At 45.8% G+C, this 72,089-nt stretch overlaps 1 protein-coding gene across 1 annotated transcript; it reads right to left on the bottom strand.

Moving 5' to 3' along the window:
• Positions 1–8,241: 8,241 nt before the first annotated feature.
• On the bottom strand, positions 8,242–39,140 carry LOC136614653 (keratin-associated protein 9-6-like). The gene is made up of 6 exons (XM_066594126.1): positions 38,983–39,140; positions 37,478–37,594; positions 36,339–36,458; positions 14,655–14,777; positions 12,787–12,918; positions 8,242–8,446 (listed from the first exon to the last, which is right to left on the bottom strand). Exons 1-6 carry the CDS (start codon positions 39,061–39,063, stop codon positions 8,327–8,329), a joined length of 693 nt encoding a protein of 230 aa, XP_066450223.1. The 5' UTR covers positions 39,064–39,140; the 3' UTR covers positions 8,242–8,326.
• Positions 39,141–72,089: the final 32,949 nt, after the last annotated feature.

Below are 72,089 nucleotides of genomic sequence, written 5' to 3' on the forward strand. Positions count from 1 at the left end.
ACAAAACAGCAACATTTCAATTAAAAAAGTATTTTTTAAGCACGTGACATGTACAAATAACACACATATATAGCAAAGTTACAAAGTAGTAACACCCATTAAGTCCCAACCCACATTTACATAGACAAATCAGTTTACATCATGGTGGAAACTAGAGATGAGCGAACCTACTCGTTTCGAGTAATTACTCAATCGAGCACCGCGATTTTCGAGTACTTCCGTACTCGGGTGAAAAGATTCGAGGGGCGCCGGGGGGCAGGGGGAGGCGTGGCGGAGCGGGGGGTAGCAGCGGGGAGCAGGGGGGAGCCCTCTCTCTCTCCCTCTCCCCCCCACTCCCCGCTGCAACCCCCCACTCACCCATGGCGCCCTCCGAATCTTTTCGCCCGAGTACGGAAGTCCTCGAAAATCTCTGCGCTAGGGCGTTAAAGGGGCGTGACCGAGTACGCTCGCTCATCTCTAGTGGAACCACATCTGCGGCATCATGCAATCCCATCAGAGCACCACTCAGAATCAACTAGCATTCTCAGTTTTTAAAGGCGCAGGTTCGGAAATTAATGACCACAACCTGTGGATTGCGAGCAAACAGCATCTCCAAATTGCAATGCGCAGACGTGGGAATGGATCGCCAAGCCTCGCAAGACTGTGCTCCAGAATATACTCCAGCAGAAAACTTCACAAAGTATCACAATAATCTGCAGAGACAGCAAATAAAATAAAAATGAACTTAGCAATATTCAACTGAGTGACGTATGGGAGAGTTGAACTTTGCCAGATTGATAAAGCTAAATTACTGGTGGGTGACACCACTCAATACCCTCGATCAGTTACATATTTACAGAAAAAAAATCCAGAAAAAGTCCTTTTTAAGAAAAGGAGGAGTTATCCCTCTCTCCTTCCCTCCATCACCAGAAGACCTGGAGCAAATATTTCCTCCTACCTACCCTATTTTATACACTACATCTATGACTTATATATTGTTGTATGCATTATTGTAACCACTGTTTGTGTGACATTACCATTGCACCATATATTGGGTATTGTGTACAATATTATTATGATGAGTTCCATGTGGCTTATCTTTCTAAATCTAAGGGTCAGGCAATCCCTTCTGTCAGGGAGCGGACGTGGATCCGCTTTGCCACTTACTGATGTGTCTTAGGGCTAGCTCTGGATGGACTATACCATTATTCACATTTTATTTGTAACACAGCAGATTAATTCACATAGTCCACCACTAATAAAATACTCCTCCACATTATACGGGATCTGGAAACAATTTACACAAACCTTACTAATAATGTGTGTGTGTATAAAGTACAGGAAACTATATACACAGAGTGGGCACTTCAGAGACCGTTATTTACTAACTCGTTGAAGATATATATCTATATATATAAAGCTGAAAGCCCTCACTGACTCACTGACTGACTGACTCACTGACTCACTGACTGACTGACTAACTGACTCACTGACTGACTGACTCACTGACTGACTGACTGACTCACTGACTGACTCGCCAAAAGTTCTCCAACTTCCCGATATCGTAGAAACATGAATTTTGGCACGAGCATAGATTATCTCCAAAATAGGAAAAGTAATTGGGTCCCAACTCGATTATTCAATTCTAGCGCAAAAGAATTGGCGTTGAAATTTTACGTACATAATCTAAATCTGTCACTTCCCAATGCCTTAGAAACTTAAAATTTGGCACGGGCATTGATTAGGTCATAAATAGGAAAAGCTAATGGGTCCCAACTCGATTATTCAATTCTATGCGCAAAAGAATTAGCGTCCAAATTTTACGTACGGAATCTAATTTTCTCACTTTCCGGTGTCGTAGAAACAGGAAATTTGGCACGAGCCTTGATTATGTCATAAATAGGAAAAGTTCATAGGTCCCAACTCGATTATTCAATTCTATGCGCAAAAGAATAGGCGTCAAAATTTTACGTGCGGAATGTAATTATTTCACTTTCCGGTGTCATAGAAACGGGAAATTTGGCATGAGCATTGATTATGTCATAAATAGGAAAAGCTAATGGGTCCCAACTCGATTATTCAATTCTATGCGCAAAATAATTAGCGTCCAAATTTTACGTACGGAATGTAATTTTTTCACTTTCCGGTGTCATAGAAACGTGAAATTTGGCATGAGCATTGTTTATGTCATAAATAGGAAAAGCTAATGGGTCCCAACTCGATTATTCAATTCTAGCGCAAAAGAATTGGCGTCGAAATTTTACGTACGGAATGTAATTTTTTTACTTTCCGGTGTCATAGAAACGGGAAATTTGGCACGAGCATTGATTATGTCATAAATAGGAAAAGCTAATGGGTCCCAACTCGATTATTCAATTCTATGCGCAAAAGAATTGGCGTCAAAATTTTACGTGCGGAATGTAATTTTTTCACTTTCCGGTGTCATAGAAACGGGAAATTTGGCACGAGCATTGATTATGTCATAAATAGGAAAAGCTAATGGGTCCCAACTCCATTATTTAATTCTATGCGCAAAAGAATTAGCGTCCAAATTTTACATGCGGAATGTAATTTTTTCACTTTCCGGTCTCATAGAAACGGGAAATTTGGCACGAGCATTGATTATGTCATAAATAGGAAAAGCTAATGGGTCCCAACTCCATTATTCAATTTTATGCGCAAAAGAATTAGCGTCCAAATTTTACGTGGGGAATGTAATTTTTTTCACTTTCCGGTGTCATAGAAACGGGAAATTTGGCACGAGCATTGATTATGTCATAAATAGGAAAAGCTAATGGGTCCCAACTCGATTATTCAATTCTAGCGCAAAAGAATTGGCGTCGAAATTTTACGTACGGAATGTAATTTTTTCACTTTCCGGTGTCATAGAAACGGGAAATTTGGCACGAGCATTGATTATATCAGACATAGGAAAAGCTAATGGGTCATGACTCGATTATTAAATTCTAGCGCAAAAGAATTGGCGTCGAAATTTTACGTGCGGGATGTAATTTTTTCAGTTTCCGGTGTCATGGAAACGTGAAATTTGGCACAAGCATTGATTATGTCATGAATAGGAAACGCTAATGGGTCCCAACTCGATTATTCAATTCTAGCGCAAAAGAATTGGCGTCAAAATTTTACGTGCGGAATGTAACTTTTTCACTTTCCGGTGTCATAGAAACGTGAAATTTGGCACGAGCATTGATTATGTCATAAATAGGAAAAGCGAATGGGTCCCAACTCGATTATTCAATTCTAAGCGCAAAAGAATTAGTGTGCAAATTTTACGTATGTAATCTAATTCTCTCATTTCCTGATGTCATTTTATATAAAGGAAACGTCGCATGGTTACCTACCCAAGGTATTTCCTGGGTAACGCAGAGAACTATGCAAAATGGTGAACATATTTTTTTTCCTCAGTATCTCTAAAGTAACCACGACTTCGTAAGCTTCTCCGTGTGAACACCAGATAAACACCAGTACCAAATTAACTTGGGCGAAGCCGGGTATATCAGCTAGTATATATATATATATATATATATATATATATATATATATATATATATATATAATAAATTAATGTCCAGACTTTATTCCGGTTAATGTCCCAAAATGTTGCCAACAGTTCAAGGCTCCATTACCTCAATACTGTTCAAGTAACTCACTAACCTGAAAGCAGGTCTGCTAACTAATAACAAGTCCTTAAGGGTGTGCACACCAATTGTCTTTTATGGAGGCTGGCCTGACTTATGACTTCTCAGCGGGAGGTACAACATTGATCAGATTTACTGCTCCTCATTACAGCCCTACTCTAGCTCCCTCTCCAGTTTAGGGCAATAGCACAGGTGCTTCCTCTCTGTCTCCATCCTATCACCATCTTTTTTCCCTGTTTCAATCTTCTGGTTAGTTCTACAGCATTTGAATGCAGTTGCTCACGCCTCTCTTAAGAGTGGTCTGCACCACTTTAAACCTCTGTCTGCTCTTGTCCTTCTCTCCAGGCTGCTGCTCTTTGCTGCACTGCTGTGTGGCATCACCAGAGCTGTGATGCAGCTCTCAGAACTTTAAGGACACCTACAGGGTGCTGGGAGAATTCCCAAACTTTTGGTTGGTGAGCTAGCTGCATCACTGATGACATCATGAAAGGAGGTGGAGCCTTCCAATGTTTTGAGCGCCTTCCTATTATTGCATGTTCCATTTCACTGCAATGCCCTGCCACAGCTCCCTGCACATCTGACTGCTCTCCAATCCACCCAGTTTAGGGCTGAAAAGGGCAGAGCTTAAGAGTTCTAAAGACCCTTTCTAGTATCACACTGTTAGCAGAGCACACAAGCATCCCTAAAGCATGTTGTGCAACTTCTGGCTACTCATTCAGCTTAGACACCCAAACATCAAAGGGGCCAGTGCAATGTCTGAGTAAATCCACAGTGTAGCTGGCATAATCTTGAACCATCATGGATAAATCCTACCCTGTACTGTCACTGCAGGCTGAGACGGGCTGAAAAACTATGCCAAACCTCTGTTAGATTTCCCCTACAGCAAATGGTGGTTCTGCTGGGGCAACATCCTAGTTATCCACTGTATTTGCATCCCCAGGGCCATGGGGAAATGCTCAAGTTGCTTAACAGTCTGTCCTGATACTGCTACATTTTGAAATCCCTCTTCATTGCTGGAATGAGATTTGTCATTTTAGCCCTGTAACTGGAATCAAAGAGGGTGAGCACTCAGTAATCATCTGATATTTTCATGTGGGCTATGTGGCAGTCTTTCTGCGAGCGAGAAGGTAGACTGGGGATGAAAGAGACAAAATGTATTATAGAAATGATGCCTCTATTGGTTAACCAGAAAAATTAGGATATATGCAAGCTTTACAGGCTACTTAATGCCCCTTCGTGGGCAAGAAGAGTTTATAGCTGAGCAAACATTTATACACAACAGATCAGAAACAATGTAATTAATGGACATTGATTGCAGGCAGGATGACAAATGGGAAGAAGACAAGATTTACATTATAGTAAACCAGAGGTATTGGACTATGGATTGTGTATGAAATGAAAAAGGGGAGAGGCAATCATTTAGGAAATCACAGAAAAAGTTTATGGGTGTGAAGTGTCCAAGCAGGATGACACATAACATGAGGACAAATTACACCCACGTTTTAATGCCTGGAGAGTTCTCATTAGATTAAAATCCTATATCTTTCTGTCCATGTCATTTTTAAAATGTCTTTTGAGTATAAAAACTTTGCGGTCCATTAAACTCTGATCTGGGCCAGAAAAATGGTTCTTCATGTGTGTATCCAGATTAATTATTGTATGTCTGTGTAGATTCACCTTGGACTGTAATTTCTTTTATTTTTTTAATGTAGGTTCCATCAGGGCACCTTGTCCACCATATCATGTACACCACATAGGAGGATGTACAGGAGCAAGTGTCAGTAATTCTATAAGTCTATAGCAAGAAAGTCTGGAGCCTCCAAAATAAAATCCACATGTTTGCTCTTTTTGGGTCTTTCTAACAATTTTCTAATGATCAGAAAACCTTCATCTTGTCTATTACAGGAATGCAAAGTAGCAACAGCTATTTACAGCAGATGACACATTTCATCAACCTGTAAACCATCAAGCTTCTGCCGGGGCATACTTGAATCCTTTGAGTGTGTGGATGTAAGCAGGAGATGAATATACCAATCCAGAAGCAGCACAGATCCATTGCTTGCCCCACTGAGTCGCTTGGAGGGTTGGCCATTGTTTTGTACATCATTGACAGAAAATGCCAGTCTGGCTTTCCTGGGTTTTCATTTTCCATGAATGATTTACAGTGTGAGAGACAGTGACTGGCAAAGTGCTAAAGGGCAGATACGTGTCACTGAGCAGCCTGGGCTCGGTGGAGGAAGCCAGCATTTGGGTGTCAGTAACACTAAGTTACTGACACATTGTAGTGTAATGTAGTGGCTCCAAGCCACATAGTCCGGGCCGGCTTTTCCTGGAGAGGTCAAAGCAAAGGGTGAGATGGCCACTCCCACGTACCAGGTCAGGCTGGTACCAGGCCTTATAAAGCCTGGGCCTGCAAATCTTGAGGAGATGTTGGCTGAGAGAGCCAGTGAGACGGCTGAGTGGAGCTAGAATAGCCCAGTGTGTGGCTGAGAAGGCCAGAGGTTTACAGAGAGATGCCCCTAACCTCCACACCTAGGAGAGGTGTGTGGTGAGACCTCTGCAGGTCTGAGGACCGGACTGGCTGTGCGCAGCAAGCAGTATTTTCAAGTGAGTAGTCAGGGCCGGTATATGTATAGTGAGTGCTCACTATACATTCATTTCTGTTAGCCTGGAGTTAGGGTCTGCTTTGTTTATTCTTGCTGCAATAAACCCAGGCAAAGCCTGGACTAAAGAACGTTATTTCCTGGTGTCACTGTCTCTGGTCGTGGTTGCCCTGGTTACTACCTTATCCTGACGCTAATCCCGCACAACAGTAAAAAGAATGTATTGGATCATTTGAATTTGAACGATAATTGTTCAATGTAAGCACAGCCAGCGATCAAATGATGAACAATAATTTGTTCCTTTATTGTTTTTTGTTCATTTTTTGCAAGCATAAAAATCATTGTTAGCTTGTTCGCTAATCATTCGGTTTAAATACTGATCATTCTGTTGCTCTCATTTACTGGTACAGCGAACTGAATGATCCTGTAGAAGAAAGAAATAAACAATTTATCTTTGTGCTCAAATTGAAAGCAAACTATCTCTCATTTTGTCTAAAAGTACCCATAGGAATTTATTTCAGACCTGGTAGATATAGCATTACATGAGAAAACAGTATTTGTACAGCACTAAGGGTGCGTTCACATGAGCGTGTTTTTGTGCGTACTTAGGTGTGTACATACGTCCGCACCTAGGTACGAGCAAAAACACGAGTGAACACAGCTGCGTGCTTGTTGTCAATGGAGCCGTGGCTGCTGCTGGCGGCTCCATTGAAAACAATGCTCTGCCGACTCTCTGCATTCTTTTTCAGGGAAGGGCTTTACATATAAGCCCTTCCCTAAAAAAGAAACATTTTAGTGCAAAACAAAACAAACAAAAAAACAACTTACCTCTCCACCACTGCTGTCACCCCCGCGGGCATGAAGGAGACATCTGCCGCATGCGGCAGATGTTTTCTTCACCCCCGCTAGTTAAAAGAATTCCCTGCTGCTACATCTGTCACATCTGTGGTAGGTGCAGCAAAGGGAATTCTTCAATTCTCTACTGCAGCTGTCACACATGACAGCTGCTGTAGAGAATCCTGCTGCCGGCATCCCGTCAATGGCTTTTCAGGGAAGGGCTTCCCTGAAAAGCCATTTTAAAAAGTATGTTAAAAAAAAAAAAAACAATACTCACCTCCCTTCAGCTTCCGGGGTTCAGCCGCGATTTCTGGCACTGTCCTCGCCTCTGTAGTTCTGAACTATCAGCAGCCGGGGATTTAAAATCCCCAACTGCTGGTAGCTCTGATTGTGGTTGGTTGAAGCGCTCACAAGCCCTTCCCTGAAAAGCCAATTAAAAGTAGAGTTAAAAAAAAAAAAAAATTACTTACCTGTCGGCCGCTGCTGTGTCCCCCGCGGGGATGAAGAATACATCTGCATGTGGCAGATGTTTCCTCCATCCCTGCTAGTTAAAAGAATTCCCTGCTGCTACATCTGCTACATCTGTGGCAGATGCAGCAGAGAAATTCTTTAATTCTCTACCGCAGCTGTCACACATGTCAGCTGCAGTAGAGGATTCTGCTGCCGGCAATTGATTTCAGGGAAGGGCTTTGAATATAAGCCCTTCCCTGAAAATCAAGTAACAGTGGTTTAAAAAAACAAAAAAATAGATACTCACCTCCCTTCAGCTGCTGGGGCACAGCTGCGTCTTCTCCTGCTGTCCTCTGCACTGTGGTGCTGAACTATCAGCAGCCGGGGATTTAAAATCCCAGCCTGCTGAAAGAGCTGAATGTGATTGGCTGAGGTGCTCTCACCCTTCATTCATTCGGCAGTTAGTTTCCAACACGCAGAGCACATAGATGTGAGAACCAGTCTGTCTGAATAAGCCCTTTATGTAATTCTCTATGAGCTCCACACATCAGTAGTCAACCTATTACTCCTGTTCTAGACTCCTGGCTGCTACATTGTAACAAACTGCTGCTGTGTGACCCAGACAAGGTGACGGCTTGTCAGCCTCTGAATGTCAATGTTTTCATTTACTGACAGCAAGCAGAGATCTTGAAAACAGTGAAGAAAGACAAAACATATTAGAAAGTTGTAGAAGCTTTATTTCCATAAGACTGACAACCTCTTGTAGATCCGTGTAGATACTGGCGGATACTTTCTCAGCTCTTAGAGACATTTGTTTGCTGAGGCTGGCTTCTTGCAGAATCCTCTCTGTGTGCCAGGCGCACTGTTATCACATGTAAGCCCATCCTCACACTGGCAGTGCTGATTCACTTGAAAATGTATCTGATGAAATAGATGATGTAGTTAGGAGTCATAAGTGTTTTTATTATTAACCCTATCTGCCACTAAAATGTAAAATCAGTGGTGGGAGACGCAGTGTGAAACCAGGGGTCCAGTTACAGAGAACGTCCTGTTTAATGCTGCATCAAATTAGGTCTTATTCACATATCGAGTGCAATTAATTAATTAATTTTTTTAAGTCCGTGAAAATTTAATCATTACAGGCTTCCTTCATACGGGCCCTAAAATCATGCGAGATTTGTGTGTTTTGAGATGCACAAATAGGAGCCCCATTCTCTTGAATGGGGTCACAGACATGAGCGATGTTTTCCTGCACGGCACTGCAATGTGATATTAAGCAGGAAACGAATTGCACCATGTTCTATCTTGTGGCGTGATTTCCCATGGCAGCGCACATTGTTTTTGATGGGACTGGTTCCAGCAGCACTGGCCTCATTGGAAGCAATGGGAGAAACTCTGCGATCCTCTGCCGCGACTCTGACGGCTCCACAAGAGGCTCTGTTAATCCACAAAGTGATGCAAGGCTGTCTTGCCATGAAGATGCCTTGCATCCCTGCGGATTTTACATTGTGGGGAGCGCAGAATTCACGGCCCTATATCGTACTTGCCCGTGTAAAGTTAGCCTCACAGGTGAATTGTACATCAGTTCTTGTGTCTTTAATGCACATGTGTCATCTGATTTCAGTCCATTTTCCTTGCTGGTGAAAAAACCCGAATATGGCAAAATTGATGTAATTTAAAACTCTGATTGAAGCAGCGGCTACGTGAATAAAACAGAATATACTCACACCCCATGCTAGTGCATTGCATTTTTTAACACACTTATTGTTTTAGCCCTTTGCAATCCAATTTTGGATTAAGGGTTTCCTAGGGGGCTTTCTCTTTCTGCCATTATACCATAGCGCCATCTGCTGGCTAGAGCCAGTACTGCAGTATGGGACATGCTGGAGAGGCCCCCGACAACAGAGCGGCCAGTAATCTACAGTAAAAGTACCCTGCCGGATGTCTTTCGACATCGGAGCTGTACAGCCTTCAATCATAATATCTTCAGATGTCAGACAGTGGATTGGAAAGGGTTAAAAGGGGTGATTCTGATCTGATAGAAATCTCTCTCTGCATGTTGGATGTGTTTTTGAAGCACCTGCACATTTTTTACATGCCGACTGTGTTTTTCACCTGTGCCCAAAAAAAAAAAAACACAAGAAGGCCAACCAATTGATGTCATTTTTTTTTTCCGCAGTCAATACACAACTTTGTATTTGCTATCTACTAAATCCCTTTCACTTTAATACATGATTTTGGTCCCTAAGGCCTCATGTCCACTAGAAAAATACGATCTGCACAGATTTCTGCTGCGGACTTCTACAGCGGATGCACTGCGGGTCACTATTAATTAGATTTTTTATTGCTTGCGGGAGATCATAAGCAATGAGTTGAATGGAGCCCATCAGCGGGTAATCTGCAGTAAACTGGAGCATGCTGCATCTTTTTTTCCACGCGTGATATCCAGAAATCAAATGAAATCACATCCATGGGTGTTAAATTCAATTTAATTGACCGCAGATGGCCAATAATTCCCTATGAGCAAATTTGACTGCGGATCTCACCCGCGGACAAACGCGTGGATTTGCTAATTCTATTTTCTAGTGGACATGAGGCCTGAGTACTGGTGGATATTGGATATGCTGCACTTTACTTTGGTACATGTTTGATGTGGATGTCTGAATATATCAATGCAAATCAATCGTGTTGTACAGATAGAAAATATGCCTTTGTGAATGCGCCCTAATTGGTGTATGCTTGTCCAAATTTATCAGTTTCAAACTCGGACAGAATTTCAATGTTAAAATCATCCATGTTAATAAGCCCTTATAGCAGCTTTTCAATGTAGTTTTTGGTCACGCAGCTTGTAAAGATGGAACACAAGGTATTTATTCATACACTTTCAAGGTGCATAACAGAGGAACAGCTCCGTATAGAGTTAAAATATATTTAGTAAAGCAGACATGTGATGAGAAGTGACAGCTCCTCCAAAGGTTTCGCATATCTGTGAGGCTGTAATCGCATGGCCAATATTACCGTGTGAGTTCTGCCCACGTACGAGTCTGAGTTAACCTCTTGCACCTGTTCTGTCAATGTTGCTTGATTGTTTGTCTGCTGCTCTCAGCCAATCAGAGGCAGAACTCACCCAGTCATGAATTCATGAATGGGTGAGTGCTGCCTCTGATTGGCTGAGCACTGTGACCAGACAGAGGCAGCTGTCATTCAATAGCTTAGAGCTGCCTCTGATTGGTTACAGTGCTCAGCCAATCAAAGGCAGCCCATTTAGCAGGCAGGGATTTTAAATCCCTGCCTGCTGAATACTCCTCAAAGCAGTGCAGGGAGAAGAGCCGGCTGGACGCGGCTGAGCTCCGGCAGCTGCAGAGAAGTGAGTATAGATTTTTTTTATATTTATCACACATTTTTAGGATGGTTTTCAGGGAAGGGCTTATATTTTAAGCCCTTCCCCGAAAATCACTGCAGTGCTGGTCGGCAGCCCATTGCTTTCAACGAAGCCGGCTGCATTGCCAGCTCCAATGAATTTAATAGAACATCGCTCTCCTCTGCCACAGCTGGGGAGTCCCATTTTCACTAGACACTGTGACAATGCTGTCACAGTGTCCAGTGACAATGGGACTCTTCGCAGAGTTGAAGAAATCCTCTGCCACAGCTGTCACATCTGTAGCAGAGGATCTCGATGTTCTCTGTATGTTAATTGGGCCACCGTAGCTGCAGCCAGCCCCATCGACCACAGGTGAAACCACTGGATGTGACAGGATCCAGGGGTTTCACATCCAAGGAATCCTCTGCTGCAGCTGTCACAGCCGCAGCACTCTTTATAAGCAGATAAAAGCTGCTAGCAGCGTTTTTTCCACTGTGACGCCTACTTCGGGCACGCAAATTTTTGAACACATAACTGATGCATTCAAAAATGTGTGCGTCAAAACACCCGTGTGACTGAGCCCTAAAGGATCTGCATGAGGAGGTTAGAGACAGCGTAGAGAGCAGCTCAGGAGGCTGCAGAGGATGGACAAAGTAGAGCAAAGAGAGAAGGGTCAACCTGTGAACTGTGTTTTAGTTTATGCTGCCTGAACTATAGCTGTCTCCAGTAAGTAATCTTGCGAATGCATGGCTGCAGGAGACCAAACTGCAGAGGCTCCAACCAGAAGGACTGCTGCTGAAAGCACTACAGAGAGGAACATGTCAGTTAATTGGATCGGAGATTGCCATTAAACTTGGAGTCTCCTCAACTATATCACCATACAGAGTCCTACAGAAGGTCATAAGGGAGGCTTAGCCTCAGTAAAAGCCAAGTTTGCACATCAGCATTAAGACTATTGAGTGAGAAGCAGGCCTACTAGTCACATAATATCATTCAGCATTCACTTAGGGTAAGAGACTGAAGCTTTTCTATTTATTGTTCAGAGACTTTTCTTTGGGAATCTTTAGCATCTTCATATTCTTTATTTCAGGACTATCTTCTGGACAAACTAATTTTTATTAGGGACTGTGTGTCAAGCTGCTATTGCTGGATTAACCTTTTCTAATCCAATTTGTATCCTGGCTTTCCTAGGGGCTTACTCCTTTTCTGCCGTTCTACAATGGCGCTATATGCTGGCTAAAGCCTGTACTGCATGAGGTGACACGTTGGATAGGCTCCGAAAGCAGAAAGGCTGGCAATATACAGTAAGAGAACCCCGACTGCCGTCTTCCAACATCGGAGCTGTACAGCCTTAAATCATAATGTCTTTAGACATCAGACAGTGGATTGAAAAGGGTTAACACCTGTTGTTCATATGCTATCCATGTATTCCTTGGTTGAAGTGCTGAATGAAAATTATATTCTAAGCAGTTAAACCATTGAATGAAAATAATCATATTTGTGCTATTAGTGAGGATACAGCTTTGATTCTGAATCCTGTTATGTGATTTTTCTCATCTGCACCTACATAACCCATTTCCTTCCATCGCTATCTGTTACATAAAAGTTTAGATATTTTTGTACTTGCATATTCGCTTCGTATCCTGAACCTTTGTCACCAACCATGAGCGATTTTCACTTGAACCAAGGGTCCGAGTCTGAAAAATCACTATGTCTTTTTTTTATGAGTGTCTAACAAGAATTGGACATGTAATCTGTCGTGTGCCATACAATCACACAACGCACGGATTGGGTATATTTATGCTGTGAGTTACGCCTGAGAATCTTGGGTGCAACTCTTTCTCAAACGTGAACATGGCCGGAGGAAGAAAGCAAACAGCAGCCGCATACAGATACTCACCATTTTAGTACAGAACTCGTCTTCTGCTGCTCTTCGTGCACATCTACCTGTCTCAGCAAAGAGCTTACAGGTATTCTTCCTGCAGCACCCGCTCTTACATTGCATACTTAAATAACATAAATCTCCATAGTCCTAAATGTAAAAGAGAGGAAACTAAGATTCTGTGAAATTTTATAATTGAGTTTGGCCACAATTGTTACTTGACATGAGAAAGAAAAGACTATTAGGGACAATTCGGACGGACGTTTTTCCCATCAGTGTGCTGTCCGGGAATTTTGCAGCAGCCGGACCCATTGCCAATGGAGTTCTTCACATGAGCGTTATTTCATGTTGACTATGTGCTATTCTGATCCGTGTCATGGGTGAGAGTAGGATATATAATGTCCACTACCCCGCCACTCAGACAGCATATGGACATGTGTCCTAGATTCCCGGATGCGACTCGCAAATGATCGTCTGAGCGCAGCCTTACACCTCCTTCTCACAGAAGGCTTGTCTCCATCTCAGCTGCTTTTATGGCACTTTTTTCCTATAAAAGTTCTATTGGAAAACATACACCACCAACATACATGGGTAAGAGCTATATGAACACAGCACCCGATTTTTTTTTCAAGGTATCTAAAGCCTCATTTTAAACCCATTTGTGACCACATATGCACTTTTTTTAAGCTTGCAACTAGCAGGTCTTCATGTGATATAAGCACCTTTATATGGAGCTGCATCGGAAACCTGGCACGGGACAAGAGCGAGTGTTTCAGTACCCCCATCTAATTTGTGGAAAATTCATGGTCTCCTGTCCGCATGGCCATTATTTTTGTAGAACTAATCATCCCCTGGAGGACTCAATGCTTCAACAGATTATTGTGGTTCTCAAGGCCAAAGAAGTCCAATGTGTTACTAGATGGGGTCTCTAACAAAGTCAGAATGAGCAGAATAAAAAAATCTACATGTGGGTTGTTCAGAAAATTTCTGCCATGTGTGTCTCTGAGGTATTTGCCCTGAGACAGATAATATTTCCTTGCCCTAAACCACTAACACATGCCTCATTTACCCTTCCCTATGTAAGATCTTCATGGCTGTGTCCATTAAACGTTTTGCTGTTCTAGACCACCAAGGTTTTTATGCCTATCAGCCCCTTCTCTCTTAGACGACCAGGAATGTTTCCTTCACTGACCCAAACCAGCAAGAATGTAGCCATTAACCCCTATTCTGCCTTACACCACCAAGCATATGGCCATTAATCTTTTCACTACATTTTCAGTATTTCTGATACTTGGGGTGCCGCCTCTATTGTCTTGTAGTTAAAATAAGAATGTACAAAACAAAGAGAAGCAAAAAATATCCTTATGATGCAGTGTAGATGCCCTGGTTGCTGCCCGTCAGTCTCTAAATACAGGTTGGCAGTGATAATGTGCAGTACTTGCTCTCACCACTGCTCAGTAGTGAGCATTCTTTTATTTAAGGACATTTGATGTTTCTTTTTAGAACTACTAAACAAAACCTTTACAGGCGTGTGTCATGTATGATAGATCCAGTCTGTGTCCCACATGCCAAGCCAGAGGGTTAGCCACAGCTAGAACATAGGCCACCAAGTGTTCCCTGGCCATTGTTCCCAAAACCTTCAGAGTGAAGCTGGCAGAGGTAAAGAGAATATCTGCAAGGATGACAGAAGCAGCATGAGGGACTCTGCCTAGTTAAGTCTGTGCTTAGATTTCAATTTGTCATCAATATTGCATTTTTCAAGGGGGGTTGGGTAGAGGGGGAATAAATTTGTAGTTCACCTTAGTGTATTAAGCTATCAAATCCATGTTGGAAAAATAAGGTGTATGGAGGAGAAACCAGTACAACAGCTGGTAACAGGTACTCACCGAACCGAAGCATTCATTTTTATTTCTTTTTGGTACACATGTAGGAACCATCCAGGAAATGGCCCTACTGTGGCAGCACCCGCTTTTACATTCCTCACTAGTGTAACATAAATCTCCATCCTCCTAAATGTAAGAAAGAGAAAAGAAAAGTTTTGTGAATGTATTTATATTTTCACATTTCACATGTATGTCACATAAAAAAGTGTGCTTTCTAAAAATTGTTAACCCCTTGAGTGGCACGCCCGGAAATCTTCCGGGACGAGCTCCACTGCCGATAGTGATATAGCCTGGAAGATTTCCGGGCTATGTATCACTATGGGAGCTGCAGAGCACAATGCCACAAGCTGTGACAGTGTGCTCTGCCTGCACAGACCCACAGAGAACAAAGCAAGGGCTTTGAAAAACCAGCAGAAGATATCGCTGATCTGCCGGCAATCTCCTGCTTTGTATACAGGTTGCCATAGAGACCATCGGCTTGTCAGAAGCAAGCCGATGGTCTCTGTGGCAGGGAGAGCTGGTGCTTGTCTGTCAGAGGACAGCCAGGCACCAGCTCTTACAGCAGAGATCAGAGAAAACCTCCGATCTCTGCTGTGTTAACCCTTTACATGCTGCAGTCTATGTGACTGCAGCATGTAAAGGGCTGTCACCATCGGACCCCCGGAATGTGATCAGGGGGTCCTGATGGGTCCTTGTGGAAGTCCCCTAAAGGGACAAAAAAAAAAGTTTAAAAAAAGCAAAAGTAAAAAAATTATAAAAAAAATTATAAAAACACTTGTCTCCCTTAACTTTGTAAAAAATCAAAAATAAAATCACACATGTGGTATCCGTGCGTCGTAATGACCTAGAGAAGGAAGTTAATACATTATTTAACCCCTTAATGACATGGCCCCTTTTTTTTCTTTTTTCCCTATTTCTTTTTTTCCTCCCCCCTGTTTAAAAAATCACAACTTGTCCCGCAAAAAACAAGCCCTTATATGGCCATGTCAATGGAAAAATGAAAAAGTTATGGCTCTTGAGATGCAACTGCAAAATTAGTTGAAATTAAATGATTAGACCATTTTAAAAAACCTGCCCTGGTGGGTCTGACAGGGTGGTAGGAAACCCGCCACTCAAGGGGTTAATATGCCATAGGGCTTATTTACACGTGCGTTAATCAGCCAGCATTTTCATGGTCGATCGATCTACGCTTCCATTTAAGCAGTTCCACCCTTACTTCCCCCTCTCTGCCTCTTTCCTCCACTACGGCGTCTTTAATGGGAGGGGCAGGATGGGGTTGGAGCTAAGCTAATCTCTGGCCCGCCCACTCACATTGCTGGCTATGGACAAGAGGGCGGGGAGGGGCAGGACCTTAGCTCCACCCCTGTCCTGCCCACTCCATTGCAATCCGCTGGAGGGGAAGAGAGAGACAGAGCGACGGTGACGGAAGGGGGAACTGCTTAGATGAAAGCGTATATCGGCCGGCCTCGAAAACACCGGCTGATATACTCTCGTGTAAATAAGCCCATAGGGTCATGTGAAATGTTTTGACCACTGGGGCTGCGGATGCTGAGACCCCACTGATTGATAGAGTGAAGCAGCTGAAGCCTCATCCCAGCGCTGTCACTGCTTGTTAGCTGAAGATCCTATAGTCTTTGTATTGAAATAATCACTTTCAATTTTTTTGTCTCATGGCTTTCATGATGTTTTGTTTTTTTTAATGAAGGGAAACGAGTGGAAAGCTCTGTTTGTTTCCGTTTCGTTAGGTTTACATTTTTCTTTTGATGAACAAAAAGCGCTGCAGACTGCACTACTTGTTTATGTAACAAAAACCGGAAATCTAACAAAACGGATGCAAACAGAAAGCTTTGTTTTTTATGTTTGTTTTTTTTCTGTGTTTTTATAACCCATTGAATTCAAAGGTGAAATAAAAGGGAATCAGTTACATAAAGTTTTCATTCCGTTTCTCTGCTATGAAAACAGAATCAGAATTGGAAACTGAAGCCCTAAGTGCCAGCGTGAATGAGTCCTTACACTTTTTGGTAAAGTATTCTCATCTAGTGAAAGGATTTTGTTTGCACATTAAGGGTACGTTTACACGAAGCAAAAACGCTGCATCACCTGACCTGCATCGCTGCGGCCACTAGAGGTCGTTGGATGAAGAGGTGGACTAAGAGCGTAAATAATTGCGAGGTGAGGGGGGCTGCGGCTGCTGAAATCAGCTGTAAGTGTGAAGCTCATTTGCAGTCACAATTCTTCCTTATGGTTTCTTTTACACACTACTTGCCACTTGGATCAGGACTAGTCTAGCGGACAGCAGGCAGGGCTGAGGTACAAACTGTGATTTAGGCCTCTTTCACATGGGTGACAGCAATATCACCACTACAAAATCGCAGCGATATTGCCGCTTTGTTTCCACGATTTTGTACCATCAGCCATGCTTATTCTTGTAATAATCTCGCACCGCATTGCTGCCGCTCTCAATAAAATCGCAAGATTTTTTTTATCGCAAAAGTAAATAGGAGTTTCTAATGTTAAAATTGCATTGCATGAAAATCGCAACTTCAGGCTATGTGATGCAATAAACAAGGGGGCTCCATAGGGAAACATGGGATACAAAAAACAGAACATCTCAGGAAGATAAAACATGCCGCAATTCTTTTTCTCGCAACATAGCTTCAGTAAAAACATTGCTAATGTGAAGGAATCCATTGAAAAGCATGGATAGCGCTATTGCATCGCCAGAAAATCATGCAATTTTGTAGCCCTTGTGAAAACGGTTTTAGGATTACTCATAACTAGTGTTGCACATAGTGATTGGCTGGGTGATAAATTTGGCCCGTTTTTACAAAATTAGATTGAATCATCCTGATCTAAATTTTAGTAAAAATTGCTAAATTTCAGCTTTCTGCTTGGAGCAGAGGGGACAGGTATGATCATGTGGTGCTGCCTTGCAGTGCAGGAGTTCGAGGCTTGAATCTGTCTTTGATTGGGACTCGACTCTGGGTCCTCACCACTGCAGGGCATCAGTGCTGGCCATCGGACCACTGCCAACACCGACACCTCCAGAATTGTTCCAGGGACATTTTTTTTTTTTTTAACAAATAATTTTTATTGGATTTTTGGTAAAGTATGAGTACATACAAAACATTGCGTATACACAAAGTAGTTGTAGACATCGTTACATACTTTTCTAAAATATCGATAAGGGCTTTTAAAGTTTACAATTTGTGCAATGTTATATGCAATAGATATGATAGTTTTCTTTTAGTTGTAGAAAAAGATAAAAAAGATAAAAAGATAAAAGAAAGAGATAAACAAAAAAACATTTTTAAACATATCAAAACATATTTTTCAACTCGAATTGCTGCCATTGTTTCCAAGTACTATTGAATTTAGTGAGGCAGTTGTTGAATTTTGCGTATATTTTTTCATAGCAGTAGTGGTCTGAAATTGCATTCAAGAGGTCCTTAACTGAGGGGGGGGGGGGGGGGGTGTTCTCTCCACTTTCTGGCTATAATGTTTTTGGCAGATAGTAAAAAATGGCATATCCATTTTCTTTTCTTTTTGGGGATTGATTCGCCATCAATGAGAAGAAGAGCAAGTTGGGGCGAACAGTTTAGGCGTAAACCAGTAATGGATTGAATGGTATCAAATACATCCTTCCAATATTTGTGGATTTGAGGACATTCTCAGATCAGGTGGTATAGAGTACCCTTTTGTTCGCAATTTCTCCAGCATGAGTTAACAAAAGCAGGAAAAAACTTGGCCAGTTTTGAAGGTGTGTAATACCAATTGATTAATACCTTGTAATGGGTTTGGAGAATATTAGCAGAAAGGGTGGCTTTATTTGCCTATTCAAAGGCTTTCAACCACTTTGGGAGTGGTATATTTTCTTTTATTGTATGTTCCCAATTTAGTAGGTGTATCTTCTTTGATTTATTGGTATTCTGAATGATAGTGTTATACAATATTTTGATTCGGGAATCATGGGAGTTTGTGCACTTAAAAAATAGATATTCCAATTCTTTTGGAAGGGAGAAGTTACTTATATTAGCGTGTTTGAGAAAGGAGAGAATTTTAATATAGGAGAAGGCTTCTGAGTCAGGTATATTGAATTTGTTTTTAATTAATTGGACTAAAAGGGGCTTTCCTTTATTTATTATATCTGAGATAGATTTTACCCCTTTCGTTAACCATTAAGGATGAGCGAGTATACTCGCTAAAGCACTACTCGTCCGAGTAACGTGCTTTAGACGAGTATCTCTCTGCTCGTCCATAAAGATACGGGGACCGCTGCGGCTGACAGGTGAGTCGCAGCGGGGAGCAGGGGAGAGCTGGCGGGAGAGAGGGACAGAGAGATCTCCCCTCCGTTCCTCCCCACTCTCCCCCGCAGCTCCCCGCTCCGCAGTGGTCCCCGAATCTTTAAGGACGAGCAGAGAGATACTCGTCTAAAGCACATTACTCGGTCGAGTAGTGCTTTAGCGAGTATACTCGCTCATCATTATTAACCATCTATTGAGATTTAAATCTCGTATGAAGTAGGAGAGAATGTCTAATGGGAGTTCAGTTGGGGGGCCATTAGAATCACCCCTGCATCCAAGTGCCAGTTGGTTCCAGCAGTGAAGGGTGGTTAGCATTAGTGAAGAGATATCATGAAAATGTAGCAGCGATGAAATCTCCGGAGTTAGGACTCCAAGAATTGAGGCTTTAATTAGCGAGCCTAGGGATCTGTCTCAGTTTCTGTTTTTCTCTATGTGACACCATGAGGGGGTTTGTTGGGATCTCAGCCAGATACCGGATTGGCTTAATAAGGATGCTTTATAGTAAGCTTGGAGGTTGGGAATTCCAAGGCCCTCCTGTTTCCTGTGTTGGTATAGTATTGATGCAGCTAGTCTAGGTTTTTTGTTATTCCAAATAAAGTTAAGTAATTGTTTCTGGAATTTTTGGATCATAGGAGGGGGGATTAGATAGGACAAGGTACGAAAAAGATATAAAATTTTCGGGAGTATTAACATTTTATATAGTGCTATTCTTCCGAACCAGGAAGGCTCCTTTTTACTTAAATCCTCCAATTCCCCTTTGAGAGAGGCAAACTGAGGGTCAAAGTTTGCGGAGACTGTTTTGGATAAGTTTTGGCATAATTGTATGCCTAAGTACGGTATTTCGGTTTTCCACTGAAAAGGGAACTCTCTCTGTATAGCTGATTTTAGATCCGATTCGACATTAAGACCCAAAATCTGAGATTTGTCAGAATTTAATTTGTATAAAGAGGCTCTGCCATATTGAGTGATACATTTGTATACGCCCTTTAGGGAATTCAGGGGATCTGTTATAGAGATAATAATGTCATCAGCAAAGAGACCGATTTTGTGCTGTCTTAGTCCCATGACACACCTCTAATTTCCGGAGAGATTCTAATCATTTCCGCAAGGGGTTCTATCAGCATAACGAATAGCAATGGGGACAGGGGGCAACCCTGTCGGGTACCATTCGATATGGAAAAAGGTGAGGATAGTACTCCATCAACTAGGACCCTGGCAGAGGGTCTCGTATAAAGGGCTTGGACAGTACAGAGAAAGTTATCACCCACTCCAAACCTTCGAAGCACTTCAAATGTGAAACCCCAATGGACTTTATCGAACGCCTTCTCTGCATCCAGGGAAAGGAAGAGAGAAGGCGTCCGACTCGAGGTGACCCGCTCCAGCAGGTTCTGGATTTTGCGTGTGCCATCTGTTGCACTTCTTCCTTTAGTAAATTCCACTTGGTCGTTGTGGATGACCGTGGGTAGGACCTCCAGGAGTCTAGAGGCCAATATCTTGGCATAAATCTTTAGATCAGAATTCAAAAGAGAAATAGGCCTAAAATTTGCTGGTGTTGTGGAGGGCTTTCCTGGCTTAGGTATGGTGACAATAGTGGCCAGGAGCATTTCTTCAGGCATGGAGCCCTGGTCCATCGCATAGTTGAATAAAGAAATTAATTAGGGAGATAATAAGGGGGCAAAGGTCTTATAATACTCATTTGAAAGACCGTCAGGTCCAGGGGATTTATGGTTTTTTAGGTCTTGGATGGCCTTGTAAATCTCTGTATTGGAAATTGGTTTGTTCAAGAAGTCTCTTTTTAATTCTAGTGTGGGGAGGGTCACTCCATTCAGAAACTTGTTTATAGAATCCTGAGTGGGCTGAAAAGTGTTGGGACTGTCTGTCAAATTATAGAGGTTGTTGTAGTAATCTTTAAATTGTTCAGCTATCAGCTGGGGGTGGGAAATTTTTATCTGAGAGGTGTTGTTTTTAGTGATAAATGGGATTTTTGCTTTTACTTGCTTTTTTTTGACAAGATTAGCCATCAGTCTCGAAGGCTTGTCCATGTGGGAGTAGAAGTTTGCTTTAGAATACATCAGGCCTTTGTTATAGTTATCTAGAAGCGTTTTTTTTTTTTAATTCTCTCCTCAAGGAAGCCAGTTCTAGTAAGAATTTATTTTGGGAAGATTTTCGGTGGAGTATTTCCATTTTTTTAATCTTTTCTAGTAAGAGGTCTATTTTCTCTCTTTTATTTATGTTTTGTTTAATTTTGAGTTTTATTAGGAACCCTCTTATAACTGCCTTATGGGCATTCCAGAGCGTAGTGTTATTAATGTCAGCAGTGGAGTTGATAGAAAAATGCTCCTCTAATGCTTTATTGATTATGTTTTTGTTTTCAGGTGTTTTATATAGGTTAGTGTCGTTGCACCAAATTTTTGTTAGGGCACAAGGGGCTCCGATATTCATTTTCATAAATATTGGCGAGTGGTCTAACCATGTGGTGACACCAATCGTAGTGTCAATAATTAAATTGAGAGTTCCCCTATCCACCAGGAACAGTATAAAGAAAAAGACCCCCCGCGCTCACGGGACCAGGAAACTCCGTTATATAAATTAAATAACTTTTATTGCGACGTGTTTCAACGGTACACAGCCGTCTTTCTCAAGCATTACATACACAATCAAATACACACCTTTATATACATAAATAAATCACAATCAAATACACACCTTTATATACATAAATAAATCACAATCAAATACTATCCACCAGGAACATATCGATCCTTGAATAAGTCTTATGTCTTGGAGAGAAAAAGGTGAATTCCCTTGAGGAGGAGTTGAGACACCTGAATGTGTCATATAAACCCTCTTTATGTAACCAGGGGTGAAGAACTAACATGTTCCTAGTGGGTGCCGTGGAATCTATCTCTCTATCCACTATCATGTTGAAATCTCCACATAAGATCAATTTACCCGTGAGGACCTTTTTGATCTTTTTTATTAATTTGTTCAAGAAGGAGATCTGGGATTTATTAGGTGCATAGACGTTCACCAGAGTTATCGGGGAGTTGTTAATAGTATCCTGCAGTATCAGATATCTGCCCTTCTCATCTGAAATTTGTTTATTAAGAGAGAAGCGGAGATTGTCTCTCAGGGCGATTAATACTCCGGCATGTTTTTTGTGGGCATTCGAGAAGAAGATATGTGGATATTGTTTATTTGAGAATTTAGGGCAGAACTGTTGAGCAAATTGGGTTTCTTGTAGACATAAAATATCGATGTTGGACGCTTTAGCGTCTTTCCAGGCCATCGCGCATTTAAACGGGGAATTTAATCCCCTAATGTTCTGGGAGCAGATTTTTATAGCCATTATGGAGGTAGGTTGTGAGCATATCGAGCTGAGACAGAAAGGTAGCGTAAATAACATGTGAACCTGTAACAAAAAAGCAGGCGGAAACAGTAATATGCCTGGTAACATTAAGAGATATGTATGTTGCGCTATTCAAGTTATAGAGGAGAGCAAACGTTAAATAGCCGTTCTTATTATATAAAAGCATTGAAATGTGCACTCCAAGACAATAGCAAAGAACCTGTAGAACAAAACAGATTAAACATTGAATAAGAGCAGGTATAAAAACCTGAATCTTGTTGGGGGGGCGAAAAGTTCGGCTTGCAGACAATCAGCCTGACGTTGAAGGTCAGCGAAGAATGTGTCCAGCATCTAATGTAAAAGGAGGGCAATTAGAGTACCTGTATGACTCTCATGGAGGGGTAGTAGGGAGCGTACGGCGATGGGAAGATTTTAGAGATCTCTGAGGCTTGCCTGGTTGAGGTTCTTCTGGAAGTAGAATATTCCATTTTGATAGAACATTGGCGCCATCTTCTGGAGAAGCTAGAGCATGCACTGTATTATCTTTATGGACTATTATTTGGCAGGGAAACCCCATTTGTAAGGTATTTTCGCGGCTCTCAGGGATGAGGTGATTAATGAAAAAGCCTTTCTTGCTTGAATTGTATTCTGTGACAAGTTGGTGAAGAGGCTAATATTCGTGTAAGGGGGTGGCAGGGAGCCCTGCTTTCTTGAGGCTGTCATCAGAGCGTCTTTTATGTGAAAGAAATGGAATTTAGCGATTACGTCCCGTGCGACGGAGACTGGTAGAAAGTTTGGTTTTAGCAATCTATGCGCTCTGTCGATTGTGCAATCTAATTCTGTAGCATTTGGAAGGATGCTTTTGATTAGCTTGGTGAGAAAGCTTTTTAGATCGTGTTGTGGGACACTCTCTGGGATGCCTCTAATTTTGACATTGCATCTCCTGCTTCTGTCCTCCAGGTCTATGAGTTTATTCTTTATAGCTTCCACTTCATCCTCTAAGGAATAGTGTTCGTCAATTAGTTTATTATGGGATGCGGTAACTTCTCCCATTTTGTTGTCAATGTGGTCAGTTCTTTCTTCAAGATCTTGTATGGAGCAGTTGACTGTGTTTGATAGGGATTTAATATCTTTTTGTAATGATCCTCTTAGTGCTAGGATCATTTGTTTAATAAAATCTTCTGTAGCAGGCATGTTAGATGATGGAACGTTGATGATGGGATCAGGTTCATGTGTGGAGTCCCCATGAGATTGGCTTGTGAGTGGAGAGAGACGGGGACGCTGCTTCTCATGGCACGCAGAGGGAGTGGAGGGAGCAGATGGAGGCTGAGAGCGCCATTTTGCGGCCTTGTGGAGCCGCATTATCACAGTCCTCGGCTTATACACTCACCCTGCGCCGGGATGTGATCAGCGGCATCTCCTCTCCCTGCAGCTCCTGGTCGGCGTACTGGTTTGTATCGCCGGAGAGCAAAGAGGATGAGTCCTCCGTTCTTCCGCTGGAGCTTGTGGATGTGAGGGAGCCATCTTTGCTCAGCGGTCCCGGTCTCCTCGGGCCGCGGGTGGTGAAGAAGTGTGAAACTTTGTTCAGCGGGGTTTTGGTGTTCCTTCTTTTAGGCATCTTCTTGCAGAAGATCTCCGGTCCGCTTTTGTATGCTTTTGGTGAGGCTGGAATAGCTTTAGGTCGCTATGCAGGCTGAATAAGAGCAGAGCTCGGGGTTATGCGACTGTCTCTGTCTGCATCTAGGCCACGCCCCCCGTTCCAGGGACATTTTGAAGACCAAAATAGAGACCCCCAATTTTTACTCCAATTGATTTTAATGGAAGTTGGAATAGGGGGTCTCAGTTCTTCTTCCAACTCGATTATTTCAATAATCATAAGCTTTTAGCGCAGAGTTAGATCTCAGATATAATATTTGTATAGGATATCTTTTGTCCCCGCATTCTATGAGCCATACCTTTTATTTTTACAACATAGCGGTCTGAGTTCTTTATTTTATAGGACGAGTTGTATTTTTTTTAATGGTACCATTTTAAAGCTACCCTCCGAACCTGGAGTAACAAAGATGGCCAAACAGCTACTCTGACTGCCTGATAGACTACCATTGCGTACTATGCAGTGCCCAAAATACTACATATTGCTCTGTGGTCAGCACTGCTTATGGGCCAGCACTGATTAATTAAAGAAAGTGTAGCGTCTCAGGATAATGGTGCATACTAATGCACAGTATGCATCAGGCAATAAGAGAAGCTGGTGTGGCCATCTTTGTTTCTCCAAGCCTGGAGAGTCACTTTAATGTACCATATAATGCATTGAAAACTTAAAAATTTCTAAGTGAGAAAAAAAAACCCAAAAAGCAATTGCTCATTTTTTTTAGGAGGTTTTATTTCTACAACATATACATTGCATTAAAAGTTAATGTTATTCTATGGGTCAGCACAGTTATGGAGATAACAAATCTATACAGAATTTATAGGCCTCTTTCATACGGCCATGAAGATTTTCGGACGGTCATGTCACGGCCACAGCGCAGCCGAAAATTGCGTTCACAAGCAGCAATATAGTAATATCCAGGGATATTGCAGCATAAACTCTTCTATACATTGGAGCATTTTTATCCTGGCATGATTCCCTAGACAGTGTTGTAGGTCTAGGGTTCTGGATATATAGGGGTGCTAGCTACATCAAACTCCCCTATAGTAATGCATAAGACCACCTGGTTCCTGATGAGTTGAAGGTCCAACTGAAACGTGTTGAACTACCTTGTACCTTTTCATTTAGTCTGATGGACTTGTCCCTCTAGATTAGGGGGTTTCTCAACCAGTCTTTATAGCTTTTTGTCAGGTCTCCATGAATAAGTTTATCATTCTTTGCCCCTACTAAAGAATTATCGGTAAAAGTCAGTTTTAGCAGGATTACTCTATCAAATAGTCGTAATATAGCCGTGCCATTACCCTAGGGTCCTTCTGGGCTGTGAGAGGACAATTTGTTATAGCATTGCTCTACATCAGAGGTCCATATAGGTTTGAGAGTACTATAAGTGGGTTACTAGGATTGCATCTCTGTTACTGTTAGATGCTCAGAGTGTAATTACTCACAAACCAATAAGAGGCGGATGTTTTACACTTCTATATTTTCGTTGTTTTGAATTCTGAAAAACCTAAGTGTAACTGATATTGATACACAAATTGTTGCCTGTTTGTTCATCTTGTTAGTCCATGCCCCAAAGTTTTTAGCGTATATACTTATAAAGAATGATATGTTTTAGGGCACTTTTTTCTCTGAAAGTGATTTTTACGCCCCACCAAGAATACCATCGGTGTTGTATAGTGTGCCAGTCGCACAGATACGTGTGGTGCACCACGCAAGAAGCAGCCTGGCCCTTAAATGCTGGGGGCCCAGGGTGTCAGTACTTTGTACACCAAGAATATGCAGGACAGCCACGCTGGTGTAATATTATAGGTGTCACTATATCCTAAATGAATAAAATGATGCGGCGCTCGCACCCCGGCTGTAGCTGTTGCCAATCTCCTACAGAAAACTCGCCCCATCGGCATTATTCAGCAAGCAAAGTTAAGCTTCCCCAATAATGACTGTAAATCAGGAAGTGTGTTTTTTGTAGACCCTTTGGCTTTCTTCCACCTCCATCTACAGATCCTTCAGCTTCTCTTTTGGTAGCTTGCATTCCATAGACACAGTGTTTATGGTAATGCCCAAAATACTCAAACAGGTCGTTGGGCCTTCTGTCTTTTCAAGTGCCAACGACACCCCAAATCGATGAGCAACCCACTGTAATGTCCCTAACAGGCCTGCACACATTAGCCCCCCCCCCCCCCCCCGGGCTAACACACGGAAAGTGATCCAGGTAATGAATGACCGAATGGGATTCTGCCGTATCCCTCACTACCCATTCTAAAAAAATGCCGAAAGCCTCAAAATATGCACATGAGATGGAGCATCCCATGGGCAAACATCGATCCACAAAATAATCCCCTTTCCAAAAACACCCCAACAGCCAAATACTTTCCAGTGCCACTGGTAGCAAACAAAAAGATGTCTGAATGATAGCCTTCGCCATCAAAACATCAGCACCATACTTCCTCACCCACCGAACCACAGCATCAAACGATGTATACACCACTAAACAAAGCTCAGGGTCTATACCGTCATTAACTGACCCCCCTTTCGGGTGTGATAGGTGATGTATTAACCAAAACTTATTCGGCTCTTTTTTGGGCACTACACCTAATGGTGATACTATGAAATCCCGCTGAGGAGGTTCCTTAAAAGGTCCCGCCATACGCCCTAAACTAACATCCTTTTCCAGTTTTTCCAATACCACAGCATGGCACAACAGTGCTGACCGCAAATTCTTTTTGGAAATTGAGACTACGTGATCTAGGGGCGGGATTCTAAAACCATCCCGGAAACCCTCCTTTGCCTTTTCCCTATCTGGGTACCTATTTAGGTAGGGCATCATCCTTTCCAGCCTCACTGCGGTCATCTGTTTTTCCACCGAAACCCTGTTCCTTTCCTTTTCCCTTCCAAAAGCACTTGGCGGCCGCATGAGACCTCACATTACACAGGGAACAGATATGCTTGAATCTGCATCCCGCCTGAAACCTACATGGGCCTTTGTTGAATTGCCAACAAAGGCCAAACCGGTTCCCTCCACTTTGTCCCGCCTGGTTTTCTCACTGCGAACTGTTTGCTGAGCCTGACATCCCTGCCTCCCTAAGAAAGGGCTCTCTGTATCTCACCGGGGCCTTTTACCACAACCCAATGTCCTTTTAATCCCATTGGATCAAGGGACGGACTGCTTTACGCTGCCTGAACTGCTCGTCATAACGCAGCCAGGTCTGCCCCCCATACACCTGATAGGCCTCCCCAATTGAGTCCAGGTAGGAAAAAAGCCAAGAACAATTTTCAGGTGCCTTTTTCCCTATAACGTTCACCAATATGGCGAACGCTTGGAGCCAGTTGTTGAAGGTCTGTAGAATTAAATGCCAACTCTGCTACTCCTCCTTTTCCAACTTGTACTTCGTCCTTTTTCCCTTATCTAAATTAAACTTCTCTAGTGGAAGTACAGAAAATATCTCCACATACTCGTCCCACCAGATTTTTACCCTCGCCTCATTTTTCAGGTGTGCCCGTAATGGCCCCTCAAAGTACAAATATACCTCACCTTTGGCCTTATCATCTAACCATACACCGTCTCTGTCTTTCTCCGTCTGTACTGCGACTGCTACCCCCCGCCGACTGCTCAGTCTCAGTCACCCCAACCGAACTTCCCGTTTGGATGCTTTCACAGCTAATAGATGCTCTGGACGGTGTGGTCCATGCCAACACCATCAACGGACCCCCACCCAACTCCTGTCTCTGACACATGTCCCACAGCTGTCAGATAAAAATTTCTAAAGTCTCCACCCCCAATTCACGCGTCACCTAATGGCAACGCGCCAAATGTCTTACTCCCTACACCCCCCCCTCGCAGGCGCAAACTGCCCCACTAAAGTCAACAAACAAGACATAATTGATAACTCACCCGGCTCCGTAGGGGCTGTGAACCCGCCTTCTTCCAGACGTTTGGGCTCCTCTTCCTTCATCCTGTTCCTCTGCTCTCATCCCAGCTGCTCCTGCACCGCTGTTGCCATAGCCGCCACTCTTCTTCTGGGGTCTCCCACTCTTCCTCTCCTCTCTGGACCAGCTGCCTGCTGCCCACCCATGGCCTCTCCTGCTTCATTTCCACTAGGGCTTTGATCTCCACCAGCAGCTCTTTGCCTCAGTCTAGCTCCGCTGCTGCAGAGCTGCTCCACACTTGTGCCTCTCCTGGGTAAACAGCCCCCAATTCTGCCCCCTGCCACATAGTGCTGTCTCCTACTATGCCCCACCCTCCTGGTGGCACGCAGCCTAGCACCTGATGTGGCACCGCGTTGCTTATCGGGAATTTTTCCAGGCCTGTCCTGACCCATCCTCCTCTGTGCTCCCGAGGACCTGAAGGAACGACCGGGAATGGGCTCCCTCTGCAGCTTTCGTGCACCGATATCTCCTCCGGACTCAAGCACGCAGAGGCGCTTGCTCTCCTGGGCCTCCGCTCTCTCCCCGCATTAACAGTTAGCACCAGTTTCTCCTCCGCCGGCGCTGCTCCTGAGATTGCCTCCAGCCACTGCATACCATGTTCTTCTACCTCCGCTCTAATCCTCTGAAGCAGGGCCTCCATCTTGGTGAGTCTTGGGACTTCCCTGCTGTGCCCTTCACTCCGCTGTCTTCTATCTTGGGACTTCTCCCCTGCCTCTTCTTCTCACCCTCTATCTTGGGACTTCTCCCCTGCCTCTTCTTCTCACCCTCTATCTTGGGACTTCACTACTCACCCCTACTTCTCTTTTCTTCTCTCTTGGAACTTCAGACTCCACTCTTCACTTCTACTCTAGCTTCTTCTCCATCTTCTTCCTAGGTAACATGGCTCCCAGTGCCAGGTCACATGATCCTTTTCCAACTGTCTGAACCCAGCCACTGCCCCCTTTTCCACCACTCCCTTTTTCCAGAAAGCTCTCTTCCCTATTGCCTTCCCAGCTCCGGCATTACTAATGAAATGCGTTTTGACTAGAGATGAGCGAGCACCAAAATCCTCGGGTGCTCGTTACTCGAGACGAATTTTTCACGATGCTCGAGGGTTCGTTTCGAGTAATGAACCCCATTGAAGTCAATGGGCGACCCGAGCATTTTTGTATATCGCCGATGCTCGCTAAGGTTTTCATTTGTGAAAATCGGGGCAATTCAAGAAAGTGATGGGAACGACATGGCAACGGATAGGGCAGGCGAGGGGCTACATGTTTGGCTGCATCTCAAGTTCACAGGTCCCACTATTAAGCCACAATAGCGGCAAGAGTGCCCCCCCAACAACTTTTACATCTGAAAAGCCCCCATTAGCAATGCATACCTTAGCTAAGCACCACACTACCTCCAACAAAGCACAATCACTGCCTGCATGACACTCCGCTGCCACTTCTCCTGGGTTACATGCTGCCAAATCCCCCCCCCCCACGACCCAGTGTCCACAGCGCACACCAAACTGTCCCTGCCCAGCCTTCAGCTGCCCTCATGCCACGCCACCCTCATGTCTATTTATAAGTGCGTCTGCCACAGGAAAAGCAGGCACACACTGCAGAGGGTTGGCACGGCTAGGCAGCGACCCTCTTTAAAAGTGGCGCGGCGATAGCCCACAATGCTGTACAGAAGCAATGAGAAATCCAATCCTGTGCCACCTCCATCAGGAGCTGCACACGTGGGCATAGCAATGGGGAACCTATGTGCCACACACTATTCATTCTGTCAAGGTTTCTGCATGCCCCAGTCAGACCGCGTTTTTTTATATATAGTCACAGGCAGGTACAACTCCGCAATGGGAATTCCGTGTGCACCCACAGCATGGATGGCTCCCTGGAACCCACCGGCGGTACATAAAAATATCCCATTGCATTGCCCAACACAGCTGAGGTAGTAATGTCATGCTTAATGCAGGTGGGCTTCGGCCCACACTGCATGCCCCAGTCAGACTGGGGTTCTTTAGAAGTGGACACAGATGCATTTACAACTCCCTGTGGACCCACAGCATGGGTGGGTGCCAGGAAGCCACCGGCGGTACATAAATATATCCCATTGCATTGCCCAACACAGCTGAGGTAGTAATGTCGTGCTTAATGCAGGTGGGCTTCGGTCCACACTGCATGCCCCAGTCAGACTGGGGTTCTTTAGAAGTGGACACAGATGCATTTACAACTGCCTGTGGACCCACAGCATGGGTGGCTCCCTGGAACCCACCGGCGGTACATAAATATATCCCATTGCAGTGCCCAACACAGCTGATGTAACGTCAGCTGTAATGCAGGTGGGCTAAAAATTAATTTGATTACACTGTAGGCGAGGGCCCACAAAAATTGCTGTATCAACAGTACTAATGTACCTCTGAAAAATTGCCCATGCTCAACCAAGAGGGCAGGTGAAACCCATTAATCGCTTTGGTTAATGTGGCTTAATTTGTAACTAGGCCTGGGGGCAGCCCAGTAAAAAAAATATAAATTGGTTCAGGTGAAAGTTTCAACGCTTTAACGAGCATTGAAACGTATAAAAATTGTTTAGAAAAATTATATGACTGAGCCTTCTGGGCCTAAGAAAAATTGCCCGTTTGGCGTGATTATGTGAGGTTTCAGGAGGAGGAGCAGGAGGAGGAGGAGGAATATTATACTAGGAAAGATGAAGCAAAAAGGTCCCCGTTTTGGATGGTGATAGAGAACGATGCTTCCATCCGCGGGTGCAGCCTACGTATTGCTTAGGTATCGCTGCTGTCCGCAAGTGGAGAAGAGAAGTCTGGGGAAATCCAGGCTTTGTTCATCTTGATGAGTGTAAGCCTGTCACCACTGTCGGTTGACAGGTGGGTACGCTTATCCGTGATGATTCCCCCAGCCACACTAAACACACTCTCTGACAAGACGCTAGCCGCAGGACAAGCAAGCACCTCCAGGGCATACAGCGCGAGTTCAGGCCACGTGTCCAGCTTCAACACCCAGTAGTTGTAGGGGGCAGAGGCGTCACCGAGGACGGTGGTGCAATCGGCTACGTACTCCCTCACCATCCTTTTACAGTGCTCCCGCCAACTCAGCCTTGACTGGGGACCGGTGACACAGTCTTGCTGGGGAGCCATAAAGCTGTCAAAGGCCTTAGAGAGTGTTCCCCTGCCTGCGCTGTACATGCTGCCTGATCTCTGCGCCTCCCCTGCTACCTGGGCCGCGGAAATGCGCCTTCGGCCACTAGCGCTGTCGGATGGGAAGTTTACCATCAGTTTGTCCACCAGCGCCCTGTGGTATAGCATCATTCTCGAACCCCTTTCCTCTTCGGGAATGAGAGTGCAAAGGCTCTCCTTATACCGTGGATCGAGCAGTGTGTACACCCAGTAATCCGTAGTGGCCAGAATGCGTGTAACGCGAGGGTCACGAGAAAGGCATCCTAACATGAAGTCAGCCATGTGTGCCAGGGTACCTGTACGCAACATATGGCTGTCCTCACTCGGAAGATCACTTTCAGGATCCTCCTCCTTCTCCTCCTCCTCTGGCCATACACGCTGAAAGGATGACAGGCAAGCTGCATCTGTACCCTCACCAGTGGGCCAAGCTGTCTCTTCCCCCTCCTCCTCATGCTCCTCCCCCTCCTCCTCCTCCTCCTCCTTTGGCCATACACGCTGAAAGGATGACAGGCAAGCAGCATCTGTCCCCTCAGCAATGGGCCAAGCTGTCTCTTCCCCCTCCTCCTCATGCTCCTCCCACTCCTCCTCAACGCGCTGAGATATAGACATGAGGTTGCTCTGACTATCCAGCGACATACTGTCTTCCCCCGCCTCCGTTTCTGATTCCAAAGCGTCTGCCTTTATGCTTTGCAGGGAACTTCTCAAGAGGCATAGCAGAGGAATGGTGACGCTAATGATTGCAGCATCCCCGCTCACCACCTGGGTAGACTGCTCAAATTTTCCAAGGACCTGGCAGATGGCTGCCAACCAGGCCCACTCTTCTGTAAATAATTGAGGAGGCTGACTCCCACTGCGCTGCGCAAGTTGGAGTTGGTATTCCACTATAGCTCTACGCTGCTCATAGAATCTGGCCAACATGTGGAGCGTAGAGTTCCACTGTGTGGGCACGTCGCACAGCAGTCGGTGCACTGGCAGATTAAAGCGATGTTGCAGGGTGCGCAGGGTGGCAGCGTCCGTGTGGGATTTGCGGAAATGTGCGCAGAGCTGGCGCACCTTTCCGAGCAGGTATGACAAGTGGGGGTAGCTTTTCAGAAAGCGCTGAACCACCAAATTAAAGACATGGGCCAGGCATGGCACATGCGTGAGGCTGCCGAGCTGCAGAGCCGCCACCAGGTTACGGCCGTTGTCACACACGACCATGCCCGGTTGGAGGCTCAGCGGCGCAAGCCAGCGGTCGGTCTGCTCTGTCAGACCCTGTAGCAGTTCGTGGGCCGTGTGCCTCCTATCTCCTAAGCTGAGTAGTTTCAGCACGGCCTGCTGACGCTTGCCCACCGCTGTGCTGCCACACTGCGCGACACCGACTGCTGGCGACGTCCTGCTGCTGCTGACACATCTAGATTGCGAGACAGAGGTTGAGGAGGAGGAGGAGGAGGGTGCTTTAGTGGAGGAAGCATACACCGCCGAACATACCACCACCGAGCTGTGGCCCGCAATTCTGGGGGTGGGTAAAACGTGAGCGGTCCCAGGCTCTGACTCTGTCCCAGCCTCCACTAAATTCACCCAATGTGCCGTCAGGGAGATGTAGTGGCCCTGCCCGCCTGTGCTTGTCCACGTGTCCGTAGTTAAGTGGACCTTGCCACTAACCGCATTGGTGAGGGCGCGTACAATGTTGCGGGAGACGTGGTCGTGCAGGGCTGGGACGGCACATCGGGAAAAGTAGTGGCGACTGGGAACTGAGTAGCGCGGGGCCGCCGCCGCCATCATAGCTTTGAAAGCCTCTGTTTCCACAACCCTATACGGCAGCATTTCAAGGCTGATAAATTTGGCTATGTGGACGGTTAACGCTTGAGCGTGCGGGTGCGTGGCGGCGTACTTGCGCTTGCGCTCCAACACTTGCGCTAGCGACGGCTGGACTGTGCGGTGCGAGACATTGGTGGATGGGTCCGAGGACAGCGGAGGTGAGGGTGTGGGTGCAGGCCATGAGACGGTAGTGCCTGTGTCCTGAGAGGGAGGTTGGATCTCAGTGGCAGGTTGGGGCACAGGGGGAGAGGCAGCGGTGCAAACCGGAGGCAGTGAACGGCCTTCGTCCCACCTTGTGGGGTGCTTGGCCATCATATGTCTGCGCATGCTGGTGGTGGTGAGGCTGTTGGTGGTGGCTCCCCGGCTGATCTTGGCGCGACAAAGGTTGCACACCACTGTTCGTCGGTCGTCAGGCGTCTCGGTGAAAAACTGCCAGACCTTAGAGCACCTCGGCCTCTGCAGGGTGGCATGGCGCGAAGGTGCGCTTTGGGAAACAGTTGGTGGATTATTCGGTCTGGCCCTGCCTCTACCCCTGGCCACCGCACTGCCTTTTGCAACCTGCCCTGCTGCTGCCTGTGCCTCCCCCTCTGAAGACCTGCCCTGTGTAGGCGTTGCACACCAGGTGGGGTTAGTCACCTCATCGTCCTGCTGCTCTTCCTCCGAATCCTCTGTGCGCTCCTCCCTCGGACTTACTGCCCTTACTACTACCTCACTGCAAGACAACTGTGTCTCATCGTCATCGTCCTCCTCACCCACAGAAAGTTCTTGAGACAGTTGGCGGAAGTCCCCAGCCTCATCCCCCGGACCCCGGGAACTTTCCAATGGTTGTGCATCAGTGACGATAAACTCCTCTGGTGGAAGAGGAACCACTGCTGCCCAATCTGAGCAGGGGCCCGAGAACAGTTCCTGGGAGTGTTCCCGCTCCTGAGCATATGTCATTGTAGTGGAGTGAGGAGGCTGGGAGGAAGGAGGAGCAGCAGACAGAGGATTCGGATTTGCAGCAGTGGACGGCGCAGAACTGTGGCTGGACGATAGGTTGCTCGAAGCACTTTCTGCCATCCAGGACAGGACCTGCTCACACTGCTCATTTTCTAATAAAGGTCTCTCGCGTGGACCCATTAATTGGGCGATGAATGTGGGGACGCCAGAAACGTGCCTCTCTCCTAATCGCGCAGCAGTCGGCTGCGACACACCGGGATCAGGAGCTCGGCCTGTGCCCACACCCTCACTTGGGCCTACGCGTCCTCGGCCGCGTCCACGTCCTCTAGGCCTACCCTTACCCCTCAGCATGCTGTATTACCAGTGATTTGATTTCACAGGCAGGAAAGAAATTGGCGCAAGCCTGCAGGCCAAATATAAGTTTTTAACTTTTTTTAAAAAGGAAAGGCCCACTGCCTCTAGTGAATGAATAATAAGTTTAATAACTGTGTTGCGGCCCTGCAAAAGTGTCACAGAACTTTACTGTTGCAGAGTTATTAACTGTGGCAGAGCAGGTATTTCCCAGGCAGGAAAGAAATTGGCGCAAGGCTGCACTCAACCGTAGCTGGTTGCGTCTGATTTTTTTAGGTTCTCCACGCAGCACACACGTACCCAGAGCCCTTAGGACTGACAGAGGCAGGGCAAATATACTTTTTTCCCTTTTGTTAAAAAAGAAAAGGCCCACTGCATCTATTCAATGACTAATATAACTGTGTTGCGGCCCTGCAAAAGTGTCACAGAACTTTAGTGTTGCAGAGTTATTAACTGTGGCAGAGCAGGTATTTCCCAGGCAGGAAAGAAATTGGCGCAAGGCCGCACTCAACCGTAGCTGGTTGCGTCTGATTTTTTTAGGTTCTCCACGCAGCACACACGTACCCAGAGCCCTTAGGACTGACAGAGGCAGGGCAAATATACTTTTTTCCCTTTTGTTTAAAATGATAGGCCCACTGCGTCTATTCACTGAATAATAAGTTTAATAACTGACACTGTGTTGCTGCCCTGCAAAAGTGTCACAGAACTTTACTGTTGCAGAGTTATTAACTGTGGCAGAGCAGGTATTTCCCAGGCAGGAAAGAAATTGGCGCAAGGCTGCACTCAACCGTAGCTGGTTGCGTCTGATTTTTTTACGTTCTCCACGCAGCACACACGTACCCAGAGCCCTGACGGCTGTCAGAGGCAGGGCAAATATACTTTTTTCCCTTTTGTTAAAAAAGAAAAGGCCCACTGCATCTATTCAATGACTAATATAACTGTGTTGCGGCCCTGCAAAAGTGTCACAGAACTTTACTGTTGCAGAGTTATTAACTGTGGCAATGCAGGTATTTCCCAGGCAGGAAAGAAATTGGCGCAAGGCTGCACTCAACCGTAGCTGGTTGCGTCTGATTTTTTTAGGTTCTCCACGCAGCACACACGTACCCAGAGCCCTTAGGACTGACAGAGGCAGGGCAAATATACTTTTTTCCCTTTTGTTAAAAAAGAAAAGGCCCACCGCGTCTATTCAATGACTAATAACTGTGTTGTGGCCCTGCCTACACAATTATGTGCCTGTAGTATCAATGCAGGGTGCAATGCTCTGCACCGCCGATTTTGAGGAAAAAAAAAAGCAACACAGCTAACAGCAGCCTGCACAGTACTCCACACAGTTAAATGTGGCCCTAGAAAGGACCGTTGAGGTTCTTGAAGGCTACACTCACTCCTAACACTCTCCCTGCCTAAGCACCACTTCTGTCCCTAATACCGGGTGCAATGCTCTGCACTGCCGATTTTGACAAAAAAAAAAATGTCTCCACTGCTAACAGCAGCCTGCACACACGTAGATGTGGCCCTAAGAAGGACCGTTGGGGTTCTTGAAGCCTACACTCACTACAAATACTCTCCCTACAGCAACTCCAATAGAACTGGACTTTCCCTCAGCTAACTCACAAGGCATGTGTGGCGAGCCGCGGGAGGGGCCGACTTTTATACTCGGGTGACATCAGATCTCCCCAGCCACTCACAGCAGGGGGGTGGTATAGGGCTTGAACATCACAGGGGGAAGTTGTAATGCCTTCCCTGTCTTTCAATTGGCCAGAAAAGCGCACTAACGTCTCAGAGAGGAAACTGAAAGTAACCGGAACACCGCGTGGTGCTCGTTACGAGTAACGAGCATCCCGAACACCCTAATATTCGCACGAATATCAAGCTCGGACGAGTACGTTCGCTCATCTCTAGTGTGGTACAAGAGGAACATCCATATAGAATTACAAGAGAAGATGCTCAGAATTTTTATTTTATGGGCAATGTAAATAGTTACTTAGACCTGTCTGGAGATGCACATACACAATGCTAAATCCATGTGTGTGCAAGAAAATCCACAGAAGAATTCCAAAGCGCAGCCTCAATATTCTAACGAGGATTAAAATGTTAAATCTATGTGGATAAATCTGACGTGAATCTAACAGTTTATGGACCTTGTGAATGAGACCTTATACTGTATGTGGAGGACAAACCAGTACAATGGCTGGATGCAGGTACTCACCTGGCCGAGACATTTCTGACCTTCCAGCTTTGGTACACATCTGGCATATTCCAGAGGTTGGGAAATCTTGCAACACCCGCTGTTACATCCATCACTGGAATAACATTGATTTCCGTTGTCCTTAACGTAAAACAGAAATTAAATGTTTAGTGAATTTGTTTATAAGGCTTCTTCACACGGGTGACAAAATAGCATGATTTTCTCGCGATACGCCGGTGCTACAAAATGCATGTATGTGAAGCCCATGCTTTTTTATAGGTTCTTCACATTAATGATGTAGCATGCGACATTGCAAGACAAAAAAAAAATTGCAGGTTGCTAGAGACATCCTTCGACTTGCAAGGTTTTGTAGCCCATGTTTCCCTTCCTCTCCATCGGGAAACATTGCACGAAAATGCATTTTCGTGTGATGCGATGCAATTTTTACAGTAGCAATTCCTACTGTAAAAGCCCTAAAATAAGCCCTAGCTGCATAACAAAAAAATCAGCCAATCAGAGGCAGCACTTCCTGCAGGCAGGGATTTTCAAATCCCTAACCAGGAGGAGGTACCTGAAGACAAGTGCCAGGGATCGGGAAAAAGATGCAATGGAGCTGACAGCACTTCTTAGGTGATGTTTTTTTTTTTTTTTTTTATATGCAGCCAGTGCTTATTTTCGGAAGGGGTTATATTTCAAGGCCCTTTTCTCTCCCCGAAAATCCTTGCACATGGTGCTACAAAGTTGCACAACTTTGCAGCACCATGTGTGACTTTGTAGCGACACAAAATTATGATATCGCCATGAGAAAATGCAGTGATATCACACGGACCACCAACGCGATTTTCCCATGGGGATATTGTGTCGCTCGTGTGAAACAGGCCATAACGTGTCAACTCTCCTGTAACATCCAGGAGACTCCCAGGCAAAAGGGAGACTTCCCTGATTACCGCAATAGTTGTTAAATCTGCCGTACCTCACTTTACATCCAAGTGTAAATGAACACAAAAATCACCAGCAGAATTCTAGATCTCAGTCTCAGAGTTCTGACGTGGATTAAATTGTCAGAGCCGCATCAGGAAAATATGGTCAATCTGATGGTTGAAGGAACTATACTGTGTGCGGAGGAGAAACCAATACAACAGCGGAATACAGATACTTACCGGGCCGAAACATGACTTATACATGTAATCGACACATGTACCCATTCCATTCGGTTGATATATGTAGCAACAGCTGCTCATACATTCAGCACTAGTCATACAAGGACTGTCCATGCACTAAATGTAAAACAGAGGAAATATATATAAAGTGAATTTGTTTATAAGGTTTCACATTTATTTCACATGAAGAAGAAAAGACAATTCAACTTGGAATATATATATATTAAATTCCCAGAAAAAGGGGATTTTTGGTTGTGAAATCTACTGCATGTTGCTGAAGTCTCTTGGAAGGAAGCTTTTATAAAAGATTTCTCTTGGCCCTGGCTGCTGGATGTATGGCAGTCGGCATGAGACATGCTGGATTTCCTGCTGAGCTTCCCTCCACACAATCCTGCCCTATCCGGAGATCAGCGGCGCCCCTACAGGCAGACCCCATAAAAACACATTGTTTCAGCAAGATGAGTGATGTAGAGTCGGGCAGTGAAGATGCTGATGCTGTGGGGCCCGGAGTTGCATTAGAAGTGTGGCCTTTCCATTCTATGCTTGGACATAAACCTGTCATTAAGTTAAAGTAGCAACTAATACCTGGGCTGGAGTAGCATCCCCAAAAAGAATAAGGGGCAGCAGGGAACTTTTCATTTACACACTGCATGGCTGAATTATTAATATTGGGGCACATGTATTACTGCTGATGCGCTGGAGTTCTGGAAAATATGGCACTTTTTTGCGTAAATAGATTTAGTCAAATTTAATATTGCTTTGCCCCAAAAGGAACAGAATAGGGGGTGGGGTTTGATTGCAGTGAGGTTTTTAGACTGATTTAAAGGGGTTATCTGAGTTAAGGGAAACCCCTGTCAACGTGTTCACCAGACATAAAAAAGACAAGTCAGCAGTTGCTCACCTCTTCCGGCTCCCCCTTTTATCGCCCTATGTTAGTTCATATACTTAACACAAATCTTTTTCTAGACACTTCCAAACTGTAATGTGTGTGCATATGTATAATTTTTTACCTAATCTCTCCATTGTCTCCAGTAGTTTCTGTCCCAGATCCATCCCTCACCTCTCTTCAGGACTGCTACTGAGTGTACTCTCTCCTCTATCTGTCATTGCCCTCTACAGTAAAAGTCATTGATTACTTCCTTTCAATGCCAGCAAACCTCTCAGTGAAACACTTTGAATCTAGCATTATTAGATGTATGGACACAAAGTCCAAGAAACCGTACAAAGAAATCTAAAGGCAATATACTGAGCCCCCTGAAGCTCCCATGTGCCCCTGTGCTGCCATCTACCTCTCACCCAGGCCACTTCAATATACAATTTCTACTATCAACATACATTTCCTAGAGCACTTTATTAGCAAATGAAGTGTTACAGAGCTACACAAGTATAGGAATTTGGTTCATTTTAAAATGCTTCCCTATTGTTAATATATAAACCAGATATAGAAGCCTGAAATATCTACATAAATGTAAATAAAATACAATTTGAAATATTATTCATTTTACCTTTAATTCAGACTGTGCAAATTCGAAACAGAGCGATAGACCCACAAATAGCAAGATGGTCGTCATCCTAAATTGTGCCATTTCAATAGCGAAGAAGCTAATGATGAACGACTTGAACACAGCGAGCCAGCGGGCAAAGAAAGAGAGACTGGAGGATGCAGTGTATACATGGCTTATAAATAATTCCCTCAACCTCATAAATGTCAGAAAGCTTTTGGATCGCAAAAGAAAGTAAAACAACTAGAACTTAATGTTCCATCCTGGATCCGGGATCCTGTTCTATTTAATATTTGCTTTCTCTTACTGAATACATGCTAGGTAAACAGAGCATATAAGTTGCCAGACCAGATATCAATATATTAGGATGCCAAGTAATATAGGACTGCTCTCCTCCTGCCGCTGTTCTCTTGCTCAGTGTCCTCCCACTGAGACCTCTAATACATGCTATGATTCTTGATCTCTTAAATGGTCAGTGCACGCTGGTGTAATTCTTCCCCTGCCATCTCCTTCCTTACCAGACTACTTCGGGTGCTTTTGCCCATCGCTCCGGTGCCTGAGCAATATTTTTCCTAGGTTCTAGAAGTTTCTTAAACTGCTCCTTCTGTTAGTGTATCCTGCTTATATTCTCAGCTAGATTACTAACTTTGTCCTTCTCTCTATCGCCTATCCTGACTTCTCTCCTATCCTAAATTTTTTAAGACTTTCATCCTCCCACACTGCCCATATTCTATGTCCTAACTTGGCACTTCAAACTGGACTCATCTATCCAATCTCATGTCAGCTGTTGCTAACAGAGATTACTCATGTGTATTTACCTGGGAATTCACTGTATAAAGTCCATACCTTCTCTAGGAGTTAAGGGTAATAATGGCACATTTTCTGTTAAATACCGCTTTATGCCAAATCTGCCCAAAGCCTAGAGAGTCCACTATTCAGTTGGACCTTGTTTATATGTGAAACTATTGCAGTGAAGGTTTCTATAACTGTTGGGTGTTTTTGCTGTAAGAAATGTTGCTAATATATAATGCTATACTATAGACACTATAAAGGAAAGTGAGACAGATGGTGGCTGAAAGGTCAGTGCTATTAGTATTGTTTATTGCCAGACCAGACCAACTGCTAGAATAATGTACCCAGAATTGGCTCACTTGCATTGGAACCCACTGGGAGAGATCCTGCTGGTGGGGTCAATTGGGTCCTGGGGCATATATACATATATGATTCATTTTTTTAAAATTCATAGTAAATGCAATTTAAAAATTTATATACTTACCTCTTCCGATGATCGCACCCTCTACAATCTGCATTGCTCCAATCACTTGCATGATTGGTTATGTGATGATGCAGACTGAAAGTCAGTTTGAAACTAGTTTAATGTGAATTGCAGAGACTGGGAGAAGCAACAGAGGAAAATATGTGTATTTTTTATTTTGAATGCATGTAACAAATTAAAAGCATTATTATTACTAAAAGGGGCATTGTAATTAGTAATAGATGTCTAGGAGGGGTATTCTTACTTAACCCCTTGAATGGCGGGTTTCTTACCACCCTGTCAAACCCACCAGGGCAGGTTTTTTAAATGGTCTAATCATTTAATTTCAACTAATTTTGGAGTCGCGTTCCAAGAGCCATAACTTTTTCATTTTTCCATTGACACAGCCATATTAGGGCTTGTTTTTTGCGGGACAAGTTGTACTTTTTGTTGGCATTATTTTGGGGTATATATAATGTATTGCATAACTTTTGTAAAAAAAATTTGTAGGGAGATTGGGGAAAAAAAAGAAATTCTGCAATTTGTTTTTTGGATTCCATTTTTATGGTGTTCAGCTTGCAGAATAATGAATGTGATAACATTATTCTTTGAGTCAACAAGATCCTGGCGATACCAAGTTTATACAGTTTTTTTATGTTTTGCTATTTTTGTACAACTAAAACATTTTTTTCCTTAAAGGTTTGCTTTTGTGTCGCCACATTCCAAGAGCCGTATCATTTTATTTTTCCATTGCCAGAGCTCTAGAAGGGCTTGTTTTTTGCGGGATGAACTTTAGTCTTCATTTATCTATTTTTTTGGGACATGTAAAATTTTGATCGCTTTTTATTCCACTTTTTCTAGTAGCAAGATTAAAAATCTGTAATTCTGGCATGTTTTTTATTTTTATTTTTCACTGCATTCTCCGAGCAGAATAAATAATGTATTAAAGTAATTCTACAGGCCAGTACGATTATGCCAATACCAAAAAAAAAAAGTAATAAAAGTTAAAATCACCCTCCTTTTGCCATATCTATAATAAAAAAATCTAAATCATAAAAGAAAAATACATATTTGGTATCACCGTGTCCATAAATGTCCGTTCTATCAAAGTAGTGCATTATTTTTCCCGCACGGTGAACGTAGTCCAAAAAAAAAATAAAGAACGGCACAAATGCACTTTTTCAGTCACCCTGTCTCCCAGAAAAAATGCTATAAAAAGCGATCAAAAAGTCATATGTATTCTAAATTAGTACTAACGTAAACTACAGGACATCTCGCAGAAAATGAGCCCTCGATCAAGTACGTCAACGGAAAAATTAAAAAATTATTGCGCGCAGAAGATGGAGCAGAAAATAATTTTAAAAAATTAAATGTCCTTGAAAAAAAATACAAGTACTACAGCAAAAAAAAATATACAAGTTTGGTATCGTAGTAATCGCACTGACCCATAGAATAAAGTTATTATGTAATTTTTGTTGCAGTTTGTGTGCGGTAGAAACAAAACACACTGAAAGATGGTGGAATCTCTTTTTTTTTTTTCATTTTACGCCACTTAGAATTTTGTAAAAGTTTTTCAGTGCATTATATGCTAATTTAAATAGGATCATTGAAAATAACAACTCGTCCCGCAAAAAACAAGCCCTTATACAGCGATGTCGATGGATAAATAAAGGAGTTATGATTTTTTAAACAGGGGGAGGAAAAAAACAAATGGGGAAAAAAGAAAAAAAGGGGCCGTGTCATTAAGGGTGCGTTCAGACTAGCGTCTTTTGGTGCGTACATACGTCCGCACCTAGGTACAAGCAAAAGCACGCGTGAACACAGCTGCGTGCTTGTTGTCAATGGACCCGCGGCTGCTGCCGGCGGCTCCATTGAAAACAATGCTCTACCGATCCCCTGCATTCTTTTCCAGGGAAGGGCTTTACATATAAGCCCTTCCCTGAAAAAAAAAATATTTTAGTGCAAAACAAAAAAAGAATTAAAAAAAACTTACCTCTCCGCTGCTGCTGTGACCCCCGCGGGCATGAAGAACACTCCTTCACCCCCGCTAGTTAAAAGAATTCCCTGCTGCTACATCTGCCACAGATGCAGCAAAAGGAATTCTTCAATTCTCCACCGCAGCTGTCACACATGACAGCTGCGGTAGAGAATCCTGCTGCCGGCATCCTGTCAATGGCTTTTCAGGGAAGTGCTTCATAAGCCCTTCCCTGAAAAGCCATTTAAAATAGTGCAAAAAATAAAAAAAAAACAATTCTCACCTCCCTTCAGCTGCCGGGGGTCAGCTGCGACTTCTGGCGCTGTCCCTGGCTCTGTAGTTCTGAGCTATCAGCAGCCGGGGATTTAAAATCCCCGCCTGCTGGTAGCTCTGAATGTGGTTGGCTGAATTGCTTCAGCCAATTACAACGAGAGCTACCAGCAGGAGGGGATTTTAAATCCCCAGCTGCTGATAGCTCAACAGCGCTACAGAGCTGGGGACAGCGGCAGAAGTCCCCGCTGAGCCCCGGCAGCTGTTAGTGGCTTTGCAGGGAAGCTCTCACCTGTCATTCATTCGGGGAGAGCTGCCTGTGATTGGCTGAGCACCTCAGCCAATCACATTCAGCTCTTTCAGCAGGCGGGCATTTTAAATCCCTGGCTGCTGATAGATCAGCAGTTCAGCACCACAGTGCAGGGGACAGCAGGAGAAGACGCGGCTGTGCCCTGGCAGCTGAAGGGAGGGGAGTATCTATTTTTTTTGCTTTTTAAATCACTTTTAATTGATTTCCAGGGAAGGCCTCATATGTAAAGCCCTTCCCTGAAAAACAATTCAGGTGTGCCACAGACCATTGTCTTCAATGGAGCCGCCGCCAGCAGCAGCGGCTCCATTGAAGTGAATGGCTGCATTTTTTTTTTTCACCAAAATTTTTCCTTTTCAGTTAAGAGCCTATATGTAAAGCTCTTCCCTGAAAAACAATTTGGTGGTGCCAGCAGACAGTTGTCTTCAATGGAGCCGCCGGCAGCAGAAGCGGCTCCATTGAAGAGAATGCCTGAATTTTTATTTTTTTTTACACTAAAATCTTTATTTTTCAGGGAAGGGCTTATATGTAAAGTCCTTCCCTGAAAAGGAATGCAGGGAGCCAGCAGGTTATTGTTTTCAATGGAGCCGCCGGCAGCAGCCGCGGCTCCATTGAAAACAATGCGTGCATTCCCTATGGTGCACGCATGTCCTATCTTTGCAGGCATGCACCTGCAAAGTACGGACATGTGCACACACCATAGGGAATGCAGTGTTGTAAATACAAACGCGTTTTTGTGCGTGCGTATGCACGCACCAAAACACGCTTGTCTGAACGCACCCTAAGGGGTTAAATAATGTACTAACTTCCTTCTCTGGGTCATTACCATGCAGGGTCACCACATGTGTAATTTTATTTTTAATTTTTTACAAAGTAAAGGGAGACAAGTATTTTTGTTTTTTATTTTATTAATTATTTTTTTACTTTTTTTTTCTTTAACTTTTTTTTAACTTTTTTTTTTGTCCCTTTAGGGGACTTTCACAGAGACCAATCAGGACCCCCTGATCACTTTCCAGGGGTCCAATAGTGACAACCCTTTACATGCTGCAGTCACATAGACTGCAGCATTTAAAGGGTTAACACAGCAGAGATCGGAGGTTTTCTCTGATCTCTGCTGTAAGAGCTGGTGCCTGGCTGTCCTCTGACAGCCAAGCACCAGCTCTTCCTGCCACAAAGACCATCGGCTTGCTTCTGACAAGCCGGTGGTCTCCATGGCAACCTGTATACAAAGCAGTGCAGGGATTTGAAATTAAAAGCGGAAGATTGCCGGCAGATCAGTAATATATCCCTGATTCTTTTTTCAAGGATCCTGAACTGCTCTGTGTGGTCTGTGCAGGCAGAGCACACTGCCACAGCTTGTGGCATTGTGCTCTGCAGCTCCCATAGTGATACATAGCCTGGAAATCTTCTGGCCCAAATCACTATCGGCAGTTGAGCTCGTCCCGGAAAATTTCCGGGCGTGCCACTCAAGCGGTTAATGGTGGCCATGAGGGGTATTATTATGGAATTGTGACCATGAAGGGCACAACTACTGAATGCAGGCATAAAAGGGGGCACCATTACTGTGTGGGGGTACTAAAAGGAGCAATGACTGTGTGGGGACTACAAAAAGTTAATAAATAGAGCTACTATTATTATTATTTTTATCTAGGGGACTATAAATTGAAAGATTGTGTAAAGATGTGAATAATGAAGGTAGGTGGCTTAAAAATGGAAAAGTCAAATGGTCTGTGTGTCAAATCCTGCAGGGAGAAGTTGTGACCAGCGGAGGTCACTGGAAGTAACTGTACTGTAATCATATATACAGTCTGCAGAGTGCCTGTATAGAACTGGTATCAACAGTTATATGGTCACTTTATATGGGTAATAGTGCTCTTCATGTACCGTCTTTTTTAGTAACACTTTGGTAGTATTGTGTGGTCACAGTCTGGGGGTATTAGTTGGCCTTCATTTAGTCTTGTTGGTAATGCTAATCTTTGTATTAGTCTTTATTCACTTGACGTGGAATTCCTTTGTGGAACCACGGCTTACTCAATTTGGAATGTTTACACCCTTCCATATCAATTCTGAATTGATTATATGCGCATAAGAAGTTTCCACACTGACTCAGGTTCAGCATGCATAGCTTCCTCAATTCTCCTTTAATGTTGGGCGTGTAGCCTCTTTTAAAGAGTTTAACATATCCGCCCATCTGGGCAGGTCAAAGATTACATAGATACAACGTATTGTTTAATTATTGGATAAGCATCTTGCAATTCTTCCATCCTCCGGTCATCTGTGATTGGCCATCAGGTGGTGGATGAAATGAGTGGGTTGTCTTGGAGCCACGTGTGGTTCCTTCGATATGATTGGATGTTACATCATGAACTATAAATTGCACAAACCTCCCATGTTATTTGCATACGTTTCCAGTAAAATTGCTTGGGTAATTATTGCGGTAGCTGTTTCAGACTGCGGTTATCTATGTCTGAGTTATACTTCTCCTAACGGCACGAACAGCTGGAAAAATAGATATATACAGTATATAGATTGGTTTCATGTTGGCTTCCCCATGTCAGCAGAGTTATAAAACAGATACTTTCATATGAGCGGAAGTACCTATTGCATAACTGTAAGAACATTATATTTGTAGCAAGACAGAAAGCAAATATGTATACAGAATGTTAAATTGACAACTGTCTACTGCCAAGGCCCACCGATCCATATAGATATATACTGGGCTTCCACCACACACTGACAGTATGGTGTATTATTTTATCACTATGTGTTGATAATATGGTATGGTAGCGTAATGTGTTCCTTATACAGTGCTATAATTGGTAATATTGCTCATGGTATAAAGGATTTTGTGCAATTACAGCCAGAGAGTAATGGAACAGGTCATAATGACATTGTTTTTGTTTCCACATATGGAAAATAAAGTACTTTTTATTTTGTTTTTTAACAAACATCATTAACCTTTTATTCATTTAGTCCCACAAGGCTAGGGATATCACGATGTGTTTGCTTGATCATTTGGATAATGCTTTGGTATACTCAGTAGAGAAAATCATTATTCCCTGTGAGTCTGGAACTCTAAAGCAATTTATTAGACTGTGTCAAAGGTTTAGCCTAATAAACATATAGATATTGCATACCTGGAGACTTTTCCTGGATGACTCGCTGCCATGGTTATTTATCATCATTCCGTGGTTGCATTTTATGGGGTCTGATAAGAAGAGACAGATTCCCCTACCATTATCTAACTACCAACCATGGCATTTGAAGAGATGCATTTTTGGATTTGCATTTATTTTTATACTTTCTATTACAACAGAAGCTGGGGAGTCAACATAGAGCTCTTGCTATGATCTTGGTGGACATAACATAGATGTTCATCAGGTTTAAGATGAGACAGTGTATGTTGTTCATGGCGTTGTTTATTTTTTGGAGTACATACTGTATGTGCTGGTTAAGGGGGAACACGTGATACCTGAGGCAGAAGTGAAGTCATACCATAGGTACTCATTCATCAACCCCAATTTAATTAATGTTGCCATCCACTCCCTATACAAATTTACACCATCACCCACAGAGAGTGGCAAGCATCTGCTAATTTACGGCAGACATTAAAGTCCTCTACCAAGCCTTAAAATATGTTATAATGTTCGATTATAACATATGACCTGCTACAAAGAACCCCCCACCAGAGCCTAGGCAATGGGGGGCTTAAATTAGAGAGTGCAGAACCTGTATCCTCTGGAGCTGTACATATTTAACCAGGGGTGAGTCGTCTTTAAGATGGAGTAGTGCTCTATTATATGTGTAACTTGTATGCTGCTCTATTCTCTTCCACTTCCCATCACCGAAAGACCTAGAGCAAATATTTTTTTCCCACCTGCACAGATTTATACACTACAAATATTACTTATAGAGTGATGCATGCATTATTGTGATATTACCATCTTACTATCTTTAAAGTACTGTGTACAATAATGTTATGATGAATTTAATGTGACTTTATCATAAGCCAAAGGGTCAGGCAATCCTATCAGCAAATGCATGTGGATCCAATTTGCCCCTTACTGATTTGTATCAGGACTAGGTCTGGGGGCAGCACTTGGGTTACACTGGTATTCACATTTTACTTCTCCAAAACAATCCAGAAGTCACGCTTTTGCCTTTAACGTTGTAACTAGAGATGAGCGAGCACCAAAATGCTCGGGTGCTCGTTACTCGAGACGTACTTTTCGCGATGCTCGAGGGTTCGTTTCGAGTAACGAACCCCATTGAAGTCAATGGGCGACCCGAGCATTTTTGTATATCGCCGATGCTCGCTAAGGTTTTCATTTGTGAAAATCTGGGCAATTCAAGAAAGTGATGGGAACGACACAGAAAGAATAGTGCAGGCGAGGGGCTACATGTTGGACTGCATCTCACCTTCCCAGATCCCACTATTAAGCCACAATAGTGGCAAGAGTGAGCCCCCCCTCCCAACAATTTTTACTTCTGAAAACCCTCATTAGCAAGGCATACCTTAGCTAAGCACCACACTACCTCCAACAAAGCACAATCACTGCCTGCATGACACTCCGCTACCACGTCTCCTGGGTAACATGCTGCCCACCCCCCCCCCCACGACCCAGTGTCCACAGCGCACACCAAAGTGTCCCTGCGCAGCCTTCAGCTGCACTCATGCCACACGCTGGCCTCATAGCCACATCACCCTCATGTCTATTTATAAGTGCGTCTGCCATGAGGAGGAACTAGAGGCACACACTGCAGAGGGTTGGCACGGCCAGGCAGCGACCCTCTTTAAAAGGGGCGGGGCGATAGCCCACAATGCTGTACAGAAGCAATGAGAAATCCAATCCTGTGCCACCTCCATCAGGAGCTGCACACGTGGGCATAGCAATGGGAAACCCATGTGCCACACACTATTCATTCTGTCAAGGTGTCTGCATGCTCCAGTCAGACCAAGGTTTTTTATAAATAGTCACAGGCAGGTACAACTCTGCAATGGGAATTCCGTGTGCACCCACAGCATGGGTGGCTCCCTGGAACCCACCGGCTGTACATAAATGTATCCCATTGCAGTGCCCTGGACAGCAGAGCTAATGTCAGATTAAATGCAGGTGGGCTTCGGCCCACACTGCATGCCCCAGTCAGACTGTGGTTTTTTATAAGTAGACACAGGCAGTTACAACTCCCTATTGTGAAGTCCCTGTGGACCCACAGCATGGGTGGCTCCCTGGAACCCACCGGCGGTACATAAATAAATCCCATTGCAGTGCCCAGCACAGCTGAGGTAACGTCAGGTTTAATGCAGGTGGGCTTCGGCCTACACTGCATGCCCCAGTCAGACTGGGGTTCTTTAGAAGTGGACACATGCAGTTACAACTCCGTGTGGACCGACAGCATGAGTGGGTCCCAGGAAGCCACCGGCTGTACATAAATATATCCCATTGCATTGCCCATCACAGCTGAGGTAACGTCCCATTAAATGCAGGTGGTCTTCGGCCCACACTGCATGCCCCAGTCTGACCAGGGTTTTTAATACATAGACACTGGCAGGTACAAATCCCTAATGTGAAGTCCCTGTGGACCCACAGCATGGGTGGCTCCCTGGAACCCATCGACGGTACATAAATATATCCCATTGCATTGCCCATCACAGCTGAGGTAATGTAGTGCTTAATGCAGGTGGGCTTCGGGCCACACTGCATGCCCCAGTCAGACTGGGGTTCTTTAGAAGTGGACACATGCAGTTACAACTCCCTGTGGACCCACGGCATGAGTGGCTCCCTGGAACCCACCGGCGGTACATAAATATATCCCATTACAGTGCCCAACACAGCTGATGTAACGTCAGCTGTAATGCAGGTGGGCTAAAAATTCATTTGATTACACTGTAGGCGAGGGCCCCCAAAAATTGGTGTACCAACAGTACTAATGTACCTGAGAAAAATTGCCCATGCCCAACCAAGAGGGCAGGTGAAATCCATTAATCGCTTTGGTTAATGTGGCTTAATTGATAACTAGGCCTGGAGGCAGCCCAGTTAAAAATTGGTTCAGGTGAAAGTTTCAACGCTTTAATGAGCATTGAAACGTATAAAAATTGTTTACAAAAATTATATGACTTGGCCTTGTGGGCCTAAGAAAAATTGCCCGTTCGGCGTGATTACGTGAGGTTTCAGGAGGAGGAGCAGGAGGAAGAGGATGAATATAATACACAGATTGATGAAGCTAAAAGGTCCCCGTTTTTGATGGTGATAGAGAGCGATGCTTCCATCCGCAGGTGCAGCCTACGTATTGCTTAGTTACTGATGCTGTCCGCTGGTGGAGAAGAGAAGTCTGGGGAAATCCAGGCTTTGTTCATATTTATGAGTGTAAGCCTGTCGGCACTGTCGGTTGACAGGCGGGTACGCTTATCTGTGATGATTCCCCCAGCCGCACTAAACACCCTCTCTGACAAGACGCTAGTCGGAGGACAAGCAAGCACCTCCAGGGCATACAGCGCGAGTTCAGGCCACGCGTCCAGCTTCGACACCCAGTAGTTGTAGGGGGCAGAGGCGTCACGGAGGATGGTGGTGCGTTTGGCTACGTACTCCCTCACCATCCTTTTACAGTGCTCCCGCTGACTCAGCCTTGACTGGGGAGCGGTGACAGTCTTGCTGGGGAGCCATAAAGCTGGCAAAGGCCTTGGAGAGTGTTCCCCTGCCTGCGCTGTACATGCTGCCTGATCTCCACGCCTCCCCTGCTACCTGGCCCTCGGAACTGCGCCTTCTGCCACTAGCGCTGTTGGATGGGAATTTTATCATCAGTTTGTCCGCCAGGGTCCTGTGGTATAGCATCACTCTCGAACCCCTTTCCTCTTCGGGCATGAGAATGGAAACGTTCTCCTTATACTGTGGGTCGAGCAGTGTGTACACCCAGTAATCCGTAGTGGCCAGAATGCGTGTAACGCGAGGGTCACGAGAAAGACATCCTAACATGAAGTCCGCCATGTGTGCCAGGGTACCTGTACGCAACACATGGCTGTCCTCACTAGGAAGATCTCTTTCAGGATCCTCCTCCTCCTCAGGCCATACACGCTGAAAGGATGACAGGCAAGCAGCATGGGTACCTTCAGCAGTGGGCCAAGCTGTCTCTTCCCCCTCCTCCTCATGCTCCTCCCCCTCCTCTTCCTCCTCCTCAACGTGCTAAGATATAGACATGAGGGTGCTCTGACTATCCAGCGACATACTGTCTTCCCCCGCCTCCGTTTCCGAGCGCAAAGCGTCTGCCTTTATGCTTTGCAGGGAACTTCTCAAGAGGCATAGCAGAGGAATGGTGATGCTAATGATTGCAGCATCGCCGCTCACCATCTGCGTAGACTCCTCAAAGTTTCCAAGGACCTGGCAGATGTCTGCCAACCAGGCCCACTCTTCTGTAAAGAATTGAGGAGGCTGATTCTCACTACGCCGCCCATGTTGGAGTTGGTATTCCACTATAGCTCTACGCTGCTCATAGAGCCTGGCCAACATGTGGAGCGTAGAGTTCCACCGTGCGGGCACGTCGCACAGCAGTCGGTGCATTGGCAGATTAAACCAATGTTGCAGGGTCCGCAGAGTGGCAGCGTCCGTGTTGGACTTGCGGAAATGTGCGCTGAGCCGGCGCACCTTTCCGAGCAGGTCTGACAAGCGTGGGTAGCTTTTTAGAAAGCACTGAACCACCAAATTAAAGACGTGGGCCAGGCATGGCACATTCGTGAGGCTGCAGAGCCGCCACCAGGTTACGGCCGTTGTCACACACGACCATGCCCGGTTGGAGGCTCAGCCGCGAAAGCCAGTGGTCGGTCTGCTCTGTCAGACCCTGCAGCAGTTCGTGGGCCGTGTGCCTATTCTCTCCTAAGCTGAGTAGTTTCAGCACGGCCTGCTGACGCTTGCCCACCGCTGTGCTGCCACGCCGCGCGACACCGACTGCTGGCGACATGCTGCTGCTGACACATCTTGATTGCGAGACAGAGGTTGCGTAGGAGGAGGAGGAAGGTGGTTTAGTGGAGGGAGCATACACCACCGCAGATACCAGCACCGAGCTCTGACTCTGTCCCAGCCTCCACTAAATTCACCCAATGTGCCGTCAGGGAGATATAGTGGCCCTGCCTGCCTGTGCTTGTCTACGTGTCCGTTGTTAAGTGGACCTTGGTAGTAACCGCGTTGGTGAGGGCGCGTACAATGTTGCGGGAGACGTGGTCGTGCAGGGCTGGGACGGAACATCGGGAAAAGTAGTGGCGACTGGGAACCGCGTAGCACGGGGCCGCTGCCGCCATCATGTTTTTGAAAGCCTCCGTTTCCACAAGACTATACGGCAGCATCTCCAGGCTGATCAATTTGGCTATGTGCACGTTTAACGCTTGAGCGTGCGGGTGCGTGGCGGCGTAGTTGCGCTTGCGCTCAAACAGTTGCGCTAGCGATGGCTGGACGCTGCGCTGAGAGACATTGCTGGATGGGGCCGAGGACAGCGGAGGTGAGGGTGTGGGTGCAGGCCGGGAGACGGTCGTGCCTGTGTCCTGAGAGGGGGGTTGGATCTCAGTGGCAGGTTGGGGCACTGGGGGAGAGGCAGTGGTGCAAACCGGAGGCGGTGAACGGCCTTTGTCCCACCTTGTGGGGTGCTTGGCCATCATATGTCTGCGCATGCTGGTGGTGGTGAGGCTGGTGGTGGTGGCTCCCCGGCTGATCTTGGCACGACAAACCTTGCACACCACAGTTCGTTGGTCGTCTGCACTCTCAGTGAAAAGCTGCCAGACCTTTGAGCACCTCGGCCTCTGCAGGGTGGCATGGCACGAGGGGGCGCTTTGGGAAACAGTTGGTGGATTATTCAGTCTGGCCCTGCCTCTACCCCTGGCCACCGCACTGCCTCTTCCAACCTGCCCTGCTGTTGCACTTGCCTCCCCCTCTGAAGACCTGTCCTCAGTAGGCTTAGCAAACCAGGTGGGGTCAGTCACCTCATCGTCCAGCTGCTCTTCCTCTGAATCCTCTGTGCGCTCCTCCCTCGGACTTACTGCAATTACTACTACCTGAGTGATAGACAACTGTGTCTCATCGTCATCGTCCTCCTCACCCACTGAAAGCTCTTGAGACAGTTGCCGGAAGTCCCCAGCCTCATCCCCCGGACCCCAGGAACTTTCCAGGGGCCCGAGAACAGTTCCTGGGAGTCTGCCTCCTCCTCAGAATGTGCCATTGTAATGGAGTGAGGAGGCTGGGAGGAAGGAGGAGCAGCAGCCAGAGGATTCAGAGTTGCAGCAGTGGACGGCGTAGAGGTCTGGGTGGTCGATAGATTGCTGGATGCACTTTCTGCCATCCACGACAGGACCTGCTCACACTGCTCATTTTCTAATAAAGGTCTACCGCGTGGACCCATTAATTGTGAGATGAATGTGGGGACGCCAGAAACGTGCTTCTTTCCTAATCCCGCAGCAGTCGGCTGCGATACACCTGGATCAGGAGCTTGGCCTGTGCCCACACCCTGACTTGGGCCTCCGCGTCCTCGCCCGTGTCCACGTCCTCTAGGCCTACCCCTACCCCTCAGCATGGTGTATTACGAGTAGAGTAGAAACAGAATGCTGTAATTAAATGTGCAGCTTATTGGCCTGTGGTTGGAGGCTGACTTCGCTTACGGAACGCACAGCAGAGCCAGGAAACAATTTTGCGCACGCCTGTAGTGAGACGTAGGTGCATATGACTGAGCTAGTGGAATTCACAGCGCAGAAGCAGTCAAGTGGCCAAAGGCCAGTAGTAGGCCTTAAGTATTTTGCTTCCCTTTTTTTAAATGCTGAGCTGATACAGCAGACAGATACTGTAGGCAGGAGGCTGGAATCGGCACAAGTGATGGGGCGGAGCTACGCGATGATGCGTAGAAGGGGCGGAGCCAGAACGCTGCTGCTGCCGAACCGAGCTGAAGGCAGAAGACCCTTCTGCGCAAGCGCGTCTAATGGGCGATTAGACGCTGAAGTTAGACGGAGCCATGGAGACGGGGACGCCAGCGCAGGGAAGGTAAGTGAATAATTTCTGTATGGCTCATATTTAATGCACGATGTATATTACAAAGTGCATTAATATGGCCATACAGAAGTGCTGAACCCCACTTGCTTTCGCGAGACAACTCCTTTAAGGGGTTAATCTACGAGTATACCTGTGATCTGTCCGTGAAAGATATTTTAATATAAAGATGTAAAACTTGTAATCATTAACAATTATTAGTTATTTAGTACTTTCAATTTTAAGATTTAAGGATTATATGGAGATACATATTTTTGTAAAAGTATATGCATGTGTGTATGGTTACATATATATATGTCTGTTGTGAGAGTGCTGTTAGCAGAATGACCAGCGGAGGGCTCCAAAGCGATCACTCTGCTTAACTGATTAGAGAGGACACATCTGTCAGTGTGGCAGGAAGGAAAGAAAAGCTTTCATTCCTGCCACACTCAAAGCTACTGAGTTCTCCTCAGTGCTGAAGGAGACTGCCTTCTCCAGAATGAGCACATTTTAGATCCCAGAAAGGGGCATATAGAGACCTGTTGCCTTGAGACAACTACTGGAATGGAACTATGTTTGCAGGACTAGAGGCCAAAAGATATTGACAGGTGTTCTGTGATGACTCCTTGAGTGGAATAAAAATGGTGGACTGTGCATAACGTGTATGCTATACCTTATGTTCAAAGTAAAAGTGCTTCTGAGTACTGCCAACTGCCGCAGAGTGAAGGACTGCGATACTGTCACCATTATATATATATATATATATATATATATATATATATATATATATATTTACCAGCTGATAACACGGCTTCACCCATATTAATATTATACAGGTGTTTACGTGTTTTTCGAACAGAAAATTTTATTAACTCAAAGTTACTTTAGAGTAACTGAGGAATAAAATATGTATACATATAGAGGAGCATTAGATTTTCCTCAGGATTAGAGATGAGCGAACGTGCTCGGCCACGCCCCTTTTTCGCCCGAATATCGCGATTTTCGAGTACTTCCGTACTCGGGCGAAAAAATTCGGACGTCGCCGTGGTGGCGCGGGGGGTTGAAGCGGGAAGTGGGGGGGAGAGGGAGAGAGAGAGGGCTCCCCCCTGTTCCTTGCTGCTACCCCCCGCGCCACCACGCCTCTCCCCGCCCCAAGGCGCACCCGAGTACTTTTCACCCGAGTAGTGAAGTACTCGAAAATCGCGGTGCTCGATTGCGAAATCGCCCTTACCGAGTACGTTCGCTCATCTCTACTCAGGATGCATTCAGACCACCGTATATCGGTTCGGTTTTCACGCCAAGCCGATATACGATGTCCTTGTCTGCAGGGAGGGAGGATGGGAGAGCCAGGAGCAGGAACTGAGCTCCCGCACCCTCTCTGCCTCCTCTCTACCCACCTGTACTATTTTCAATAAGGAGATGCGGGGCTGGGGCGGGGCTAATTCTCAGAACTTTGCACCGCCCCACCTCCTTTCATTACAAATAGTGCAGAGGGGCGGAGAGGGGGTGGAGAGGAGGCAGAGAGGGGGTGGGAGCTCAGTTCCTGCCTCTGGCTCTTCCCCCCCTTGCAGACGAGGACATTGTATATCGACTTGGCGTGAAAACCGAGCCGATATACGGTGGTCTGAATGCACCCTCAGGCTGCATGTACCGATGTCCCCCTGCAGAATGTGCCATCCCTCCCACAGTTCACATCTAGGACCTAAAGAATGTTCACACCAAATTTCATGCTAGTATGACACCGGGAAGTTACATTACATAGGGGTGCACTTACTTTTGCAATTAGCATTGAATAATCAAGTTGGGATCCCCTTAATTTTCCTATTTAGGACCTAAAGAATGGCTGTGCTAAATTTCATGTTTGTACAATACTGGGAAGTTAGGGAATTAGATTAGGCACTAGAGATGAGCGAACGTGCTCGGCCCCGCCCCTTTTTCGCCCGAATACCGCGATTTTCGAGTACTTCCGTACTCGGGCGAAAAAATTCGGGGGGCGCCGTGGCGGCGCGGGGGGTTGCGGCGGGGAGTGGGGGGGAGAGGGAGAGAGAGAGGGCTCCCCCCTGTTCCCCGCTGCTACCCCCCGCACCGCCGCGCCTCTCCCCGCCCCCCCGACGCCCCCCGAATCTTTACGCGCGAGTACTGAAGTACTCGAAAATGGCGGTACTCGGGTGCGTAAGTACTCATTACGAGTACGTTCGCTCATCTCTATTAGGCACATTACATAGGGGTTCCAATACTTTTGCACTTAACATTGAATAATTGAGTTGAGACCCCTTTACTTTTCCTGCTTAGGATCTAAAGAATGCTCCTGCCAAATTTCATGTTTGTATGGCAAAGGGAAGTTAGAGAATTTGTGGTGAGTCAGTCAGTGAGGGGTTTCACATTAATTATATATACATATATATATATATATATATATATATATATATATACACACACACTGTATATGGCCCCCTGTATCTAATACTAAGGGTGAAAGTATAATGTCGCTGTTAGCCTGCACAGTGTAGTACACGTTCTTGTGGCAATGACCTCCTATAAAAGCTCTATTAGTGTACAAGTATAATACTAAGCAGCCCCCTTCCATACGTTATGGGGGTGTGAGTCGTTGTTTATTAGTGTTTTGCCCCTGTTACCTTCCCCATATCGCATTTTCATCCTGGATGCTTCTGAGAATTGGCTTTTGTACCTGCCCTTGTACCCTTGTTCACCATCCATCAAGGATGATGCTGCCATATTTGTAATTCTTAGTATATGATGTAATTCTGAGAAAGGCACTGAATTAAAGAGATAATCAAAGGATTTAAAGAAAATGCTCCCACCTGGTGAAATCCCCTGCGGCTGCAGCTCTCATTGTTCCCATTGTCTATGCCAGTGTTTCACAACTCCAGTCCTCAAGACACCCCAACAGGTCATGTTTTCAGGATCTCCTATAGTAAGAACACCTTTTGCAATGTCTGAAGCTCTGACAATAATTACATCACCTGTGCAATACTGAGGAAATCCAGAAAACATGACTGGAGTTGGGAAACACTGGTCTATGCTAACATGGAAGCAGCAGTGATGGCAGTATGTATAGCGCATGATCACTGCAACAATGGAAACTAAGCATTCTGGTTTTTTCACATATGGCTGCCAGATTCTTTTTTAACTACATGAGAACCAAGACATTATATTCAGATTGTTCGGTGGGGAATGGTCTCTAAGGAGGACCTGGGCACTATGTGAATGAAATATTTAGTCGTTTCTTGATTTTTGGTTCAGTTATCCATAAAGAATTAAAGAGAAGTTTGTTAACACTGGATTGTGGTCTGCTGTAGGGTTTTAAGTTTCTTTGGGGTCTGTGATCTGTATGGGTGTGGCTTAAGGCTTCTGGTCTGAATTTAAAATATTGATTATGATTAGAGATTAGCGAGCATGCTTGTCTGAGATTGATTCTCGTTCGAGCATTAGCATACTCGAAAGTACTCGTTACTTGAGCGAGCACCACGTGGTGTTTGGGAAAATTTCACGGAGGCTGGATTAGCGGGGGGATAGAGCTGCTGTGAATGAGGGAGAGCGTTAGTGTAGGTTAGAAGGAGCGTTCAGGCAGGGATCCATCTTCAAAGAACCCAACAGTCTTTTTTAGGACTACAACTCCACTTTTGTGCATCATCAGTTTAGCTGCTTGGGATCAGTAGTGCGCACAAAGCATTCACAAGCATCCTGGCTGTGTACTGCATAATGTTACCGTTTTTATACTGCTCTGGTGTGCACAGACTATATAGGAACTAACAAAACTCCTCTCATTTTTCATTTTTTTGTTGTTTTTGGCTGAAAGCATTTGCATAATAGGCCTATGTGTGTATCCGGTTGATCCACACTATTTAACAAGACTGTACTCATTTTACACTGTCTATTTTTGGCTTAAAGCGTACGTAAAATACCCTTAGTGTGGATCCTCTCGATCTACACTATATAACGAGACTGTACACATTTTTCACTGTCCAGTTTTTGCTATAGTGTATGAAAAACACCCCAGTGTGTGTCCTGTCGATCTACACTATATAACAAGACTGTACATATTTTTCACTATTTTTTGCTATAGTGTCTGCAAAAGACATCCGTGTTTGTTTTTTTAATTATGTTTTTTTCAATGCAATGCAGGCTATGAAGCGTGTATTGGACTTTCCCGTGTATGGGTGTCTGTTACTGTACACTGTGCAGGGAGCTGAGGCTAACAGAGCGGGGAAAAACATTTGTGGTTTCTTGGCGTGCAGTTGGAGGCAGACAGCGCTTACGTTACGCTAACTGCACCCAGCAAAAATTTTTACTGAAGGCTGAACGCAGGCCTTGCTGTGCAATACTGAGGTACTACAACTCTCAGCAACCACAGAGTTAAATGCACATGGTCACAGGTAGCCCTAAGAAGGACCGTTGGGGTTGTTGTAGACAGGATTCCACACTACCGCTGTCCCTGCCTCACCAATACTTCCCCTATACTACGTAGTACAGACTGCAGCCTGAGAACGCTATAGCTGTAATGGGGCTGCACGCTCGATATACAAAAAAAAAAAGTGCACAAGTGCTCCCAGCAGCCACAGCAGTAGTGCACTAGGTGAGCTGTGGCCCTAAGAAGGACCGTTGGGGTTCTTGTAGACACTAACACTCTCCCTATAGCAGCAGCAGCACTGTCCCTAATCTCTGCCAGCATGTGTCTGAGGCGAGCCGCGGACGGGACCGCTTTATATACTCAGCGGTCACTTGATCTCGCCAGCCACTCACTGCAGGGGGGTGGGATAGGGCTGGAATGTCACAGGAGGAATTTGTAATGCCTTCCCTGCATGTCTATTGGCCAGAAAATGGCGCAAATCTTTCAGGGAAGGAAATGGAATTGACTCAAACACCGCGAGGTGCTCGTCACGAGTAACGAGCGCCTCGAGTACCCTAATACTCGAACGAGCATCAAGCTCGGACGAGTACGCTAGCTCATCTCTATCAAAGACTTTTCCTGAGGTGGAATCATTGACTAATGACTTGTGATGTCATGAGTGGTGGAGCTCAGAGGTGCAAGCTAGACTATGCTATGGGTCAAGGACCTATGATAATGTCATGAGTGTTGGAGTTCAGCAAAAAGTAAAGGTCCTCTGATGATGAATTTTTGGTTGTAATTTTCTATACTTTGGGAAATAGCGGGAGTTGTAATTCTCTGCAATTGTATTTTTTGATTCCTATTATAATAGTCTGAATAGAATGGTAGTTGTAGTTCTTGTATTCTCCCTCCTAGCATTGTTGTCTAATCTCACATGAGAGTGTTGGCATGCTGGGACTTTTAGTTCCTCTTTGTATATTACCCCTCTCTAATCTTTTCTGTTAACCCATACTGCCCTGGATATGCTGGAAGTTGTAATTCTTTCCTCCTCTACAAGAATAGGGGCAGGTAACTTGGACATGTGCCTTAGGCCAAGCCAAGATTTCTCTGCTCTGGACTACCAAAGGTGTATCCCATTAACCCCTTATCTGTTATAAACAGCCAGTGTTCTGCCTCTTAACCCCTTCGCTGTCATAAGTAACCAGAAATGTTGCACTAACTCTTTCAGTGTTCCTGAAGGCCACAGTAGGTGCCCCTTAGGATATGTACATACATGGTGAATACGCCGTGGATTTTCTGTAGCAGAAGTTAATGGAAGTTTGAGAACTGCTGCTCAAGTGTTACTGAAAAAAAAACCAACAGTTTAATTGACTTGCGATGCAGATTTTAAAGTTAACTTTTGCTACAGATTTTTAGTGCGGATATCAACTCTGTAAAAAAGGGGGTGAAATGGGCATGTTACATGTGGATTTTAATATTGATTTTGATGTGGATTGGGATGCAGATCTGCACCAGATCCACCGTGTCAATATCGTCTTAAAGTGGGTGTCAACTACTAAAAGCAGATAATGTCCTAGAGTTAAAAACAAAGCAGCTCTCGCTGCTTCAGTCTGCCACTGATCCAGCAGAGGTGTTCCAGTGGCTACCTGATTATCTATGCATACAGTATGCCAGTGATGATGTGCTATAACAGCAAGTGACCACTGCAGCTAGTCGCTGACCTCAGCAGTCACTTGCTGTTATTACTGGGTTCAGCAGGGAGGAGGGTTTAGTTTTGGGACAATTTTGCCCCCAATTCTTTTTTAAACTTCTGGAGAACAACTTTACCAGGCAGCATCAGGGCTTCATTGTCTGCACCCCAGATGTCAAGCTGTACAGTATATCATTCTCCTATCTTACAATTCTCAAATACCCTCCTGGGTTTTATACATTTATTTCTTATCTTTTTAAACTGCCCTATAGATAGTTGTATCTTAGCAGTATACATCCATGATTATTCGGGCTTAGAAAATTTTGCAACATTTGTAAACAAACTTCTAACATTAATTTGGCATCCTTCACCAAATGCATGTCTTAATGTGGATGATACATCAACCACATATCCCACGCATCTACATATTTATTAAATGAATTGGAATGAAGGGCCATCCATTTTTCGAATAGACTGTGTTCTGCCATTTGGTTCATAAACTCCTCTATCGTTTGGGGCTTAAAGGATTTCCAATGTTTTGCTATTATTGTTGTGGCCATCATGAAGAAGTGGCCTATTTAGTATCTAGTAGGTTGGGGCATCTTGTTAAGATTAATTGACAGTAAAGCAAGTTTTTTTTTTTGTGACCTTTGTTTTTAGCACTTTCTGTAAAAGATCAAAGATTCCCTCCCAAAAAGTTAACAGCTTCGGGCACAGAACAAATGCATTAGTTAGCCTATTTGACTGCAATTTCTCCAAAAAGGCCATCTACCCCTGTGATACGGCTGTCTATAAATTGGGGAGACTAGTACCATCGCATTTGTATTTTTAGCTTCTATTATAGCTGTGCCTTTTGTGGATATTAATGTTGCTCTAAAAGCTCTCTACTAATCATCCAAAGAAATTCTTTCCCCTAGTTCATTTTCCCAGTTTAACAAGTGTTTTTTTTTACAAGATATGGCTGCCCGTCAATACGTCATATAAATGTCTTGTCTCTGATTTGTTAAAGTTTGGTTGCAATGACAGCCTTTATAAAATCTCATGTGGTAATTTTATATTGTAGATAAGATAAGATTTTTTTTAGGAAGGATTTGATCCTAAGGTAATCAAAGTTATTATTAGTGGGTAGGTGGTATTTTGTTTGTATCCAATCAAAGGGTCTCATCCCATTTGGTGTTACTAGATCTTCCACCTCTAATAGTCAACTTCCAGCTTGAAACCTCTAGATTTGGTATAAAATATTCTAGGACTTATAATGTTATAGCGGGTTTCCTCATAGGGTCATAAGATGCCAATTTCAGGGTAAATGCCTACCAGAAAGAGGTAGGTCCTGAACGAGCATTTCCTTTTCTGGGCCTCCCGGTTGGACTGTCAGAGATTCAGCGTAGAGTAATGTTTTCAGTCATTTTGCTCTCAAATATCCCTCTTCTATGCTCACCTAGCTAGGTCTATTTTCTTTGCCCAAGCAGTATTTCACTTGATTTAGAGTTATAGCTCTGTAGTATACTTCTATATTAGGGACATCTGCCTCTTCTTTGTTGCGATGGAGAGCCAAAATTGATATTGCTAAGCAAGATCTCTCTCCTCCTCATCACATAACTAATGGGATGCATCCCTGTCTCATCCAATTAGTTATGTGGAAATAGTCTGACATATTACCGTTCACCAGAATTCTTGCAGATGGGTTGGAATATAGGGTGCGGATGGCACAGATCGCGTCTTCGCTGAAACCAAAATGTATATCGAAAGCGTAGTCCCTGTGTATCATGTCAAAGGCCTTCTATGCATCAAGGGCTAACATTACCAATGGTGCTCAAGAGACTTCCACTGCATGAATGAGATTTAGGATCCTTCCCGTGCCATCCAAGGCCTGCCTGCCCTTAACAAAACCTATCTGATCCAAATGAATAATACCGGGAGTATTTTCAATAGTCTGTTCGACAGTGTTTTGTCCTATATTTTAACATATGTTTTTAATAATGAAATTGGTCTTAAATTTGGGGGTATGTTTGGTTCTTTTTCTGGTTTGGGTAAAGCTACTATCGTAGCCTACAACATCTCCTCAGGGAAGTGGGCTTATTGCTTTGCTACGTTGAATAATTTTTGCGCATATAGGATCAATGATCTTGGGAATATTTTGTAATTTTTGGATGAGAAACCCATCTGGCCTATTGTAGTTGTTGGTCCATCAATTCCACTTGTGCTGTTGATATAGTAGAGAGGTTTACCTTTTAGGCTGCATCTCCATGGGCTACAAAATCATTGCTACAATGTGAAGCCCATGGTTTCCAGTGGGGTTCTTTCACATCAGCGATGTGTTGTAGCCAGATTTTGTAGCCCATGCGGATGCAGCCTTAAGATTATATAATCTGTTGTAATAGGAGCGAAAAGTGTCCACAATCTCTTCTAGGTGTGTCAGTTTATTCCTTTACCCGTAGATTCCCATATGATACATTTATGCATCTTTGTTACTGTTTTCTTTACTAAATTAGCCATCCAACATGAGGGTTTATTTAGTGAGAAGGTACTAAAAGCTCTTTGTACATTGACCTCCCTGTCAAAGTCTCCCATCGTGACTTCCGCAGCTTTTGTCTCAAATCAAAGAGTCATTTATGTGCACCATCTGAAAGACTCTGCTGTAACTCCTTCTCTGCAAAATATATCCGTGAGAGGAGGTCGTCCATTTTAGCTGCCTTCTCTTTTTTATGTTTAGCACTAGAGATGAGCGAACACCAAAATGCTCGGGTGTTCGTTATTCGAAACGAACTTCCCGCGATGTTCGAGGGTTCGTTTCGAATAACGAACCCCATTGAAGTCAATGGGCGACCGTAGCATTTTTGTATTTCGCCGATGCTCGCTAAGGTTTTCATGTGTGAAAATCTGGGCAATTCAAGAAAGTGATGGGAACGACACAGCAACGGATAGGGCAGGCGAGGGGCTACATGTTGGGCTGCATCTCAAGTTCACAGGTCCCACTATTAAGCCACAATACCGGCAAGAGTGGGCCCCCCCCCCTCCCAACAACTTTTACTTCTGAAAAGCCCTCATTAGCATGGCATACCTTTGCTAAGCACCACACTACCTCCAACAAAGCACAATCACTGCCTGCATGACACTCAACTGACACTTCTCCTGGGTTACATGCTGCCCAACCGCCCCCCCTCCCCCCTACAGTGCACACCAAAGTGTCCCTGCGCAGCCTTCAGCTGCCCTCATGCCACACCACGCTCATGTCTATTTAGAATTGCGTCTGCCATGACGAGGGACCGCAGGCACACACTGCAGAGGTTGGCACGGCTAGGCAGCGACCCTCTTTAAAAGTGGCGGGGCGATAGCCCACAATGCCGTACAGAAGCAATGAGAAATAGAATCCTGTGCCACCGCCATCAGGAGCTGCACACGTGGGCGGCATAGCAATGGGGAACCTATGTGCCACGCACTATTCATTCTGTCAAGGTGTCTGCATGCCCCAGTCAGACCGCGGTTTTTAATTCATAGACACAGGCAGGTACAACTCCCTATTGTGAAGTCCCTGTGGACCCACAGCATGGGTGGGTGCCAGGAAGCCACCGGCAGTACACAGAAATATCCCATTGCATTGCCCAACACAGCTGAGGTAGTAATGTCGTGCTTAATGCAGGTGGGCTTCGGCCCACACTGCATGCCCCAGTCTGACTGGGGTTCTTTTCAAGTGTACAGATGTAGTAAAAACTCAGTGTGCACCTACAGCATGGGTGGGTGCCAGGAAGCCACCGGCGGTACATAGAAATATCCCATTGCATTGCCCAACACAGCTGAGGTAGTAATGTCGTGCTTAATGCAGGTGGGCTTCGGCCCACACTGCATGCCCCAGTCAGACTGGGGTTCTTTTCAAGTGTACAGATGTAGTAAAAACTCCGTGTGCACCTACAGCATGGGTGGCTCCCTGGAACCCACCGGCGGTACACAAAAATATCCCATTGCATTGCCCAACACAGCTGAGGTAGTAATGTCGTGCTTAATGCAGGTGGGCTTCGGCCCACACTGCATGCCCCAGTCAGACTGGGGTTCTTTTCAAGTATACAGATGTAGTAAAAACTCTGTGTGCACCTACAGCATGGGTGGCTCCCTGGAACCCACCGGCGGTACACAAAAATATCCCATTGCATAGCCCAACACAGCTGAGGTAGTAATGTCGTGCTTAATGCAGGTGGGCTTCGCCCCACACTGCATGCCCCAGTCTGACTGGGGTTCTTTTCAAGTGTACAGATGTAGTAAAAACTCCGTGTGCACCTACAGCATGGGTGGGTGCCAGGAAGCCATCGGCGGTACATAGAAATATCCCATTGCATTGCCCAACACAGCTGAGGTAACGTCAGCTGTAATGCAGGTGGGCTAAAAATTCATTCGATTACACTGTAGGCGAGGGCCCACAAAAATTGCTGTATCAACAGTACTAATGTACATCCAAAAAATTGGCCATGGCCAGCCAAGAGGGCAGGTGAAACCCATTAATCGCTTTGGTTAATGTGGCTTAAGTGGTAACTAGGCCTGGAGGCAGCCCAGTGTAACGAAAAATTGGTTCAAGTTAAAGTTCCAACGCTTTTAAGCGCATTGAAACTTTTAAAAATTGTTCAGAAAAATTATTTGAGTGAGCCTTGTGGCCCTAAGAAAAATTGCCCGTTCAGCGTGATTACGTGAGGTTTCAGGAGGAGGAGCAGGAGGAGGAGGAGGAATATTAGACACAGATTGATGAAGCAGAAATGTCCCCGTTTTGGATGGTGAGAGAGAACGTAGCTTCCATCCGCGGGTGCAGCCTACGTATTGCTTGCGTATCCTTGCTGTCCGCTGGTGGAGAAGAGAAGTCTGGCGAAATCCAGGCTTTGTTTATCTTGATGAGTGTTAGCCTGTCAGCACTGTCGGTTGACAAGCGGCTACGCTTATCTGTGATGATAGCCGCAGGACAAGCAAGCACCTCCAGGGCATACAGCGCTAGTTCAGGCCACGTGTCCAGCTTCGACACCCAGTAGTTGTAGGTGGCAGAGGCGTCACGGAGGACGGTCGTGCGATCGGCTACGTACTCCCTCACCATCCTTTTACAGTGCTCCCGCCGACTCAGCCTTGACTGGGGAGCGGTGACACAGTCTTGGTGGGGAGCCATAAAGCTGTCCAGGCCCTTAAAGACTGTTGCACTGCCTGGGATGTACATGCTGCTCGATCTCCGCACCTCCCCTGCTACCTTGCCCTCGGTACTGCGCCTTCTGCCACTAGCGCTGTCGGCTGGGAATTTTACTATCAGCTTGTCCGCAAGGGTCCTGTGGTATAGCAACACTCTCGAACCCCTTTCCTCTTCGGGAATGAGAGTGGGCAGGTTCTCCTTATAGCGTGGGTCGAGCAGTGTGTACACCCAGTAATCCGCTGTGGCCAGAATGCGTGCAACGCGAGGGTCACGAGAAAGGCATCCTTTCCGTGTGGGACTTGCGGAAATGTGCGCAGAGCCGGCGCGCCTTTACGAGCAGGTCTGACAAGCGTGGGTAGCTTTTCAGAAAGCGCTGAACCACCAAATTAAAGACGTGGGCCAGGCATGGCACGTGCGTGAGGCTGCCGAGCTGCAGAGCCGCCACCAGGTTACGGCCGTTGTCACACACGACCATGCCCGGTTGGAGGCTCAGCGGCGCAAGCCAGCGGTCGGTCTGCTGTGTCAGACCCTGCAGCAGTTCGTGGGCCGTGTGCCTCTTATCTCCTAAGCTGAGTAGTTTCAGCACGGCCTGCTGACGCTTGCCCACCGCTATGCTGCCACACCGCGCGACACCGACTGCTGGCGACATGCTGCTGCTGACACATCTTGATTGCGAGACAGAGGTTGCGGAGGAGGAGGAGGAGGGTGCTTTAGTGGAGGAAGCATACACCTCCGCAGATACCACCACCGAGCTGGGGCCCGCAATTCTGGGGGTGGGTAGGACGTGAGCGGTCCCAGGCTCTGACTCTGTCCCAGCCTCCACTAAATTCACCCAATGTGCCGTCAGGGAGATGTAGTGGCCCTGCCCGCCTGTGCTTGTCCACGTGTCCGTTGTTAAGTGGACCGTGGCAGTAACCGCGTTGGTGAGGGCGCGTACAATGTTGCGGGAGACGTGGTCGTGCAGGGCTGGGACGGCACATCGGGAAAAGTAGTGGCGACTGGGAACTGAGTAGCGCGGGGCCGCCGCCTCCATGATACTTTTGAAGGACTCCGTTTCCACAACCCTATACGGCAGCATCTCAAGGCTGATGAATTTTGCTATGCGGACGGTTAACGTTTGAGCGTGCGGGTGCGTGGCGGCGTACTTGCGCTTGCGCTCCAACAGTTGCGCAAGCGACGGCTGGACGGTGCGCTGAACTACACTGGTGGATGGGGCCGAGGACAGCGGAGGTGAGGGTGTGGGTGCAGGCCAGGAGACGGTAGTGCCTGTGTCCTGAGAGGGGGGTTGCATCTCAGTGGCAGGTTGGGGCACAGGGGGAGAGGCAGGGGTGCAAACCGGAGGCGCTGAACGGCCTTCGTCCCACCTTGCGGGGTGCTTGGCCATCATATGTCTGCGCACGGTGGTGGTGGTGAGGCTGTTGGTGTTGGCTCCACGGCTGAGCTTTGCGCGACAAAGGTTGCACACCACTGTTCGTCGGTCGTCAGGCGTCTCTGTGAAAAACTGCCAGACCTTAGAGCACCTCGGCCTCTGCAGGGTGGCATTGCGCGAGGGGGCGCTTTGGGAAACACTTGGTGGATTATTCGGTCTGGCCCTGCCTCTACCCCTGGCCACCGCACTGCCTCTTGCAACCTGCCCTTGACTCCCCCTCTGAAGACCTGTCCTCCTGAGTAAGCGTTGCACACCAGGTGGGGTCAGTCACCTCATCGTCCTGCTGCTCTTCCTCCGAATCCTCTGTGCGCTCCTCCCTCGGACTTACTGCCCTTACTACTACCTCACTGCAAGACAACTGTGTCTCATCGTCATCGTCCTCCTCACACACAGAAAGTTCTTGAGACAGTTGGCGGAAGTCCCCAGCCTCTTCCCCCGGACCCCGGGAACTTTCGAATGGTTGGGCATCAGTGACGATAAACTCCTCTGGTGGGAGAGGAACCACTCCTGCCCAATCTAAGCAGGGGCCCGAGAACAGTTCCTGGGAGTGTTCCCGTTCCTGAGCAGGTGTCATTGTAGTGGAGTGAGGAGGCTGGGAGGAAGGAGGAGCAGCAGACAGAGGATTCGGATTTGCAGCAGTGGACGGCGCAGAACTGCGGGTGGACGATAGGTTGCTCGAAGCACTTTCTGCCATCCAGGACAGGACCTGCTCACACTGCTCATTTTCTAATAACCGTCTCCCGCGTGGACCCATTAATTGGGCGATGAATGTGGGGACGCCAGAAACGTACCTCTCTCCTAATCACGCAGCAGTCGGCTGCGACACACCTGGATCAGGAGCTCGGCCTGTGCCCACACCCTGACTTGGCCCTCCGCGTCCTCGGCCGCGTCCACGTCCTCTAGGCCTACCCCTACCCCTCAGCATGCTGTATTACCAGTGATTTGATTTCACAGGCAGGAAATAAATTGGCGCAAGACTGCAGGCCAAATATATTTTTTTCCCTTTTTTGAAAACGAAAGGCCCCACTGCCTCTATTGAATGAATAATCTAAGTTTAATAACTGTGCTGTGTCCCTGCTAATGTGTCACAGAACTTGAGGGTAGCAGAGTTATTAACTCTGGCAGAGCAGGTATTTTTTTCCCAATTAAGGAAAGCAAATGGCGAAGCCAGCAGTAAACCGTAGCTGGGTGCGTCTGATTTTTTAACGTTCTACACGCAGCTCACACGTGTCCACAGCCCTTAGGACGGACAGAGGCAGGACAAATAGATTTTGTTTCCCTTTTTTTACACCAAAAGGACCCACTGCGTATATTCAATGAATAATAACTGTGTTGTGGCCCTGCCTACACAATTCTTTCCCTGTAGTATCAATGGAGGGTGCAATGCTCTGCAGAGGCGATTTTGATTAAAAAAAAAAAAATGCAGCACAGCTAACAGCAGCCTGAACAGTACTGCACACGGTTAAATATGGCCCTAGAAAGGACCGTTGAGGTTCTTGAAGGCTACACTCACTCCTAACACTCTCCCTGCCTATCCAACACTTCTGTCCCTAATGCCGGGTGCAACGCTCTGCAGAGGCGATTTTGAGGAAAAAAAAAAAAGGCACTGCTAACAGCAGCCAACACACAGGTATTACTGGCCCTAATAAGGACCTTTGGGGTTCTTGAAGCCTACACTAACTGCTATTTCTCTCCCTACAGCAGCTCCGGTACCAGCAGCACTGTCCCTCATCTAACTCACAAGGCATCTGAGGCGAGCCGCGGGAGGGGCCGACTTTTATATTCGGGTGACATCTGATCTTCCCAGCCACTCACAGCAGGGGGGGGTGGTATAGGGCTTGAACGTCACAGGGGGAAGTTGTAATGCCTTCCCTGTCTTTCAATTGGCCAGAAAAGCGCGCTAACGTCTCAGGGAAGGAAGTGAAAGTAACCCGAATACCGCATGGTGTTCGTTACGAATAACGAACATCCCGAACACCCTAATATTCGCACGAATATCAAGCTCGGACGAACACGTTCGCTCATCTCTATTTAGCACCCATTTTTATGAGCACGCCCCTCATGTATGCCTTATGGGCCCGCTATAAGATCCACCCCATTGATTTCAAAGAACTCTTTTAATGCTGGTTATATCTCTCCCCTATATTTAGGTAGATTCATCAAATATGTGTTATTCCCCCATATTATATATTATTGTAAAAATAGTGTGTATTCTTCACTGTCTCTCCCAGCCTCTCTTGCAACTTCTTTGGCTCGTTTCCATATTTTTCTTCGAGCTTATCAATCTTCTGATCATGGCTATTTACCTCTTCTGTTAGAGTTCCCTTTAAGGCTGCAAGTTAGCGTTCTCTCTTCTTTAGCAGGTCTTCCTGTTCTTCCCTAGCCATCAACAGTTCCTGAACTTATTGTCTCATGTGCACAGGATCCTGTATTAAAGCTTCTCTCTCCCTATCATCAACAGATCGCTTTGCATCATCCAACTGGTCATGCCTTTCTGACAGCTGCTCCTGCAGGTCTCGGATCTCAGTCTGATACTCTTCTTGCTCCATCTTCAGCTCAAACAATTCTTCCAGATGTTTTTTTTAATTCCTACTTTTCCCAAATTTCTCATGCAGAGCTACATTCCTCTATGCTGTGTTCAAGTTCTTCAAGGTCTTTAAGATTGTCTTATTTTTCTCTTTGTTGGTTTCCTGATTTTTAATCTGCTCATTAGGTTGTATCTGAAGGGTGTCTACCTTCTTTCCATTTTTGTTTGCAGAATCTATTTGTCCCTCCAAATCCTTCAGATCCATCTCAAGCTTCTTTCTGCCTGCTACAGCCAATGAATGTTGCTTTCTTTCATCTTCAAGTTCCTCTAACTGAGTCTTCATTTCTTCTACGTGCTGTTCCAAGGCTCTCTGAGAATGTTCTAGTTCATATACACTCTTTTCAACATCATCCTTAGAGCGAATTAAGTCCTCCATTTCAGTTTGCAACTGCTTAAGTCTTTCTAACTCAACCTTCAGTTCGAATGTCTCTGCTAGGGTGCACTGCAAAAATCTTGCAAGGAGATCAAACTTCTTCTGTTTCCTCTCCAAGTTGGACACAGTTTGGCTGGATTCACATGAACGTATATCGGCTCGGTTTTCACGCCGAGCCAATATACGTCGTCTCTCTCTGCAGGGGGGGAGGCTGGAAGATCCAGGAGCAGTGCTCTGAGCTCCCGCCCCCTCTCTGCCTCCTCTCCGCCCCTCTGCACTATTTACACAGGGGAGAGGTGGGATTGGGCGGGGCTAATTCTTGGAACTTAGCCCCACCTCCGTCCTACCTCCTTTCATTGCAAACAGTGCAGAGGGGCGGAAAGGGGGTGGAGAGGAGGCAGAGAGGGGGCGGGAGCTCAGTTCCTGCTCCTGGCTCTTCCATCCTCCCCCCCCCCCCCAGCAGATGAGGATGACGTATAGCAGCTCGGCGTGAAAACCAAGCCGTAGAGATGAGCGAACGTACTCGTCCGAGCTTGATATTCGTGCGAATATTAGGGTGTTCGGGATGCTCGTTACTCTTAACGAGCACCACGCGGTGTTCCGGTTACTTTCAGTTTCCTCTGAGACGTTAGCGCGCTTTTCTGGCCAATTGAAAGACAGGGAAGGCATTACAACTTCCCCCTGTGACGTTCAAGCCCCATACCACCCCCCTGCTGTGAGTGGCTGGGGAGAGCAGATGTCACCCGAGTATAAAAGTCGGCCCCTCCCGCAGCTCGCCTCAGATGTCTTGTGAGTTAGCTGAGGGAAAGTGCTGCTGGTGCCGGAGCTGCTGTAGGGAGAGTGTTAGTAGTGAGTGTAGGCTTCAAGAACCCCAACGGTCCTTATCAGGGCCACATCTATCCATGTGCAGTACTGTGGAGGGTGCTGTTAGCAGTGTTGCACAAATTTTTTTTTTTCAAAATCGGCAGTCTGCAGAGCATTGCGCCTTGCAGTAATAGTACAGGGACAGAAGTGGTGCTTAGGTAGGGAGAGTGTTAGGAGTGAGTGTAGGCTTCAAGAACCCCAACGGTCCTTCTTAGGGCCACATCTATCCGTGTGCAGTACTGTGCAGGCTGCTGTTAGCAGTGTTGCATATTTTTTTCTTTTCAAAATCGGCTGTCTGCAGAGCATTGCGCCTTGCAGTAATACTACAGGGAGAGAATTGTGTAGGCAGGGCCAGAAGACATATATTATTGATTGAATATAGTCAGTGGGCCCTCCGTTTCCCAAAAAGGGAAACATTCTATTTGTCCTGCAGTCTTGCGCCAATTTATTTCCTGCCTGGGAAAAGTAACCGCTGTGCTGCACTTCATATAACTGCATTTCTGTGCAAGACATATCATATCTGATTGAATATAGTCAGTGGGCCCTCCGTTTCCCACAAAGGGAAACATTCTATTTGTCCTGCAGGCTTGCGCCAATTTATTTGCTGCCTATGAAAAGTCTCCGCTGTGCTGCACTTCATATAACTGCATTTCTGTGCAACACATATCTTATCTGATTGAATATAGTCAGTGGGCCCTCCGTTTCCCAAAAAGGGAAATATTCTATTTGTCCTGCAGGCTTGCGCCAATTTATTTGCTGCCTGTGAAAAGTCTCCACTGTGCTACACTTCATATAACTGCATTTCTGTGCAACACATATCTTATCTGATTGAATAAAGTCAGTGGGCCCTCCGTTTCCAAAAAAGGGAAACATTCTATTTGTCCTGCAGGCTTGCGCCAATTTATTTGCTGCCTGTGAAAAGTCTCCGCTGTGCTGCACTTCATATAACTGCATTTCTGTGCAACACATATCTTATCTGATTGAATATAGTCAGTGGGCCCTCCGTTTCCCAAAAAGGGAAACATTCTATTTGTCCTGCAGGCTTGCGCCAATTTATTTGCTGCCTGTGAAAAGTCTCCGCTGTGCTGCACTTCATATAACTGCATTTCTGTGCAACACATATCTTATCTGATTGAATATAGTCAGTGGGCCCTCCGTTTCCCAAAAAGGGAAACATTCTATTTGTCCTGCAGGCTTGCGCCAATTTATTTCCTGCCTGGGAAATCACTGGTAATACAGCATGCTGAGGGGTAGGGGTAAGCCTAGAGGACGTGGACGTGGCCGAGGACGCGTAGGCCCAAGTGAGGGTGTGGGCACAGGGCGAGCTCCTGATCAAGGTGTATCGCAGCCGACTGCTGCGCGATTAGGAGAGAGGCACGTTTCTGGCGTCCCAACATTCATCGCCCAATTAATGGGTCCACGCGGGAGACCTTTATTAGAAAATGAGCAGTGTGAGCAGGTCCTGTCGTGGATGGCAGAAAGTGCTTCGAGCAAGCTATCATCCACCCACAGTTCTGCGCCGTCCAGTGCTGCAAATCCAAATCCTCTGGCTGCTACTCCTCCTTCCTCCCAGCCTCCTCACTCCACTACAATGACACATGCTCAGGAGCGGGCAGACTCCCAGGAACTGTTTTCGGGCCCCTGCTCAGATTGGGCAGCAGTGGTTCCTCTCCCACCAGAGGAGTTTATCGGCCCTGTGCCCAACCATTGGAAAGTTCCCGGGGTCCGGGGGATGAGGCTGGGGACTTCCGGCAACTGTCTCAAGACCTTTCAGTGGGTGAGGAGGACGATGACGATGAGACACAGTTGTCTTGCAGTGAGGTAGTAGTAAGGGCAGTAAGTCCGAGGGAGGAGCGCACAGAGGATTCGGAGGAAGAGCAGCAGGACGATGAGGTGACTGACCCCACCTGGTGTGCAACGCCTACACAGGACAGGTCTTCAGAGGGGGAGGCACGGGCAGCAGCAGGGCAGGTTGCAAGAGGCAGTGCGGTGTCCAGGGGTAGAGGCAGGGCCAGACCAAATAATCCACCAACTGTTTCCCAAAGCACACCCTCGCGCCATGCCACCCTGCAGAGGCCGAGGTGCTCTAAGGTCTGGCAGTTTTTCACAGAGACGCCTGACGACCGACGAACAGTGGTGTGCAACCTTTGTCCCGCCAAGATCAGCCGGGGAGCCACCACCGACAGCCTCACCACCACCAGCATGCGCAGACATATGATTGAGCCTCATGTGGTGCAGAGTGTAAGCTCTCGCCTACGACCTGGAGGTTGCAAGTTCGATTCCCACATGAATCAGGTAGCCGGCTCAAGGTTGACTCAGCCTTCCATCCTTCCGAGGTCGGTAAAATGAGAACCCAGCTTGGTGGGGGGTAATAAGTAATAATTACCTGAAAGCGCTGCGGAATAAGTTGGCGCTATACAAATACCATGATTTGATTTTTTTTTTTGATATGATGGCCAAGCACCCCACAAGGTGGGACGAAGGCCGTTCACCGCCTCCGGTTTGCACCGCTGCCTCTCCCCCTGTGCCCCAACCTGTCACTGAGATCCAACCCCGCTCTGAGGACACAGGCACTACCATCTCCTGGCCTGCACCCACACCCTCACCTCCGCTGTCCTCGGCCCCATCCACCAATGTCTCTCAGCGCACCGTCCAGCCGTCGCTAGCGCAAGTGTTTGAGCGCAAGCGCAAGTACGCCGCCACGCACCCGCACGCTCAAGCGTTAACCGTCCACATAGCCAAATTTATCAGCCTTGAGATGCTGCCGTATAGGGTTGTGGAAACGGAGTCCTTCAAAAGTATGATGGAGGCGGCGGCCCCGCGCTACTCAGTTCCCAGTCGCCACTACTTTTC

Source organism: Eleutherodactylus coqui, chromosome 1 (genome assembly GCF_035609145.1).
Source record: "Eleutherodactylus coqui strain aEleCoq1 chromosome 1, aEleCoq1.hap1, whole genome shotgun sequence".
NCBI lineage: Eukaryota > Metazoa > Chordata > Amphibia > Anura > Eleutherodactylidae > Eleutherodactylus > Eleutherodactylus coqui.

What these genes read in the sequence shown, in the direction of transcription:
- LOC136614653 (XM_066594126.1), bottom strand. Translation starts at nt 39,063, where the DNA reads ATGGCACAATTTAGGATGACGACCATCTTGCTATTTGTGGGTCTATCG. An exon ending in ATAAGTCATGTTTCGGCCCG is followed by an intron (nt 36,459 to 37,477) that starts GTAAGTATCTGT and finishes TTTTACGTTAAG; the next exon opens with GACAACGGAAATCAATGTTA. An exon ending in GTCAGAAATGTCTCGGCCAG is followed by an intron (nt 14,778 to 36,338) that starts GTGAGTACCTGC and finishes TCTTACATTTAG; the next exon opens with GAGGATGGAGATTTATGTTA.